At 35.7% G+C, this 72089-nt stretch overlaps 2 protein-coding genes and 3 non-coding genes across 7 annotated transcripts; 2 read left to right on the forward strand and 3 right to left on the reverse strand.

Annotated features, from left to right (window-relative positions):
- Window positions 1-31155: 31155 nt before the first annotated feature.
- On the forward strand, window positions 31156-31835 carry LOC111788993 (cucumber peeling cupredoxin-like). Its single transcript, XM_023669602.1, has 2 exons — window positions 31156-31370; window positions 31444-31835. The coding sequence occupies exons 1-2, from the start codon at window positions 31196-31198 to the stop codon at window positions 31650-31652; spliced, it is 384 nt and encodes a 127-aa protein (XP_023525370.1). The 5' UTR covers window positions 31156-31195; the 3' UTR covers window positions 31653-31835.
- An 11800-nt stretch (window positions 31836-43635) lies between these two features.
- LOC111788845 (protein S-acyltransferase 8-like) lies at window positions 43636-51446 on the forward strand. Of its 3 annotated transcripts, none has more exons than XM_023669395.1 (5): window positions 43636-43862; window positions 45928-46113; window positions 46911-47216; window positions 49138-49371; window positions 50508-51020. In XM_023669395.1, the coding sequence occupies exons 1-5, from the start codon at window positions 43824-43826 to the stop codon at window positions 51018-51020; spliced, it is 1278 nt and encodes a 425-aa protein (XP_023525163.1). In that variant the 5' UTR covers window positions 43636-43823. The 3 variants fall into 3 exon arrangements, with proteins under 3 accessions (XP_023525163.1, XP_023525164.1, XP_023525162.1); XM_023669396.1 differs by having other exon boundaries at window positions 43637-43862; window positions 45972-46113; window positions 50508-51446; XM_023669394.1 differs by lacking the exons at window positions 43636-43862; window positions 45928-46113; window positions 46911-47216 and adding exons at window positions 47517-47801; window positions 48599-48904 and having other exon boundaries at window positions 50508-51446.
- A 9412-nt stretch (window positions 51447-60858) lies between these two features.
- TRNAS-AGA lies at window positions 60859-60940 on the reverse strand. Its single transcript has one exon. It is a non-coding gene; the product is annotated as a tRNA-Ser (tRNA).
- A 1285-nt stretch (window positions 60941-62225) lies between these two features.
- TRNAS-AGA lies at window positions 62226-62307 on the reverse strand. The gene has a single exon. It is a non-coding gene; the product is annotated as a tRNA-Ser (tRNA).
- Window positions 62308-63727: 1420 nt separating this feature from the next.
- Window positions 63728-63809, reverse strand: TRNAS-AGA. The gene has a single exon. It is a non-coding gene; the product is annotated as a tRNA-Ser (tRNA).
- Between the last annotated feature and the right edge of the window lie 8280 nt (window positions 63810-72089).

Genomic DNA, 72089 nt, shown 5'->3' on the forward strand with positions numbered 1-72089 from the left:
AAAGCTTCCACTCTTTGTGTCAAAGAACTCTTAAAAGGATCAAGAATCCTCCCACCCTACTAAATGCTGATTCAGAACATACAGTCGACACTAGAACGGCCAAAACATCTTGAGAAATTTCGATAAAACTCGATATTTAAACTCACTTTCCACCATACCAAAACATCACAATTATCATCAAGTTCTTCACTAGGGTCAGATAAATATCGATCCACATCATTCTTTAACTCGAGTGAATTTTGCTCTTCTCTTCTTCGTTTGTATCTTGATAATACTAATATTGAACCACTCAAATTCACTTCATCAATTGTGTCCATCTCCATACTCATGGACTTAGAAGTGAGTCTTGATTCAGATTAATGATGATCTAGAACATTATCATAAAACTTGTAGTACTCATACAAACGAATTAAATAATTCTTTATGCCATCCACCATCACTTTAGCCATAGCATCTTCATAAATATTTGAAAAGCAAAGTGATATGTAATCCAATTTGTAATGAGGATCGAGTATCACTGCTATGAATATCAACTTATTAATTCTTTCCAATTAGCCCCAACATTTGTCATACTTAACTTTCATATTTGAACTCATGTTACTTAAAACAAAGTTCACATTTGTACTCCAGTGAATTAAAAGTTCTCAAATACCCTAAAGTTCATGAAACTAAGAATTAGAAGTCACATATAAAGAACCACTTATCTTCGTAGTGAAATCATAGAAAACTTTCAAAAGCTTTACAAACACTGCAACGTTTTTCCAATCATCAATGGTTGGTGGTCCTATACTTTTGTTTTCATGATCCCTTCTTTGAAATAATCAACATAATCTTATTCTTCTTCCTTTAATACTTTGGAAGCTTTTTCAAATTTCAAGGCAGGATCAAGCAAATAAGTAGAATTCCATCGAGTCGCCACATCCAAACAAACAAATGCTTTACATTTAATTTTTTCTTGTTCAACACAATCTTTAAATTTTGTCAATATCTTGGAGATGATCTAACATACCTCACGGCATTGCGAACACTAGAAATGGAGTCCTGCATTTCTTTAAGCCCTTCTTCATCAACAATCAAGTTAATTATGTGAGCATAACACCCCATGTGTAATATTTCTCATCTAAGACAAGTGAATTCCAACTTCTAAGCCTTCTCATAATATATGAAATAGCTATATCATTGGAACTTGCATTATCAACTGTGACGAGAAAACCTTGTCGATTCTCCATTCCAATAAACAACTCTCAATAATCTTGCCAATAGTATCTCCCTTATGGTTAGTAACTTGACAAAAGTTGAGAATTCGTTTATGCAAATTCCATTATGAATCAATAAAATGTGCGATGATTACCATGTAATTAATGTTTTGCAACGAAGTCCATGTGTCAGTGGCAAGACAAACCCTCTTGGAATGACTGACTAAAAAAATTTTCAACCTCTCTTTTCTTCTAGATAGACTTGAAATATATCTCTAGCAATGGTTACTCTTGACGGAGGGACATCTTGTTTGACTAAATAATGAAATAACAATATTACTATTACCCTTTCCATTTATTGAAGGTTGAAAACTTAGTGTGGTTTGTCCTTTGTCCTCCACCTTATATGCGTACTTTCTACACTGATTTTTTAAGTGCTTCCATAACGTGCTAGTTCCACAAGAATTAGTATCACAAGCATACTCCTTAGAACAATAGTTGCACTTGCACCTCTTATTATTGTTCTCTAATCTAGTAAAATGATCCTACATGGTTGATTTACCAAGCTTCTTCTTCTTAAATTCAGATTGTGCATGGTGGCTTCAATGCATTATAATTACTAGAGCAACTTGCACATCCAGTTGCACTATTGATTTCCATCTATAAAAAGTAAAATAGAATTATTATGATTCAAACATTCAACCTAATTTGAACAATTAGCATAGGATGCATCAAAGTTAAAATAAACAATATCATGATTCAATGCAATGAAGATCAATGTGAAATAAAGATAAAATAAAACAAAATTTGTAGAACCATCTTTGTCTTTGATCTTTGTGGCACGCGAGAGAGAAACAAGACAAAGAACGCGAGAGAATGCTATTGAGATCAAATTCCTTATGAGAGACTAAGTGTCGAAAAAGAGATTTGTATTTTGGCTTGAGCTTGTATTTTGGCTTGAGGCTGGTAGAGACAAGAGGTTGAGAGAGAATGATACTAAGACAAAAGGTTTGTATTTTGGCTTGAGGCTGATAAAGAAGAGGTTGAAAGAGAGAAACATGCCCTTAGGTTGTGAGAGAGAAGAAGCTGCGTAAGACAAAAGTTTGTATTTTGACTCGAGGTTGAGAGAGAAGAGACTTAGGAGAGAATTAAGGAGAGAGAGAGTTTGGCTGACTGAGGATGAGGACGAGGGAGAGAAATGTTCGGCTTACTCAGAAATGAGGCTTTTTGTCCTACCTAAGTATTTTAAATTTGTTTAGACCATTTAAGTAATTATTAGGCTTTGTAAAAAGTGTTAGACTTGGCTTTGTAAAATGTGGTAGAGACAAGACAAAAGTTAACAATGGGTTATTGTGCTTTGACTTTAGGGCTTTGGTCTTCAATTTCTTTTCTCTTTTTTTTTTTTCCAATATTTTCGGGTTGGGTCAGGTTGACCAAATCATTTTCTTTTGGAACCCAAACCCAACCCAAATCATATCGGATTCAAAAAAATGGACTCAACCCAAACCCGAAATTTAACACAATCCAACCCAACCCTTATATTTCAGGTTGGGTCAGGTTGGGTTCTCGAGTTTTCGGGTTGGGTGTACACTCCTAGTATCAATAGGTTAACCACCTCGGTCTAGGGGTGGAAAGCTGTACTCATGTTAACATCTGTCCCTTGTAAAGTTTTACCATGATAAGACACCCAACCTTATCCATATACTATAGACCCTTTAGGTTATTATTTGAACGCGATTCTCTTTTATGCAACCACATATTGTTCAATATTACATTAAGAACCTTGGATTTTCATACAATGGATAACAATTAAATTACAAATATAATAAAAAAATTATTGTTAAAAACTAAATAATTAATTACGAGGCTTTAGGGCATAAATCCCAACCATGTTGACGAACCTTGTGTTTACAAGAAGATAGTTAACTCTACAGTAGTTTTCTTGGTGTTGTACGTTGACGATATCCTACTCATTGGGAATGATGTAGATTTCTGAATGTCATTAAGCATTGGCTAGTGACACAATTCCAAATGAATGATTTGGGAGAGGCTCAGCTTATTCTTGGAAGTCAAATTGTTCGGAATCGCAAGAACTCCAAGAAAGGTTTACTACCTTTCAGGCACGAAGTTCATTTGTCGAAGGAACAAAGTCCTAAGACACCTAAAAAACTTGAGGATATGAGACATATTCCCTATGCATCAGCTGTCAGTAGTTTTATGTATGTCATGCTGTGTACCCGACCCGACATATGCTATGCCGTGGGAATTGTCAGCAGATATCAATCCAATCCAGGACATGCTCATTGGACTACCATTAAGAATATCCTCAAGTATCTTGGGAAAACAAGGGACTATATGCTAATGTACGGCGCTAAGGATTTGATCCTTACTGATGGTGTTAATATAACACATGCGGAAGCAATTTGGATCTTAGGCACTTTTAAAACATCAATTATAGTAAATAACTAGCATGTTCATAAGTATTAAAACTTAACGAGTTTGAATACTAACCTTTTGTAGTTCAAATTCCTTTTTCCTCACGAACTGGTTTCGAACCACCACTAGTGTCTTCTCCATTCTCCTCCGGTATTAGAACGGGATTGTGGAATCCGGTGAGTGACTAAACTTGGGAGGGATTTTGTATATATGAAGAGAGTGTTTGTGAGAGGTTTTTCACCAAGAAGATCTTTCATGTTGCATGATCACTCTATTCATAGAGTCATGTTTGCATGTTCATACAAATTTGAGATCACCAAATTTTGACACTCAAAATTCCACTCAAACTTGTGCGGCTTATTTGGCAAGCATGCAAGTTTGGTTAAACCAAATTTTGACATCTCAAAATTCCACTAACATATATTTTTCCATTAAATGAAGTCAACATTTTGACTTTCTTCATTTTAATTCCACAATTAATTTGAATAATTAATTTCAAATTAAAGTAATATTAAATGATTAATAAACTATTTAATTAATATTTAATATTAATTCAAATGCTAATCCCAATCAATTCCGACACTTATTTAAATATCTTAGATTCTCTTTTTTTGTTTAATTCGTAAATAAATCAAAAATGCGGTTAAATATATCGTATATATGTAGAGCATATTCCCTAATTTGAATTCGAACACTTCGAACTCACTTGTCACACTGTTCTATGGTTTAGTCCGATATGAGCTAGCAGAGGGACCTAATGGATCTATAGATCATGGGCTCCAACGATCTAAGATTAACCGGTTAAACTCATTAACCTTGTTAACCAATATTCGTTAACTCCTAGAACACTTCACTATAGCCTAGTAGTTGCAATCCCTTCACTATAGATATATTTTTGTCCATTTGATATAACCATNCTCCTCCGGTATTAGAACGGGATTGTGGAATCCGGTGAGTGACTAAACTTGGGAGGGATTTTGTATATATGAAGAGAGTGTTTGTGAGAGGTTTTTCACCAAGAAGATNGCCCTCTAATGAACTATTGGTTTGTGGTCCAACCAGTAAACCGAATCCCTCTCNCCACTATTCATAGAGTCATGTTTGCATGTTCATACAAATTTGAGATCACCAAATTTTGACACTCAAAATTCCACTCAAACTTGTGCGGCTTATTTGGCAAGCATGCAAGTTTGGTTAAACCAAATTTTGACACCTCAAAATTCCACTAACATGATTTTTCCATTAGATGAAAGTCAACATTTTGACTTTCTTCATTTTAATTAGATGAAAGTCAACATTTTGACTTTCTTCATTTTAATTCAACAATTAATTTGAATAATGAATTTCAAATTAAAGTAACATTAAATGATTAATTAAACTATTTAATTAATATTTAATATTAATTCAAATGCCAATCCCAATCAATTCCGACACATAATTGATTAAGATATTTAAATCTTATTTAAATATCTCAGATTCTCTCTTTTCGTTTAATTCGTAAATAAAATAAAATTGCGGTTAAATATATCGTATATATGTAACGCATATTCCCTAATTTGAATTCGAACACTTCGAACTCACTCGTCACACTGTTCTATGGTTTAGTCCGATATGAGCTAGCAGAGGGACCTAATGGACCTATAGATCATGGGCTCCAATGATCCAAGATTAACCGGTTAAACTCATTAACCTTGTTAACCAATATTCGTTAACTCCTAGAACACTTCACTATAGCCTAGTAGTTGCAATCCCTTCACTATAGATATATTTTTGTCCATTTGATATAACCATGATTAGTAAGTCGATCCTTCACAGGTTGTTCGTAACTAGAGCTGGGTCAATTTACTGTTTTACCCCTGAAGTTTCTTCTTGTTCCTTATGTCTCACTGGCCCTCTAATGAACTATTGGTTTGTGGTCCAACCAGTAAACCGAATCCCTCTTAGGCCAATGAGAGGGAGGGGCCCCTTGTTCAAGATCTGGAGTCAGTGCTTAAGGGAACTACCTCTCTTCTATCCCTAAAAGTGGGTAAGAGTGAATTCCATCTTGCACCCCACGTCCCCAGCCATTCACCCAGTCTTACCCCTGCAATAGGAGGTCTATTGAGTCGGCGAACAAGAGTCACTCTCACCCATGCAAATCTAAGGATAATTTCGAATAAATAGAAGTTCATGGTTAGCTCAGGATTAAAATCGAGTTACCTAGGTTATCGAATGAAAAGAAAATCAGTCTCAACAGTAAACGACATTATAAAGTGAGAGTGATTTTCTTCATGGTCCAATCTTATGCAATGCTCATTGCATAGGATCCCCCCACTCACATGTCTCCGCATGTACAATTTAGTGATCACATTGTTTATATCATATACAAAAGTGGGTCGCATCTATAGTGTCCCCAGAATAAGGTACTCAGCCTTATCCTTATACTATAGATCATTTTGACTATATACTTAAACTTGATCCACTCTTATGTCTCTACATATAGTTCAAGTAATCATACTATAGCCAAAATGTTCTTAGTTTATTGGATTTAGATTAATGATCGTAAAGTTCATTTTATTTCATAACAATCTTTACTGAATAAACAACAATAATAACTTTATTGAAAATAGAATATGTTTTTGTTTACAAACTATGAGTTTTAGGACATAAGACCCAACACTTACAGGGTACACTAACTTAGATTTTTAGACCGATATAGATTCGAGAAAATCGACATCGGGATCTGTCTTCACTCTGAACACAGGAGCAATAATATGGAGAAGCATAAAGAAAGGTTGTATTGCTAATTCCATCATGGAGGTTGAGTATGTTGCTACTTGTGAAGCATCGAAAGAATCTGTATGGCTTAGGAAGTTCTTAACTGCTTTGGAAGTCGTTCCAAATATGCATCTGCCTATCACTCTTTATTGTGATAACAGTGAAATAGTTGCAAATTATAAAGAATCTAGAAGCCATAAACGCGGAAAACATATTCTGTGCACATATCATCTCATAAGGGAGATTGTGAAACGAATAGATGTAATTGTCACACAGATAGCTTCCGAGCACAACATTTCTGATCCATTTAAAAAGCCCCTCACGGCTATAGTGTTTGAAGGGCACCTAGTGAGTCTAGGATTATAAGTTATGTAATCTAGGTCAAGTGGGAGAAAAGACATGGGTATTATGTGATGCCCTTGTTTATTGTATTTATGATTGCTTGTGGATGTATATATTAAAATGATGTAAAATTAACAAGAATAAGTGCAAGTATACACTATCACAAGTAGGAAGTAATAAGTAAATTATTGATTCCACAGAGAACCAATCTCTTTTTGGTTATTTTATCGCGGAAAATTAAGTGAGTTTTTGGGTAACATTCAAATGAGTGTTGGTGATTTTGACTAATTAAACAAAACTAAAGCAGAGTGCCACTGCTGTCGAATATCAGAAAATGATGAGAAAATCAACTAGGAAGGTTGAGCTAAGAGAAATTTTAAATAGATAAGTTGTTTGAGTTTTGTGGTAGATTTTAGCTCCTTTTAATAGATTCCCAAGCCCTTCGAGGGTCATGAATGGTGATTATTTCCATAATCCTTGTAATTTCTATTAACAAGGCTCTAGGAGAAGAATTATTCTTAACCATTCTATTACTCTTCAAAGAATTATTCCTAACCCTTCTATTACTCTTCCAGTCTCCTTGCTATGGAACTATAGTATTAAAGAGAATTTCATTGTTCCCTCTCTACTCTCAAACAAGAGAACAACTATGTATGTAAAGTAGCTAATTAAACATACATGTAAATCATTAACAACAACTCTTTAATAAACTAAAATCATACCGTTAACATACTTAAACTATATAAAACTCTCTCGTCTCCCCTATAAAGTTTAGCTCTCCATACAAACTGAATTAAACAGAGGAATTCGCATCTCAATAATGTAAAATTGATGGAATGAGAAAAGAGAATAAGGAAATAGAGAGTTATCTCGGTTTGTTGCCGTTCGTCAATGAAAGTTCCCTTCCCTTGAGCTCTCACGTCCACCTCTTTACCCTAATCAATCATTGTTGGTCTCCTTTTCCTTCTGCTATCAACCGCCACTAGATTAGGATTTTCTTCTTCTTCTTTGGTTTCACAGCAGTGGAGGCTGCTACTGTCTAATCCGATTTCTCTCCCAAAATGTGGCTCCCCCCTATTTTAGGTATCTTTTTCCAATTATAATGCTTGTTTCTTCTCATTTAGGGTTAAGAAAGGATAAATACGTCCACCTAGGATGTTTCTAATTTGGTAGCCAATGATCCACGTGGACTGTTGACGTGGATTAAAATTTTCAAGTCAACCCCGAAAAGTTTGCGTTCCAAATTGCTTCAGCAGTAGAGTCAGCAATTTATTTCCAGATGCAAGAAGTGTTGTTTCCAGATTTGCTACAGCATTATGGTTCAGCATGAATGTTATGAAATTTTACCAAATAACTCAATTAAGTATACAATTAAGCTCGATTTATGCAAATTAATCTTCTTTTCATTAAACCACAATTGACTACTTCATGTATACTAATTAGAATAAAGGGAGCAATTAATGATAAAATAGTAAGTATTGAGTGCATAACTAACTATAAAAAGACTTGATATAACCCTACTTTTGGAGAGTTATCAATTTACGTCTTTATCTCTACTTAACATTATAAGAACCCCATTCGAGTTTTAATCCAAGTGGGAGTTTGTTGGGTTTTATGTCCTAAAACTCATAGTTTGTAAAAAAAAACATATTCTATTTGCAATAAAGTTATTATTGATGTTTATTCAGTAAAAAAATTTCTTCAATAAAGTGAATTTTATGATCATTAATCTAAATCCAATAAACAAAGAACACTCTTGCTATAGTATGGGTACTTCAACTATATGTGAAGACATAAGAGTGGATCAAGTTCAAGTATATAGTCAAAATAATTTGTAGTACAAGAATAAGGCTGAGTATCTTATTCTGGGGACACTATGAATGCGATCCACTTTTGTATATGATATAAACAATGTGATCACTAAATCGTACATGTGGAGACATGTGAGTGGGGGCGTCCTATGCAATGAGTATTGCATAAGATCAGACCATGAAGAAAGTCACTCTCACTTTTAGCATGTCATTTACTATTGAGACTGATTTTTTCAATCGATAACCTAGGTAATTTGATCTTAATCCTGAGCTAACTATGAACTTCTGTTTATTTAGAATTATCCTTGGATTTGCATGGGTGAGAGTGGCCTAAGTTCGCAGACTCAATAAGCCTCCCATTTCAGGGGTAAGATTAGGTGAATAGTTGGGGATAGTAGAGAGGCTCCCATTTCAGGGGTAAGATTAGGTGAATAGTTTGGGATAGTAGAGAGGTTACTCCCTTAAGTACTGACTCCAGGTGTTGAACAAGGAGCCCCACCCTCTCATTGGCTAGAGAGGGATTTAATTTAGTGGTTAGACCACAAACCAATTGTTCATTAAAGAATCAATGGGACTTAAGAAACAAGAAGTAACTTCAAGGGTAACACAGTAAATTGACCCAAGTGTAGTTACGAATAACCCGTGAAGGATCGACTTGCTATCATGGTTATATCAAATGGACAGAAATAGATCTAGAGGGAGAGGAGTGCAACTAGTAGGCTATAGTGGAGTGTTCTAGTAGTTAACTAATGTTGGTTAACAAGGTTAATGAGTTTAGCTGGTTAATCTCGGATCTTTGGAGCCCATGATCTATATAGGTTCATTAGGTCCCATGCTAGCTCATATCGGACTAAACCTTAGAATAACATGATGAGTGGGTTCAAAATGTTCGAATTAAAATTAGGGAATATGAGCTAAATATATACGATATATTTAACCGCATTTTGTTTTAATTATGAATTAAACAAGAAGAGAGAATTGAAAATATTTAAATAAGATTTAAATATTATAATTATGAATAGGGATTCCTTGTATGTGCTGGAATTGACTGTGATTCTAGTTTGATTTAAGGTTAAATATTAATTAAATGGTTTAATTAATCATTTAATATTATTTTAATTTAAAATTAATGATTTAAATGAATTGTTGAATTAAAATATAGAAAGTCAAAATCTTTGACTTTTCTTAAGGGAAAAGTCCACGTTTGAGTGATTGGAATATTGATGGTTAATATATGGTTTAACCAAACTTGTGGCAACATAAAAAATTTGAGTGAAATTTTGAGGGTCAAAATTTAGTTCACTCTACTTGCATGCTTGCACATATCCCACCGATTTGAGCGGAATTTTGAGTGTCAAAATTTGGTAATCTCCAATTTGCATGAGCATGCAAATATGATTCTATAAATAGAGTAACCTAGGTACATGAAATTTTTCTTGAAAAAACATTGAGAAAATTCCTAAAAAACTCTCTCTCCACATATACTAAATTTCTTCGTTTAGTCACTCAACGAATTCTACAATCCCGTTTTAAGGCAGGAGATTACGCACATTTATCAAACATCATAATTCATACATCATCATATACTAGTATACGACATCATACGATACAATTCATACATTATTATATACTAGTATACGACATCATACAATATAGCTCATACGTCATCATAACTCATGCAATTTCTAGCCTATCCTATAGTAAGGCCACATACTTGGTTGACCTTAGCCGAAGTACTCCCTAATTTAATTAACGTAAGATCTTGTTCCTCGAGAGCTGTTCCAAAGGTTGTCAGAGTTTGCTTCTTATCGCACCGTTCGTCACCTTTCCTTGGTATTTCACATTTTAATTAACAATCCAACTAAAAGTGGAAAATACGGCTCTAAACGGCCTCAGTAAAAATCGAAGTCCACATTTTCATTATTTCTAAATTGTGTTTAGCACTAAAACTTAAATTAAAAATATGTCAATATTATTTAATGATGCTTGGATCATTTAATTCAAATATTGTTTGTTATAATATTATATTCAGTAAGTAGAAATAATAATAATTTCTAAATGTTAAGGATATTTAATAGATATATATCATATTTGATATTTTATTAAAAGAAAATATCTAGATATTTGTCCTATTAACATGGGTATCTTTCTCTGTATTATTCTTTCCTTTTATTACCATTTCCATATCCTTAATCTTATAAATATAAACTTTCCTACACCATTTTAAGCAAATATTTTCATGGTATCAGAGAGTCGTTTCAGTTTAACAACCGTGATCCCTTATTTTCAATGATTTTTGAATTCCCTACTCATTTTCTTCTCCACCACCTTTGCTGACTTTGATGCTGCAGGGGCAATCTCCATGGCGGCCGCAAGCGGAGCCGATTGATTACTCTTCGGCTCCACCCTTTTGACCTCCAAATCACCCTTCGTCATACTCTGTACATACAACCTCACTTTCTCCAACACAATCAATTTTCCCTCAACTAACATATTGTCCCTCATTTTCTTCCCAATCTTCCCTTCATCCTTCCTAGAAACCTTAACCTAAACCTATCGACCTTCTGCAGAGATTTACCTTTGGAATCTGGGCGCCGCATGGACCTCTTTGCCAACCAAGTCGCCGCATGCCTTCTTGCTAAAATTTGCTTATTCGCCCACTGTGGCGACTTTACCGGCTTCAGCATTGTCTTTGTCCCTTGCTCTAGGTTTCCCCCTTCTACTTCTTAGGTTAGAAATATTATTACTGGAGCCAAGGTTAGACATGTTCTCGCCGAAGCCAAGCCAGCATCGCAGCTGAGCGGCGATCCCTATGTAATTTTCGATGGTCAAGAAAGTGTTTCTCTACGCCTTCTCCTAACCAGGCTGTTGACATCTTCACGAAAAGTGTTTCTCGACCTCTCTTTAAATTTTTCAGATCCAAACTTTACGTTCGTTCAAATCCGACGCTCAGCTTGCGAAGGGGTGTTAAGGATATGTAATACTAAATTATAATTTATCATATATATCATATTTGATATTTTATTAAAGACAAATATTGAGATATTTCCCTTATTATCATAGGTATCTTTCTATGTATTGTTCTTTCCTTATTATTATTTCCATATCTTGTAATTTATTTGATTATAAATAGAGAACTTTCACACCTTGGTATTAAACAAACATTCTCACTCAATCTTCCATTTTCCTCTCTCTTTTTCTTAATTATGTTATAGTTTTGTTCACTTTACAATTACTTTTGGCTCGTATCAATTGATTTTCTAAAAAATGGCTATTGAGTTCCACCCACATAATTCTGTAGACTTCTTTTAAGAATTTCAATCTCGAAAAAAAAATTGATATCTTGAACTTGTAATGTATCAATTATCATTTTAACAATCAACTTCTCCCATAATGATATCTATGCAACCTAGAATTATCATAATATTTAGCCAATTTCATTCTTTTAACTAACCGAGGAAGAATTTGCAAATTGATAAATGGTGGCAGGCAAATTTTTCATCTCTAAGGAAGACCACCGTGATCTTCTATAAAAAAAAAAAAAAAAATCCCCCATTCCCCTTTTGGGGCTTCGACTCTTATATAAAATTCTTGTTTCGCTAATATCATAATATTTAATTTCTAACTAAAATCTAAATAATTGTAACAAAATTTGGATAAACCAGACCAAAATCTAAGATATAACTCGGTATGATTTTTCTAGAACACAGGGATCATTTTTGGTATTTCTTTTAGGGGACAATTGAAGAGATTTGTAAGGAAATTGATAACTTGTCACAAAAAGTAAATTTGGAAATTAACTTATTGAAATGGTTTGGAACGATTACATTAATTTTGGATAGTGGGATTGAAGAGGTTACGTAACTTTTTTTTTTCTTCTCTGTTCATTTTATTATTATTATTATTATTTTAAAACCTAACGGGACGTTACGGACATAATTAAAACGATCCAGACATTAAAATTGAAGAAGTTAACTATTGAAGGGATAATTATTTGAAAGATTATAGAGTAAGATGATTGAATGAATCCAAGGCTAAGAAGAAAGGGGTGAGATAATGGTCAAAATCCAAAAAAGCAAAGACGAGAGATGATGAAGGAATGTATGTTGGGAAGAAGAGGAAGAGCCCACAGAGCACCCAAACAACCAACATTGGCATAAAGTGGAACATTTGGCTTTTCAAAAAGTCTTGTTTGGCTCACTCATCAAACTTCCACCACTACAATCACTTCACACACCAAAAACATGGTTCCAAGGGGTCCCCTTATTCCATGTCTATATCTATCCCTACTAATAATGACTTCATTTTATATAATATCTTAACATAAGCTATGATTTAATGAAGAACAATTAATTAATTAAACAGATTCAACCAACTTAATTTTATGATATATATAGGAATGAATGTTTTATTTGTGCAGTAAAAGCATTACAATCGATTTGATTTTATATAGAATTGAACAAAACTAAAGGTTAAGTACGTTTACAATGAAGAAATATGAAGAAAGTCTTAGCGGGTCTTTAATATTCTTGTTCCAATTCCTCCAATGGTAGAATCTTCTCCATAAAATCTTATTTGCTATGGCTCGAACACAAGAGGAAGGCTTACTGGAGTGTAAGACTCAAGCCCTAATTAGATTTAAATATCCAATTTTTCAAGTTCTAAATTTGGGACTTTATTGAGAGTATTAGAGACGGATTTAAAGTCAAGGTAGATGAGAAAAATGATAAGAAAACTCCTACGAACTCAAAAAAAAAAAAGAAAAAAAAAAAAAAAAAAAAAAAAAAAAANAAAAAAAAAAAAAAAAAAAAGAAGCTCGAAGTCAATCGTGAGGCATAATGGTCATTTTGACCCCTTTCTAATGTGTAACACTCGATGTAACAATCAGTATTTAAAATATATATATATATTCGCGAAGTCGTTGGAGGATGCAAGAATTCCAGCGACCACCCAAGTATCCAAATGTAACACTTGTATGGGAGGAAAAGTAATAATTGGAGATTACATTGAATTTATTGGATAAGTTGGAATTATTGGAGATTCTTAATGACTTAAATTGAGATAATTAATTATAGACTTTAGTCCTTGTTCAACAAACCATGATTGATTTAACATCTTATCAAACTCGTATGTTTAGTCGAATTAAGATTGAAGCAAAATTTGGGATTTGTTGCCTTTCAAAACCAAAAACAATAAACCAAAGATCAAAAACTAAAAATCTAAGCACTAGAAATTCAAAACTTCATAATCAAAGTTTTTAAGCATAAAACTATGCACAAAATTCCTAACTAGAATCTGAGGACTACGGTTTTGAACATAAGAATCAAGATACTTCTCATGATCAAGAAAAGAGTATGGTTGTCCCAACTTTCACATGGGACGCGATTAAGAACCTAAAAATAGGTTATTTATTGAATCGTGTACTCATTCATGTTTTCTATGTTTTTTAATTAATAAGAAGTTGGTCGAGTACGGGAGAGGATCCAAAGTAGGTGTCATAGAGAGTTGAGCCTAGAAACCAGAGCCTCCAATTTTTGTGTAAGATTTTGTCCGTCTTTTTGTCAACCTTTTCCTTTTGTATTTGAACAAAAATGTTGTTTTGGGTGTTATGAATCAAAGTCATGGTTCGTGATTTGAAAATCCTAAAAAATCGAGTCATAACATAACTCCATTTTGAAAAGAAAATTGTTCCTTAATCTCTATATTATTAATCGAGTATTAGTAATATTCACTCATTTTCAAGTTAGTTTGCAAAAAAAGATCCTGCCACGGTACAATAATGACGAGTAGGGTTTAGAGAAACAAGTCATAAAAATAGGTTGGTATTCTCAAATTTAGATGTAAGAAAATGAAAAGTTTCCTTCTAAAAAAATGAAGAAATCAATCTACCAAAGTAGCCCACAACTCTTGAAAAAAAGGGCCTTGATTGATGTTGATGATCCACCACCATTATCCCCCCAACTAGTCTCCATCATTCCCTCCAACCCCACACATGGGTTGCCACAATAATCACATCATTCTCTTCAATCTCCTCCCTCCATTTTCTCCATCATCATCATCATCATCCTCTTCAATCTCCTCCCTCCATTTTCTCCATCTTTTCTTTATAAAAACCATCCAATCAAAACCCAATTAGGAATAGAAGAGAAGAGAAGAGAAGAGAAGGGCCAAGTACTTCCAGGCTATGGAGAAGAGCAAAACATTCCCCAAGTACTCGTCCTCCACTTCGGGCGAGTTCGGTTTCGAAACCCAGTCTAACTCGTACAATTTCAACGGCTCGGTTGAGAAGGGGAGCGGATTTTCGTCCTCGGCCGATCCCGAGCTTCAAAGGAAGAGAAGGATCGCCTCTTATAATGTTTTCAATATGGAAAACAAAGTGAAGTCCAGTGTAAAGAACAGCTTCAAATGGATCAAAACCAAGTTTAGTGACCGTCGCTACGGTTTGTGAGTTTCTTACTTGATTAAAGTTTTTTTTTTTTTTCTTTTTTTGTGTGTGTTTCTAAAGACTTGGAACCAAATTGAAGGTATAATTAAAGAGTTTGGAAGGTGGCTTTGTTTCTCCATGGAAGTATAAAACCCAATTACCTCTATTTTTGGTTGAAATAAATATAAGATTTAAAGTAGTTCATATTTTTCAATCCAAAATTATATCTTTCTCAATGATTATTTATCTACTTATTTCTTTTCTTTTAAAATATGTATTTTTATGATTAAATAAAAAATTAGGTTAGTGATTGGGAGTGCATTTCTTTTTTCTTATTGCAAAAAGAAAAGTTATTTGAGAAAAGAAAGAAAAAAGTTGAGACCTTTTTCCTTTTTCCACTTGCCTTTAATTAAAATGAAGATTCTTGGTGTTTCAAATATTGGGATAATGAATTGATTACAATAAACCAATAAACCAAAAACAAAGGGACAAATGGTATCCAACATTAAGTGTTAATTTGCATTTTCATGAATGAGATCTAATTATTTAAATTAAAGTTATATGTCAATTAAACGGGTTGAAATAAGTCATAGATTGATTATGATGAATTTTGGTGTCAGTTCCAGTCATAACTTGACCGAGATGATATTTGATGTCAGTTTAAGTGAGCCATTACTTAACTAAGGTGTATTTGGTGTGAGTTCAAATGAGTCGTAGCTTGGTCGAAGTGAAATTCATTGATACGAATATTTGGTATCTCCACCCCAAATGTGTCATAATTCGGGGGCAAAATGTCTAGAATGCAACGTCAATTGTCTCATAGAATTAATAATCATATTATCAAGAAGGTGAAGATAGAAATTAATTGGGCAACGGTAGAAAAAAAAACTAAGTGTGAGAAATAATACAACGACTCGCTTTTCAAGAGACTTGAACCACAAACTTCTACGTATTGACACGAGGCATATGAAAAACTCAATAAAATTTTTCTTCTTAAAAATGTAAGATGCAAGTGAATGAAAATACTGAATATTAAACAATAATTGGAATCTCAGCTCTAGAACATTCTCATCCTAGACCGGCTCTTCAGTTGCTATATGAAAAGTATGAGGTAGTAAGAATGGATATAAAAATACATTCATGAAGTTTCCTTCACACAAGTTTTAAATCCAATAAAACTTTTAGTTAAACTTCACGTTTTTAGGTTCTAGACTCTCGAAAATTAACCTAAAATTCTGAAGTTTTATATAACCTTGAAGTGAGTCCTTAATATTCTAACCTAAAGTTCTTTCATGTTCTGAATCTATCTGGGTCCTAGGTGGTTCACCTAGGCTAACATTGTATGTTTTCATGGTCGAATTAATCGTGGCCTAAGTTAGGCGTACCACATGGTTACAAGGTTCCTCAAAGAGCATATTCTCCTCAAGGTTTAGCATGGGGTATAGGAATAGAGTCAATCAAACCAAATTTTCATCTACAAAGGATTAGTTTGGTAAACCTTAAGTAGGTTCATAATGTCATGTCAAGTTCTACGAGGGAGTGTTGTTTCTTTCTACCCACAATAATGACACAAATAAAATTCTAACCTCGACCTAGTATCCAACAAAATTTCACGATCAGATTTTTGAGGTTTAAAATTTGGGATCTTGACTAAAAAGACAAGACGATAGTAAACAAACAAAAAAAAAAAAAAAAAAAAAAAAAAAAAAAAAAAAAAAAAAAAAAAAAAAAAAACNAAAAAAAAAAAAAAAAAAAAAAAAAAAATCAAAATAGTGAAAAAATACCGTAAAATTTTGCATGATTTAAAGACATACAACACCATAATCAAAATCCAAAATTTAAAATGATAACAATACAATATAGGGGTTGTTCAAGTTATTTACAAATGGAAAACGGGAGTAGGATACAAATGAATATGAATGACAACCCACAAAATACAAATTAACTGATACATTGGGTTGACATCTCTATGTAACAATGCAGCTTCACAACACTCTCCCTCGACTGGTACCTGGAAAAAAATGGTGAGTATAAAAATATTCAGTAAGCAGCCTACTTGTAGGCTCTCAATGCCCTCATCCTAGGAAGTTTCCACAAATTTTTATTTGGTCTCTAGGAAGTTCGGACCTAATTTCACAGTTATCTAAGTTTATGGGTAGGTTTTGAAGTTCCAAGTAGTTATCTTGCATGTCATAGTCCCTTTCGGGGTCGGGAAGTTGCTACCATATACTAGGGGCAACCATCATGAGTCAACTACCTGTGTAGTCTCAAGTCCCATTTTCAAGACTAGTTCATGGTACCGCGGGCTCAACCTTTGACCCATCCCTGCACTTAATAGAAGCTCTCACCTTATCATCTACCCATGTAGTCTCAAGTCTCTCTCATGACCAATTTACGAGACCGCGGCATTAGCCTTGACCTATTTCCACACTCAATAGAAGCACTCTCCTTGTCATCTACCCTTGTAGTCCCGTCTCTCTCCATGATCGATTTACGGAGTCGTAACATCAGCTTTGACCGATTCTACCTTCAATAGAAATATTCTCCTTGTCATCTACATATGTAGTCCCAAGTCTCTCTCTAAGACCATTTTGCAGAGTCACATTGTCAACCTTGACCTGTTCTACACTCAATAGAAACACTAACTATCTATGTGGTCCTACGTCCCTCCTCAAGACCAGTTTATGGGATCATGACGTCAGTCTTGAACCGTACCCGCACTCAATAGTAACTTAAATAGCCACAATGGTTCTAGTGACACCGTTCATACTACTTTTAGTATGTTAGGCTTTTTTAGTAATCCTTGCCACGAAGGCCTACTAGGTTCTTAAGGTGCCTAGGTTGTTTAAGTCGCATATGAGGATAGTCAGGGACAGCTCAATAGAGCTAATCCTATCTTTAAGTGCACACAATTTTAGATCTCTAATCACTGCTCATGATCCTAAAGTGCTTGGTCTATTAAAAAACGTATTGACCTAGGTCAACGAAAAACTACTCTAGTTCTAATGCCCTAATTTTAACATCAAACATTATACCTGCATATTAAGGAGATATTTTTATTGATTACCTAAAGTACAAAAAAAAAAACCTAACTTAATCAATCATACAATCTCAACAAAGAGATAACATATTTCCATCATCCAAATCAAGATCACAATATCCATCCTCCATTCAAGCACAGTTGCAAACATTTAAAATTGTCATGCATATCAAATTTTTTATCCAAGGGAAATTTCGTAATTTTTCATATCGTACTTAGCCTTTTTCATACAAATTGTAGAGTTGTGAACATGGATATTTTATCAACCTAAGCTAAAATATGCTCAAATGGTAGCATGCCCTAGCGATCCCTACAAGTACTACTTAGAGAAAAGTTTGAATGTCTACTTATATGGATGAATCATGTCTTCCTGAGTTTACTTTTCCGCATGTTGGAAACTCCAAAATTTTTAACAGTTCACTAGTAAGTCATATTTCAAGTAAAATTAATTTCAATATTAAAATCGGGACGAAAAAGTTGAGTGCACCTTCATGTGGATTCACGCGCACACTAAGACACGGACAATCATGTTCATTGCACGGCACGTGGCATGCACACATAGGTTGTGACATAATTGAGTCGGTTCAAGCATCGGTTTGGGTTGGGTCTTGGTACACAAGTTATTAGGTCGAATTGCGGGTGCGAGTTGGATATCAAGCAACGTGTCACCACCAAATACAAGTTATTTGGGTCGGGGTCTTGGTTCACATCTTTCTAAAACTCTCATTCTTCCCTTACCTTGAATATTTTTTTTAATAAACTCCTATAAACCTTGACATTGTGTCCAATTCATAGCGAGGAACATTTTATGGAGAACTTATACTCGGTTGGAGAATACCTAAGAGACTTGCATGAGGAACTTCTACGCCGTTGAACACACCTAAGAGCCTAGCATCCAACGATTTCTACAAAGGTAGAGTTTTTATTCTCATGCTAAATGTGATGGTGTTAATATAACACATGCGGAAGCAATTTGGATCTTAGGCACTTTTAGAACATCAATTATTGTAAATAACTAGCATGTTCATAAATATTAAAACTTAATGAGTTTAAATACTAACCTTTTGTAGTTCAAACTTCTTTTGCTTCACGAACCGATTTCGAACCACCACTAGTGTCTTCTCCACTATCCTCCGGCCTTAGAACGGGATTGTGGAATCCGGTGAGTGACTAAACTTGGGAGGGATTTTGTATATGTGAAAGAGAGTGTTTGTGAGAGGTTTTTCTCAAGGTTTTTCATCAAGATGAAGAATCCCTTCCAAGTATCATGATCACTCTATTTAAAGAGTCAAGTTTGCATGTTCATGCAAACTTGAGATCACCAAATCTTGACACTTAAAATTCCACTCAAATGTTTGGGATTATGTGGCAAGCATGCATGTTTGAGTTAACCAAATTTTGACACTCAAAATTCCACTCAAACTTGTGGGGTTTATTTGGCAAACATGCAAGTTTGGTTAAACCAAATTTTGACACCTCAAAATTCCACTAACATGATTTTTCCATTAGATGAAAGTCAACATTTTGACTTTCTTCATTTTAATTAGATGAAAGTCAACATTTTGACTTTCTTCATTTTAATTCAACAATTAATTTGAATAATGAATTTCAAATTAAAGTAACATTAAATAATTAATTAAACTATTTAATTAATATTTAATATTAATTCAAATGCCAATCCCAGTCAATTCCGACACATAATTGATTAAGATATTTAAATCTTATTTAAATATCTCAGATTCTCTCTTTTCGTTTATTTCGTAAATAAAATAAAATTGCGGTTAAATATATCGTATATATGTAACGCATATTCCCTAATTTGAATTCGAACACTTCGAACTCACTCGTCACACTGTTCTATGGTTTAGTCCGATATGAGCTAGCAGAGGGACCTAATGGACCTATAGATCATGGGCTCCAACGATTCAAGATTAACCGATTAAACTCATTAACCTGGTTAACCAACATTCGTTAACTACTAGGACACTCCACTATAGCCTAGTAGTTGCACTCCCCTCACTATAGATATATTTCTGTCCATCTGATATAACCATGATTAGTAAGTCGATCCTTCACAGGTTGTTCGTAACTAGAGCTGGGTCAATTTACCGTTTTACCCCTGAAGTTACTTCTTGTTCCTTATGTCTCACTGATCCTCTAATAAACAATTGGTTTGTGGTCCAACCAGTAAACCGAATCCCTCTCAGGCCAATGAGAGGGTGGGGCCCCTTGTTCAAGACCTGGAGTCAGTGCTTAAGGGAACTACCTTTCTTCTATCCCTAAAAGTGGGTAGGAGTGAATTCCGTCTTGCACCCCACGTCCCCAGCCATTCACCCAGTCTTACCCCTGAAATGGGAGGCCTGTTGAGTCGGCGAACTAGAGCCACTCTCACCCATGCAAATCTAAGGATAATTCCGAATAAACAGGAGTTCATGGTTAGCTCAGGATTAAAACCGAGTTACCTAGGTTATCGAATGAAAAGAAAATCAGTCTCAACAGTAAACGACTTTATAAAGTGAGAGTGGTTTTCTTCATGGTCCGATCTTATGCAATACTCATTGCATAGGACGCCCCCACTCACATGTCTCCACATGCACAATTTAGTGATCGCATTGTTTATATCATATACAAAAGTGGGCCGCATCCATAGTGTCCCCAGAATAAGGTACTCAGCCTTATCCTTATACTATAGATCATTTTGACTATATACTTGAACTTGATCCACTCTTATGTCTCTACATATAGTTCAAGTAATCATACTATAGCCAGAGTGTTCTTAGTTTATTGGATTTAGATTAATGATCGTAAAGTTTACTTTATTCAATAACATTTTTTTACTGAATAAACATCAATAATAACTTTATTGAAAATAGAATATATCTTTGTTTACAAACTATGAGTTTTAGGACATAAAACCCAACAAAATGCATTTTTTTTAAAAAAATTCTTAATAAAATCAAAGCAGTTCTCAATACTTTCGCTTTAAGGATGAAGAGTTCATTGCATTTAAAAGGTTAGCTGATAACCCTTCCACACGACTATATAATCACATTGATTCCGGGGATTGACCCTGTGCGCTAGCTAACTAATTGAGTCTACTTACGTGGTACCTCATTCCGATGGATTTATGGAACAGTGACCCATTTCAGAAGGCTCCTATCCATTTTCACACATAATAGTGGCACCTAACATGATAAACCTTGAAACACTATCATATAAGACCCATATAGGTAAAGCTCGACAATACTCTCTCATGGGCTTACCAATTAGGCCAGGGACATTATTAGGTCTAACCTATGTCTCTAATAATACTAAAAACATACTAGAGGGGATAAGAATCGATGTTGGCTCTGGTGATATCGTTCACAACCGTTAATAGGTTGTTATGCATTTTATTGTTTTAAATTATTTTATATTGCTTTTATTTTCTCTAAATTTCAGTGTTTCGTGTTTGAACAGGTAAGACCATGGCTGTGTTTTTCAGAGAATAGAGAACAGTATGTTTTAAATGTTTTTGACATTTATACTATAGAAGGAGTTGTTTTTGACATTTATACTATAGATGAAGTTTTCTTTTAAGAGTTATATTTCCACGTTAGAGATGAGTATGAGACGTTAGTAGCGACTTTGAGTATGTGGAAATTTAGGTCGTTACACCAACCTTTTGACAAGCCTATCTTTGACACTTTTGTTTACTAGTTCCCCTATCTTACTCATATTTTGTCTTCTTTTCAATGTCCACTTTATATGGTGTGTTGGATGATGTACTCGGTCGCATCATGGCACTCATCTATGTAACCCTCACGTTGTCGGATGTGCGCCACTTCAGGGTCGTCGCTTTGCTGTCTCGACATGAAGGTCACAACATACTCTCGTCATAATATGGTTGTGACAGCTGACAAATGAGGGACGCTCCCTCCCTCAGATCTTAGGCGACTTTCAATTTTCATCCCCACAAAATTTTTAATTTACTTTTGTAGGAATCCGAACACACAGGTTTAGTGATTTTTTTCTCCAATATTTTTATAAAATATTAATTTCAAATAATATTTTAACGTATAATTTCTATTAAAAAGCTAAACTATTAAAAATAGTATATTTTATAAACAAAAATATAATATAGTATTCTACCAAATTTATAAAAATTAAATTAGTATTTCACACAAAAATTTATTTATTTATCAAAATAGAGAAAGATCATATATGGATATAATAGAGGAGGGTTGGAGACTAGGCGTCTATTAGTTAGGTAAGAAATCTATTATGTTCTATTATTTGGTATATAAATAGAAATTTCGTACCTCATTTCATAAAGAAGGAAGCCAATTTTGTGAACAATTTGAGAGTAGAGATATTTTTCTCTACAATCCCATGCATGGCACCTCATTGACTACTGTACCATTTTGCTCTCCAATCTGCCCCTTCTTTTATTCCTTCATCCCAATCCAAAATCAAAATCATCATCACGACTCTCCACAATGATATGATATTTTCCACTTTGAGCATAAGCTCTCGTGGCTTTGTTTTGGGCTTCTCTAAAAGGCGTTGGAGATAGTATTCCTCACTTATGAACTCATGATCTTCTACTAAATTAACCAAGGACTCACTCCCAATGATTCTCAACAACGGTCATAACTAGAAATAAGTTGCACTAAATTCTGACACTCAATCACTTTCCTTGCTTCCTCCTTCATCCTTGGAATTTTCCTACGCCACGTGGCCGCCGTCGACCCGAGGTGGTTGGAGGCGATTATGGGTGGAACCTCCCACCAACCCCTACCTTCTTGTCGGAATGGGCTCGCAATTCAACATTCTACATCAAGGATAGACTCAGCACTTCATTCATTCTTTCTTTCTTTCATTTCTGGTACTCGTAACTTGAATGCATGTTTTGCTGGGCAGTAATCAAATCGAGAGGCAACGAAGTTCACGACGTTGCAAGCCCAAAATCTCAAGCAGATTTTGACGGATGTGTCCTCCCACCATTTGTTTATGATTTTGTTGGTTTCATTTCGCTACCGCGTGTTGGCCGCTTTTATTTTATCTCCGCTATGGGAAATGATTGCAATGCAGGAATGAAATTTGCTATCGACGTTCTACCAAAATTGTGAACATGAATGCCAAATTGTTGGAGGATGCTATCATCATTTTCAAATAATACCACACACATAATTGTGGGACTTCCTCCACTCTCTACTTCTCTAAACCACAGCTATGTTCAGCTTCTTTTTTCTCTTCCTTCAAGAAATATTGCAACAAATTTTAATAATTGTGTTAGTTTATGTTGAGTTGAAACTTATAAATCTAAGGAATGTCATCAAATCTACGTTTATCATCTAAATGATTCAAACAACGACATTATATATATATACCATCTATAAAAAATTTATTCAAGGTTGGTAGGTCACGGACTATAGCAATCTCTACAAGATGCACATAGTCGCAACGCTTGCTTGTGTTGATAGCGTCTTTACCAAGTTGGTTAGCACGGTGATCTAACCTTGCATAACAGCTACTTATTCTACTTCATAACTCCCTATGCTGGTACGTACAGGTACTTTCTATTGCATAACAGCTATCTCGGCTGATTTTGACCCTCGATTACAACACACTGAAACAAATAATCGAAATAGAAAAAAACACAATAACTTAAAATAATTGATTTTTGTTGAAGAACTTAAAATCTAATGAATTTTTTTTTATTTTTCTATGGAGATAAAGCATACTTCTAATAATTATTTATAAGGGAAGAAATTACTGATAGTTATTATCCTAAGCTTGGGGAGAGATTACCAGATATCTCTCAAGTTTTCTAAGTTAGTCCTCCTAATTTTGCTGTAAAAGTTATAATCTCTTAAATTTTCTCCACAAGTTATTATTTCTTAAATTTGCTTTCAATTTAATTCCGATGCAAAATCTAAATCAAGTAGAAGTCAAATTTATGGACTCATGATTTCTCCCATAAATTTGACTTTACTCAGATTTTTCATTCCAAGCAACTCTCACATCTCTGCAAATTGAATCCTCGTGGGTTTTGGTAAGAATATTCACACATTGTTCTCTAGTGCATAAAACTCTACAACAATCTATCATTTCTCGATATACTCACAAATAAAGTGGAAGGAGTGTGTGTTTGTTGCGTCTGTGAAATACTGGATTGTTCATCAGTGTACTCCTAAATTTATTGTTGACATAGACTGTTACCGACTTTAACTCACTTCTGGTCATTTTGCTCAACAAGTTTCTCAACCACAATACTTGGTACAACATCGTAGTTGCTGCCATGAACTTGGCCTCATTGGAAGACAGTGCCATAGTCCACTACTTTTGAGATCGTCAAGTGACCAAATTCCTGTTGAAATACAACATCATTTTTCTGGTGCTTTTTCTATCATCGATGAGTCCAACTAAAACATTATCGGTAAAACCGACTTGTTCTTCAAGTCCTCGCCCTCTTTGATACTTTAATCCGTAACTTGTGGTTTCATTTACATAGCGGAGAATGTGCTTGATCGTTTGATGATGCATCAAGTAGGCTTCTCCACGTACCTACTTAACATTCTAATAGCATATGAAAGATCTGTATGAGTACGAGTCAAGTACCTCAGACTTCCAATGATGTGCCTATACACATGGTGGGATTCACTAAGCTTCCTTCAACGTCTTTCCCAAACTATAATTTTGCTTCCTTGGGATACTTAATCTAGTTGCGTTCTTCCATCTTAAATTGTTACAACACCTTCTTAGCATAGGTTGGTTGATTTAGCAAGATGCAATCTTACTTTTGGTTCACCTCAATACCATGGTAGTACATGAGTATCTCGAGGTCAATCATCTCAATTCTTTCATCACTTGCTAATTGAACTCTTTGATACCCCTTCCACACTATTTTCAAGTCGAGTCGCGACAAAAACATAAAAGTCAAAGTAAAATACGGTAAAAAAAAATCATTTAAAAAAAAACATATATTTCAAAACCAAATTCAAGTTTGAATATATTTGGCTCCATAAGATAACACAACTTAAAACATTAGATGGTTGAAACACGATGTGGCTCTGTATGACACCTTTTCCAGAACTCGTCCATCCGCTACCAACTCCTTCTTGTCTCCTAAAACCACTTCGTAAGTAGTCTCTTAATCGCACCTTAGAATGCTAGGGTACTATGCTCGGTCATGTCATATCCTTCTTAGTCTGAACTCCCTTCATAAAAAATGTTCCTTGTAAGTGCCAAACAGTCAATTGGGACTAATTTAGATGAACGATGTTGCCGTATGCTCCAATTGAATTTTTTTAATCTTCTTTACTCGTCAGCCATGAAAACTTGAACTGGGAGAAAATGTTTGGGAAGTTTTTAGCTCTCAAATTTTTCATGAAGTATTTTGGGAAGCTCATTTAGAACGGGTAGGGATTGGTTTGAAGAAAAATGGTTAACCATTGCTAGAAGAAAACACATAAACTAAAAGCGTATTTCTAAGTTTAAGGAATCCTCGAGGCTTTGCTTCTTATTCCAAATGAGAGCCCCTACTTCATACTTTATAAAGGAAACTTAAACCAATCCTGAACTTTTCATAATTTTCGTGAATTTGAAGTTCACTTTTTAGAGGTTTTTTTTTTTTTTTTTTTTAAAANAAACATCTCCTCTGATCATAGGCTTATTGACTTCATCCTCGAATTTCAACTATTAGATTTCAGTTATCTCGAATTTTCTTGAACGAAATAAAATTTTAGTTCAATCCTATGCTTGGATTCTAAAATATTTTAGTATTATTTCTTGATAAAGTCGAACCTTTTAAAAAAAAACCTTTACCCATTTTGAACATTTTCACCTTCTTGAGCATCTTTAAACTCCTCTCAATAAGGAATAAAAATTTCGGGAAGTTCCTTAAAATTGCAAAATGACCTTTTTGCCCTTATGCTTACTTCTTCCTTTCTAGAACTATCCTAAAGACCTTGAATCCTTGTAATTTCTTGTTAGGGCATTGAAACCACTCATTTAATCATGCTCTTGTCCTTTCGGGAATTGACATTGTTATGGGTTTATGAGAGATTATCACCGCCTCCTTTACCGCCACGTCTACGGCCAAGGCCACCCATGACCTCTACTTTCCATGTTGCTGCCACCATATCCCTTTGTGCTTGAAAAATAAGAATCAATTGCACTTTTCTTTTTTGTCTGTGTGAGTCACTCTTCATGTGAGAGTAAGAGATGTTTTTCCTCCTCTCTGTTGCCGTAGACACAAACTCTCTCCTCATGAGCCTTAAGACGACCAATAGTCTCCTCAATAGATTCTTGAGATCACAAAACTGCTCGATAGAGGTAATGATCTGCATAAATTTCGAGGGATGGCTAGAAGGAACTTCTTGACGACGGAGATCTCCTCACTTGTCGCCTAACATATGGATGTTGGTGACGATCGTTGTCAATTTCATGAAAATTCGTCCACCGACTCATCGTTCTTCATGCAAATAGCCTTGAAATCACTCTTAATGGTTTGCATGTTTGTTTACTTGACTAGTTCCACACTCATATGTATTGTTTGCAACATCTCCCTTTTTTTTTTTTTTTTTTTTTTTTTCTTTTTTCTTTTTATATTAATTATAACAAAACCANCAGTATGAGAAGGACATCCTAACTTGGTAGTTGACAACAAGAGTCATCTTGTCCTTACGCTTCTCGATGTCATCATTGTGCTAGATGGTATCCCACACTCTTTGTGCCTATAAATTAACACACATTTTTATCAACCATAATGCATAGTTACTCTTCGTGAGTAATGGGTACCGGAGCTTTACACTGCCCTTCTTTCTGCTCTATATCACCGTCACATTTGCTTTGATGATCTTTTGCACTTATGACATTTGTTTTAGCATCCTATCTTTGATACCAAATATTGGTGATGAATAATCGGAACAAAAAGAAACACAATAGTTTTCTAAACTTGTGAAGAGATTATAAATATAATCTCCTAAACTTGTTCCACAAATTATTATCTCTTAATTTGATTTGCAAGTTAATTTTCTTAAAATTGCTCTACAAGTTATTTTCTCCTAAATTTGATCTATAGAAAAATTAAAATGAAGTACAAGTCAAGGTTATTGATTAATAACATTATCGTAGGATTTTCAATAACGCATCATTGGCGTAAGAATCTACAAAGACTTAGGAGGTAAACTTGATGCATGTAGCATTGTAATGGACTCTAAAGCTTCCCATACGTGAGAGATTTAAATGAATGAAGTTCATGATATCATTTTGCAAAGCACAAACTCGCAGTTGGCGGTTTAGTACAAGGTCTATAAAATAGAATTGATGAATACCGAATTTTCATTTACAAAAGATTAGTTTGGTGAACCATAAGTAGGTTCATAATATAATGTCAAGTTCTACAAGAGAGCTCATGCTTGCCAAACTATTAGGTACTCATTTCGGTTTGTTTCCACACACAAGAATGATAAAAATAAAATTCTAACCTCGAGGTAGTATCCAATAAAATTTTATGATCCGATTTTTTAGGTTTAGAATTTGGGACCTTGACTAAAAACCAAAACACAACACCATAGTCAAAATATAAAATCCAAAATTATAACAATACAATACATGTGTTGTTCAAGTTACTTACAAATGGGAAACGGGAGCACGATACAAATGAATATGAATGTCAATCTTTAAAATACAAATTAAACTGATACATCGGGTCGACATCCGCCTGTAACAGTGCAGCTTTAGAGCATCCTTTTGATTGGTACCTGAATAAAAAGAGAAAAAGGTGTATAAAAATATTCTGTAAGCAGCCTACTTGTAAACTCTCATCGCTCTCATCCAAGTAAGTTTCCACAGACTTTTGTTTAATATTTACAAAGTTTGGGCCTAATTTCACATTTATCTAAGCTTTTGAGTAGGTTTTGAAGTTCCAAGTAGTTATCTTGCATTTCATAGACCCTTTCAAGGTCTGGAAGTTGCTACACATACCACGGGCAACCATCATGAGTCAACTAACTGTGTAGTCCCAAGTCCTCTTTTTGGATAAATTTATGATATCGCAGTCTCAACCTTGGACCCATCCCTACACTTAATATAAGCACTCACCTTATCATCTACCTATGTAGTCTCAAATCTTTCTTCATGACCGATTTACGAGACCGCAGCGTCAGCTTTGACCTGTTTCCACACTCAATAGAAACGCACTCCTTGTCCATATACTGTGATATGTGTTCCAGGCGGTTGATGGATGTTATCTCCTTATAAAGGTTTTTTGTTTGGTATATATTTTAGTGTATATTTTCATTACTTTAGGTGATTGATAAAATATCTTCCTAATAAGTTTGCACGAAGATTTAGATTATGCATACCACACTCTTATAATCGATAGGATAATCTCCCAAACAAAGAATGCACAAGAGTGAGGATTATTGGGAGTGAGTCCCACATTGGTTAATTTAGTGGAAGATCATGGGTTTATAAGTGATGAATACTATCTCCATTGGAATGAGGCCTTTTGGGGAAGCTCAAAACAAAGCCATGAGAGCTTATGCTCAAAGTGGACAATATTATACCATTGTGGAGATCTGTGATTCCTAACAAACCAAGCTAAGACTAGGACGCTAAAGCTAGAGCAGTTGCAAGTTAACCTAGCTTAGTACACTTCCAATAGACTGAGCTCCCTAGGATCTTGAGCGGTGATAAGTTAGATTTTCATGCACCTAGAGTATGGATTAACCAAGGGTTAGTCTTAAACGTCCTGTAAATGATAATTGAGAACCAAACTGCATAGACGCCCATAAGAACCTAATAAATCTCCACGACATCCTTGTGTGGCCCAGGTAGCTTTCAAGACTATAATAGTATGAATAGTTTCATCAGAGTCTCCACTACACTACCCTTTCCACTCTGGCACCAGTATTGTCGAGTTAGGCATAGGCCAGTTAGGGAATGTGTTCCCCAACCATGTGGTCAAGAGAGGGGAGCATGGGACCACATAGATTGACCCAGTAGCTGGCCGGTGTCACGGCCGTACTTTTTTAAACGTACGACGTTGTGATCTTGGCACACTCATGACAAGCTTTGAGGAGAACGTAAGCCTCATGAATATTTTTCTCTAGTCCTTGTGGCTTCGTTAGACCTTAGGCAAGGTTTGTCTTTGTCAACCGAACACAACTTGTGTAGAATCCAAGCTTGTTCGACGACACAAGCCGTCTGCGCATACATGTTCAATCTTCTACAACCCAAGCGACTTGCTCTAACTAGGCAAAGTCATTTAGTTTGACCTTGCCTCTACTTGGGGCCAAGGTCTCTCAATGCAACATCGCATCTCAATTCTCATCTTGGTTCCCAGTTAACTATATCATCACGTCTCGATTCCACCTCAGGTCCAGGAATGTCATCGGCTAGCTGAGCTCACTTGATCATGGTCATCGAGGACGAGTCCATGTGTCATTCATATCATCAGGACATCTTGAACATCCATCCATTTAGGTTAAATCAAGGCATTGGCCTTTCTGTGTCCATTCTAGTTCATTTAAGAAATTCATTCTGGATAATGACTGCATAATTCAACCTTTGACACATGGGCAAGGACGCAATGTCAGCACACTTGTATGGTCCGCCACTATCTTTGAAAGATTCATTTCAAAAGAAGTCGCCTAAGACACTCGTCTCGCAACACTTGCCCTCATTGTGACACTGCATGTGCCATAGGGTAGCTAGCTTAGACCACAAGGCCCAAGGGTGGTGGAGAGCTAACATCATTCCTCCCCCAAGGTACTTTTGAGGCATTTTTTTATTTGATAGGTGTACACATGATTTTTGCCGAACGGACATACTATGTTGTGGAGTGTTCGTTCAATGTCCAATTGACATTAAATTTGGTGAGCTTTTATATTTCAATGGATGGATTTGACTCCAAAACTGCATGCTCAAGTTCCCTCTAGAACTCTGACTTTTGAGGTTAAGGTTAGGGGCCCTATTCGACCTTTCAACAAGCCTATCTTTGACACTCTTGTCTACTTGTTCCCCTATCTTATGTCTTGTCTTCTTTTCAATGTCTACTTTATATGATGTGTTAGATGATGCACTGTCTTCATTGGTCGCATCATGACACTCATCTATCTTGACTCTCACGTGGCTAGATGGGCGCTACTTGAGTGTCGCCGCTTTGTTTGTCTCGACATAAAGGTCATAACCTACTTTCTTCATACTTGTGACAGCTGGCATGCAGGGGACACTCCCCCCAATCTTAGGTAACTTTATGGTCTTATGGGAGAGTTTACAACTAACATTCTATGGATGATTTTCAGATTTAGCAAACACCATACTGTCTCACTAGAAGCTTTATGAGGTAGGCGCCTCAACCCACGACATTGGTTTCTTACTACATAGACAAAGAAAATTACCTTAAATTAAAAAACATAAGAGTAGTTTACCCCAGAGATGTCACTTGTTGCTCGGCAAATTTGTGATGTCGTGAAAGGTTGAACCACATTATTCGAACCCATAGAGTCCATGAGTAGCTAGATAACTACCTAGAACTTCGATGTACCCAAGAAGCTTAGATAACAATAGAGACTAAGCCCCAATTTTCTAAAGCTTACAAGAAGGTTGTTTACTAAATATTTTTTATACTCCATCCTTTTTTCTTCTTATTATTATTATTTTTAAGGCGTCCGCCGGCAAGACCCTAAGGATGGCATATGACATTAAGATGAAGATGAAGATTCCTTTTTCATCTTTCTAGTAATCACTGTACTTAAAAGTTTTTTTTAAAGTAAGTTCCTTCCCTTTTCTGTCTCTACCTCCTATTTCAATTTTAATCTCCACCAAATTTTTAAATTATGACAAAAACCCCGTGTACAAAATTTGAGAGAACCAGGTTCTCTATATTTTAAAAAATAAAACATTCTAATAAATTGAACATTAAAATAGTTAGGGATGGAAGAAATCTGTTTTATTCTTTTATTACTTCCTACTTCAATTGGAATTCCTACCTATGTCGGTCAGCCATGACAGCTCTAATGGAGGAAGCCAATTTTGTTTGAGAGAGGGGATATTTTTCTTAATCTTAAAAAATAAAAAATAAATAAATCTGTGGGCGTAGTGGTTTTAAAATCCCATTCGTGACAGCTCATAAATTACTTTATTCTTTCCTCCCAATCCAAAATCAAAATCATCAAGAAAAAGAGAAAAAGAAAAAATGAGTGCCTCAATCACTTCCCTTGCTTCCTTCTTCTTCCTTGGAGCCCTCCTCCACCACGCGGTTGCCATCGGCCACATTGTCGGAGGCGATCATGGGTGGAACCTCCCACCAACCCCCACCTTCTTCTCCGAATGGGCTCGCAATTCAACCTTCTACATCAATGATAGACTCAGTAATTATTCACTTCATTCATTCTTTCTTTCATTTCTGCTACTCGTAACTTGAATGCATGTGTTGTTGGGCAGTAATCAAATCAAGAGGCAACGAAGTTCACGACGTTGCAAGCCCAAAATCTCAAGCAGATTTTGACGGATGTGTCCTCCCACCATTTGTTTATGATTTTGTTGGTTTCATTTCGCTACCGCGTGTTGGCCGCTTTTATTTTATCTCCGCTATGGGAAATGATTGCAATGCAGGAATGAAATTTGGTATCGACGTTCTACCAAAATTGTGAACATGAATGCCAAATTGTTGGAGGATGATATCATCATTTTCAAATAATACCACACACATCATTGTGGGACTTCCTCCACTCTCTACTTCTCTAAACCACTCTTATGTTCATCTTTTCTTTTCCTCATTGAAGATATATTTCAACAAAATTAAAGCAACAAATTTTAACAATTGTGTTACTGTCCTAATGTGCTTGCTTGTGTTGATAGCGTCTTTACTAAGTTGGTCAGCATGGTTATCTAAGATTACATAGTAGCTATCTATTTTACTTCATAACTTAGTACGCTGGTATTTACGGTTGCATAACAATTATCTCTATTGATTTTGACTCTTTTGACCCTTAATTGAAATGCACTTAAGCTAATAATCGAAACAGAGAGAAACACAATAAATGCAAGATAATTGATTTGTATTAAAAACTTAAAATAATTGATATGTATTAATAGTTTTCAAAAACTTGGGAAAGAATATCTTAAGTTTGCTCTACAAGTTAATTCTTCTAAATTTGCTCAACATTTTACAAACTTCTAAATTTAATCTTCTAAGTTTGCTTCACATGTTAATTCCCTTAAACTTGTTCCACAAATTATTACCTCTTAAATTTGCTTCATAGGTTAATTCTTTGCTCAATATTTTTCACTCCAATCAATTCCGACGTCCGTACAAATTAAACACTTTCTAAGATCTTGGTGAGAATATTCACATGTTGCTCTATAGTGCATACAAACTCTACAACACTCACGAATGAAGTGGGAACGAGTGTTAATGTGTTTGTTGCGTCTGTGAAATACTGGATTTTTCATCAATGCAATTGCAAATTTGTTATCGATGTAGAGAGTTACCAGCTTTAGCTTACTTCTAGTCATTTTGACCAACAAGTTTCTCAACCACAATACTTGGTACATCACAGGTGCTGCCCAACAAGTTCCTCAACCACAATACTTACTTCCAGTCATTTTGACCAACAAGACAGTGTCATAGTTCGCTGCTTTTGAGATTGTCAAGTAACCAAATTCCTTTTGAGATACAACACCATTCCTCCGGGTTTTTTTTTTTTTTTTTTTTATCTTTAGTGGAAATGGTATGATACTAAAACGAGAAAACAACTTTTCTGAACGAGTTAATGACCCTCGTATCAAACAGGAAAAAAGTGGCAATGTTAACACTTATGGAAAATGACTCGAAAATAGCTCGAAAATGCAAGTGTTTAAGTTTCATATTTTAACCAAACATATGTGTCAAATTTATCAAATTGAGCCTTCCTTACAGTTTCATTGAAAAATATTGAAATAAACTTAGTTTTTTCCCATAATGATTTAAGTGGCTCTATTAAGGTCTTTTCGACAGAGTTGAGGTTGTGAGGTTTTATAGACATGAGTAAATATATTTTTTTCTTATTTTACCCTTAGGACAATATTTAGTGAATATGATACTAAAATGAGAAAACAACTTTTCTGAATGAGTTAAATGACCCTCGTCTCAAACAGGAAAAAAGTGGCAATGTTAACACCTATGAAAAATGACTCGATTATGGCTCGAAAATGAAAGTGTTTAAGTTTCGTATTTTAACTAAACATATGTGTCAAATTCATCAAATTTGAGCGTTTCTTTCAGTTTCGTTGAAAAATATTGAAAGAAACTTAGTTTTTTCTCATAATGATCTAAGTGCCTCCATGATGGTCTTCTCGACAGGGTTGAGGTTGTGAGGTCTTATAGACACGAGTAAATGTTTTTTTTTTCTTCCTTATTTTACGCTTATGACAATCTTTAGTGGATACAGTATGATACCAAAATGAGAAACAACTTTTCTGAACGAGTTAACGACCCTCGTCTCAAACACGTAAAAAAGTGCCAATGTTAACACTTGTACCCTCTTTGATACTTTAGCTTGTAACTTGTGGTTTCATTCACATATCGGGGAACGTGCTTGACTGCTTGATGATGCATCACAGTAGGCTTCTCCATATACTTACCTACCATTTCGATAGCATATGAAAGATCTATATGAGTACAAGTCAAGTGCCTTAGACTTTCAATGACGCACCTATACACGGTGGGATTCACCAAGCTTCCTTAACGACTTTTCCAAAATGTAATTTTGCTTCCTTAGAATACTTGATTGGGTTGTACTCTTCCACCTTGAATTGCTACCCCCATTTCAAATATATTTTTTTAGTCCATGTATTTATACATTAATTATTTTAACATAATGTATATAATATATTAAATATTAATTTAAAAACTTCAAATTATATATATATATATATATTTATTTATTGGAATGCTTCAAATTTTTCCGTAGTTTATAACCTACCAATTATAAGCTCAAATGATATCAAATTAATTAATTAAACTTTTTAATTAATCAATTTTCATTTATTAACTACTGTGGACTTAGAGTGACACTCTTATGCATAACAATTGATAAAATCATTACAAGTAAGTCAATACTTCATAAATTATTTGTAACTACAGCTCGGACAAAAATCTATTCTACTCATATAAGTGTAAGAGCATCTTACACAAAGTAACACCCACCCATTTTCTAATGAACCATTTATATTTTATCCAACCATAAATGGTCTCTTTGTGGCAGGTGGAAGGGTGGGACCCATAGCTTTTTTAAAAAAAAATATTTAAACATAAGTTTGGATCTAAACTATTATTATATTAAAGTAGCATTTATTCCAACATAGTTTAGACACAAAATAAGAATGACTCAAAAGAAACATTTCAAAATATACTAAGTTTGTAAACGAAAGGTTGGTCTATGGCTCTCGCTCCAAAGTTCGCTCCCATTTTCGATCAACTCTTAATTACCTAACAAAAAAATATAAAATATAGAGTGAGTAAAACTCGGCAAGTAGCTTACTTGTAGGCTCTTAATCGCAATCTTTAAGCTAGGATGCTGAAACTTATTTTTAGGCACTTAGTACTTAAAACTCTATCTTGATACATGTCACATTCTCATCCTGAAAACTTCTCCTAAAGAGGCCCTTAATTCTCTCCCCGTGAGCACATGAGTGGTGCAACATGATCGTGTCATCCTGCTAGTAAATCCTGATGCAGGGCATCTCATCTAAGTGAGGGAAGTAGGAGGCCCATCATGACATCTTGCTTGTGATATTTAATGCAAGGCATCCCACCTAGAAGAGGAATAGGGGTCTCGTAATACACCGTGTGATGGGAGATAAGAGTCACTTTTGGGCATAAATCCTAGCAACTTATTTAACATCGGGCGTAGGGTATGATATTCAATGATCCTAGACATATTCTTCTCAAATAATTCATTACTATGCTTAGGATTGCATGAGATGTATGATATACCATGAGGTAGCCTTACGAGTTTATTAGGTAATATTTAGGTCGGAACTAGAGGGCAATCTAACATGTTCCAATAAACGTAAAAAGTTACTAATACCTTGATAGTCCTATTTCAAGGTTTTGTATAAAGTTTCAAATCACTTAGGTATCCTAAAGGTCGTGAACCGTGGATATTACAGACGGAGGATATTATGGTCATTTTACACCTTTTTTCAGTTAATTCTCAAGCAAAATGTTTGATTTGAGTCCTTAACTCACTAATCTTAGTATTTTTATTTATGTATCATTAACTAATACTAAGTTAAGGTTTATATTGAAATCCAAGCTATTCGTACAAGTATTTTTTAAGAAAAGTACAAGAACTCTACTTATTTGAGAGAGTTTAGCTTTTGGAACCATTGAAAATTTTATGAGAATTGATTAAAAAATAAAAATAAAAATAAAAAGTTCAATTTGATGAAAAAATGGAGGCAGGTTTTTGGGCTAAAGTGGCCGATTTGGTTGAACCGGCCACATCATCATCCTCTTCCTCCCGCAGGGGAAGAAAACATGCGTGCCCAGTCGCCGTTGCCTAAAAACGACCTTGTCTAGTCCATTTTAAAGTGTTTCTCGCCATTGATAACTTAAATATGAAATGTCAAGGAAGGGAGGCTATAACTTAAGTTGAGGACTCCCAAAGTTGGTTGAAAACCCAAAGGAATTTGTTATTGGGCAGAGCCATTGAGGCACTCTTAAGCCAAGTTTTCTTCCCAAGAATTCCTCTTTATACTGCTCTCAAACTAGAGGAATAAACTTGAAAGAGCGACTTGGCGTGGACGTGTCCAATTTCCCAAATTTCAACTTCGGTCTGCATTTCAACCCAGAACGTAGAGTTAAATTCTTATGGGCAGCTCGATTCTGGGCGAATTTGTCTTCGACCGCGCATCAAATAAGCTTAATTTAGTCCCCTAAGACTAAAAGAATCCTTAATTTTGAGCATTATGAAATGCAAACAAGGATTTGAGTCTTAACCCCAAATCTTAGTTGATACTACCATTTTCCAATTGAGCACGTTGTTGGGGTCAATACCCTTCGTGTCCATTCAGTGCCCATAGCCTCGGATTGAATTTCCAGTTGCCTTCGAGCTTCTTCCATGGTCAATAGGATTGAGGAAACAAGTTTGAGGCATCTTCAATGGCTTGCTTCTTACTCCAAATGGTTGCCCATCGTTCATAATTTATGGAGAAAGGATCCATCATTTTTGAAACGTCTAGAATCATCATGATTTTATCGTCTTTGAAACGTCTAGAATCGTCATGATTTTATCTTTGATCTTTCTCAAATTTTGGTAAAAAATATCTCCACGGGTTAAAATTTTACTTTTAAATGCTTGTCATCTCAGGACTCCATTTTTGAGGTTTCAAAATCAAACTAGACGAAAAGACAAAAAATAATAATAATAATAATAAATAAATAAATAAATAAAATGTGAATATGCAACAAAATTTAAATCACAATTAAAGACAAACATCATAATTAAAACACAAACCAAATCAAATTACAAGAGAGTATGGTTCAAAATTCCCTTACAAAAGAGGAAAAGGGTTCGAGATACAATTCGAGTACAAAATAGAAAATACTCAAATACATAAAATATAAGAGACAGACTGACATTCTGGAACGATCCCTATCTAACTACGCAGCTATTAAGTATTCTAAAATCTCGATCGGCAGCTTGCGAACACCTGAAAAAGAAAAATGGAAGGAATTAGCATGTAAATATACTTAGTAAGTAACCTAATTGTAGGCTCTCATTGCATCCTTATCCTAGTAAGTATCTACGAGCTTTAATCTGGTCTTTAGGAAGTTTAGGCCTAGATTCTACAACTATCTGAATACCTAGGTACCCCGATGTTCCAAACGGGTCTCTAAGCTGAAGCATACCCCTAGGGGGCATGTGCTAGTTTTTCAATCTTTCTTTTCTATGACTTGTGGCTTGCTTATGCAATGAATAACTAGTGTCCTAGATTGAGGTGTCGTCTCATAAGCTACGAGACACAATGGCGGGATCTGAATTTGAACATAATTTATGGGGGTTAGTTGAGAGACCCTCCCATCGTAAAGTTGCAAAATGTTTGAGAGAAGTGATTCATGGGGGTAAGCTGAGGGACCCTCTCACAGGACCGTAAAGTCGCAAAATGTTTGAGAGAAGTGATCCTTACATTCCTATCAACTACTAGGTCAATCTACGTGGTCCCACGCACCCTCGCTCAAGGACGCATTTACAACATAGAGGTCTTGTTCAAGAGACCACTGACCATTTCTACTAGGTTGGGGCATCTGTCGCACTACCCTATCCAGCGCGCTACTCCTGGCCATTTCTAGGCGGTTTAAATCTCATACTTCATTTTTAGGATGCTTAGGGTTAGCTCTCGAGGCCAATCCAAATTCCTGGGTACACTCAGGTCTAGACCTTTGATTGTCGCTCACGATCCTAAGGTGCCAGAGTTTACTGGAAATTTTTTGACCTTGGTCAATGTATAAATTGCACTAGTTGTAGCGCCCTCAACTTAATTGAGTTTTCTAAAGCATGCTTTACTATGAGATACCTCTATTGATCAACTAAGGCATGAAATCCATAATCTAAACTTTAGCTAAGTCATTACCACAAGCTGTGGCGGTCTTCTACAAAGCATAATGATAAGGCAATCTTAATTTTCAACCCAACAATCCAAGCTTTTGTTGAAGCGAGAACCCTTGAATCAAAGAAATTAACATCTCGTTGTGCAAAATTCGGATCAACCAATAGATAATGCTAGAATTAGATTAACTCTCAACATCTATAAGTAAGATTTAGAATCTTTTTCTAAATTGAATCACTCCACACTCGAACTTGATAGTTCGAGGCTTGATTGACTAACTCAAATGCAATCTACCACACAAAATTACTTAAAACTTAGAAATGACTGGACGCTCAAATTTATCTATGGGTGAAAGTCTCAACTTTGAAAGCTCAATTTCATTCAAAATCTAATTGGTACGTACTAATATTTATTGGTATTTATAGTCTCTCCAAAAAACCTCAACTCTTCAAACCCCCCTAAAATAAGTTTACGGACATGATTGGTAAGTTACTCCCTACTACCCTTCAGATGTTGACTAAAAAAGAAGTTATGGTTATTTTGACAAGTAACTCTCACCGTTTTCCCCACTGCCTGGAGTTATGAAACTAAAATAATAAATAAAGTTTAAAAAAAAAAAAAAAACTAACAATCAAGTACTATAGTAACCCCATCCTACACTTTAACGATACAAATATTCACTTCCAAAAGTGCAAATGATCGTTTCTCAATCAAATCAACTTGTAACACATGAAAGGGAGGTTGAATCGAGTCTATCCAATTTTGTAAATAAAAAATTAATGCTTGTTAAATCTTCTTGGTCTTGGATCGTGTAATAGGTCCACTTTGAACATTTGGAACACTATGATCCTTATCACCTAAGGCAGCTAGGTAGCTTAATGCGGACTCTCGACTCCAAGGTACTCTATTCTTACTCCTTAAGTTTATCTCGGTTTGGGAGAACTAGGGTCCGGACCCTCTGACCGCCCACTCACAATCCTACTAGAGGCATCTTGACCTAGGTCATCGTCTAGCCAACCTAACTCTAATGCGCTAACCCTATGCAAATAAACACATTTTATAGGGAGAATATATAGTTGAACACCTGGAGCTAAAATATACCGTATCATACATACATACAAGAAAACAAGCTATACGGAGAGATAACATCCATCCTAGAGCACATATCACAAAAGTCCATCCTTCTTTCTAACATAGAAAAAAGCATTTACAACTTGCATAATTTCTTTTTAGCCTTGCATAATACAGAAAATTTTTAGTTTTTACTAAAAATACATGTTAGAATCACGACTCTCCACAATGGTATGATATTGTCCACTTTGAGTTTTCATGGGTTTGCTTTGGGCTTTCCAAAAGGCCTCATACCAATGTAGATAGTATTCCTCACTTATAAACCCATGATCTTCCACTAAATTAACCAATGTGGGATTCACTCCCAATAATCCTCAACAATCCTCCCCTCGAACAAAGTCCACTATAAGCCTCCCCTGAGGCTTATGGAGCTCTCGAATAGCCTCCCCTTAATCGAGGCTCGAGTCCTTTCTTTGGAGCCCTCGAACAAAGTACACCCTTTGTTCGACACTTTAGTCATTTTTTACTACACCTTCGAGGCTCACAATTCTTTGTTTGATATTTGAGGATTCTATTGACATAGTTAAGTTTAGGGCATGGCTCTGATACCATGTCAATAGAATCCTCAAATATCGAACAAAGAATTGTGATCCAAAACTAAAACGTTACAAAAAAAAAAAAAAAAATTAATTTCTTGACATTTTTCAAAATGTCACCTTCTAGTCTAAATCAACTCTACTTCCTTCATAAAACTTAAAACTTGTGTCAAATCCTACCATTTTAACATATTAAGAGTTCATAACTTAACTTTAAGAAAAGTTCAACGAAAATTGGAATCAAGAACCTCAAATACTTACTTCATCTTTTTTTTCCTTGATTCTTGACGAGTTTGCACAAATCAAAAGTTCAAAATGGTTCTCCCAAAGCCACCGAGCAATTCTTGTCAAGGAAGTTCAATTATTTGGAGTAGATTTCAATTTTCTCTCTCTAACTCTCTCTCTCTCAGGAATCACTAAACTCTCATCTTCTTTCCTCTCTCTTATTCTTTTCTTTCTTTCTCTTCATTCTTAGCAATATGATTAGAGCTAATCCAAAATCCTTTTAATCAATTTAAAAAAAAATATATATTCACTATTTTATTTTATATTTTTCTTGAATTTCTAGAATGGTTCTAAGCATTGTTCGGTTCTATCTTATTGTGAAATTCGGTCTCTAACACTCTTAAGAAAATATTATAAATTTGAGTTTAAAAGTAAAAATCGAATTTTTAATTTTTCGTTGAGACTGGAGTGTTACATCAATCGACCCAACATTATTTTTGTTAATTTCTCGCCTCACTCTTCTACTTTATAAAATCCAACAACTCATTAACTAGAAATTTAATCTAAAAAAGGCTTAAAGACATTCTTGTCTTTTCTAATAAAATAAAAAAATAATCTAAAATGAGATAGCTCAACTAGTATACTTTGTAATATAATCAATGGAAAACAAAACCATTATATGCAGAATTAAATTGGTTCGTCTCTAGCCATGGTAGATCCACGATATATGTGGCTAAGATGATGAGTGACTAAGGGGTTAGTATTACAATGATGAGTGGCTACAATGATTAACTTTGTAACCTCAATTCATCGTCTGGTTAACATTTGTGCTACACTAAGGAGTTCATGTGTCCCGATAATTTGAGTTACCAATACTACCCAATTCAATCTGAGTTTTTATTTATTTATTTATTTATTTTTAAATTGGGTTAATTTTTGGAAAATTGAAAATTCGGTCAACCCAATCAATCAAAAAATTAGAGTTACGATCAACTCAACCCAACTTTATCCTAACTTTAAAATTATTATGAAAATTAAAAATATTTAGCATTTGTAATCAATATAGTAATGCTGGTGACACGTGAATATTTAAATTTTGTAATACATCAAAGAAAATTTTTAAGAATTTCAAGAAGGTAAATTCAAAGCCCTAAAAAGGCTTCATAAGGATTTAGGGCCATGGGGGAAGATCAAAAAGGAAAACGTAGGCTTAAAGGGCAAAATTGTCATTTTTTATTTTTAAGGAGCTTTCTATCCTTTTAATCTCGATAGAAGAATGAATTTCAAGGTACTCAAAGAAGAGAATAATGTGACACAAGGAATAAGGAATTTTTAGAAATATTTTAGAGTTTTATAAAAAAAAAAAAAATCAAATTATCAAAAACCCCTTAAAGTTAAAAGAAATTACGAAAATGCCACTGCTGAATCAAGTCATATTTGCTATCGAACCCACGTAGGCATTGGATTTCCTTTAAATTTGGGTATGATCTAGAATGTCCATAACTCATGATATCCAACGATGAAACTTTAAAGATGAAATCGGCAAAATCCTTATTAAAGAAGATATCTTCGGCAGAAGTTTTACAAAATTCCTTAAAATCATGGTAATTTTTAAGGTTACAATGTCAGTTTAAGCTCTCTCTACAAAGTTTGAAGTAGGGCTTTCATTTGGATTTGAAGTAGGGCTTTCATTTGGAACAAGAATCAAGAATTAACATGCCCTCCAACTCAAGTTACAAGCCTTTACTTTTTTCAAGTGCTATAGTACACCAATTTCTTTTAAACTTGTTCTTCATCTTCTAAATAAGATTGCCTACAAGATTGGTGAAGAAAGCCAAAATTGAAAGTTCCTCTAACCTATAAGACCAAATCAATATGCTATTAAAGGAGCTCAAAAAAAAACTTGGAGATTCAATTGGAGACTACACACAAATTTATTGTGTAAGACCTATCGTAATTGGTTTTTGTACCTCTAAGAAACATTTCCGTTGAAAACCTTAAAGACCAATAAGTCCAGGAGAATGTCCAATTGAAGAAATTCATTTTCGGGTAAGATTAGGGGTAAGTTTTAAATTCCTTTCTACAGCCCCTCTCGTCCAAAATTGATGATTCCTTAAGCTTTAGGGGCCTAAGACGGATGATTTTCATGAAGGAGCCATGACATAAGTATGTAAGGATCAAGTTGCCCAAGAATTCTTATTTCTGTGTTTTGGTTAACATGTAGCTCGAGGAAGTTGACTCCAAAATTAAGGCCACACGCAAATTCGTCCCTCCAAAACAAATTATTAAGCTTGAGGGACATATAAGAAAAAACTTTCATGCAGAAATTGTGGCCTTAAAGTGTCCCAGTCGACCTGGCCAATAAAGAGTTTCAAAGGGTTTACGCGGGTGCGGATTTAAGTTTTCTGCCAACTTTGAACGAGCATAACTCACGCCATAGTGCACCGAAAGGTAAGAGATCGGTCCCTAGCTTTTCCTTGATGTTCCATCTTTAATTTTCATGAATAAATCGAGGAGAGAAACGATCTAACATGAGTTGAAAAGAGAAAGTTTCAAGCGGTGGCGATATACGAAATGACGATTTTCCTTCCTGAGGAAGAAGATGATGACGTTGTCGATCCAATTGAACCAGTCATGTAAGCCCAAAAATGACCCTTCCTTCGCTTTTCTTAATTTTAGCCGCCTTCCAGACCGGTTCTCATGAAATACTTTATGATTCAAGAAATTTGACACTCTAAGGAGTCTGTCAAAGAAAATTTGGAGTAATTTTGGTATCGAAAGCTTGAGAGCGGAGGTCCTGAACACCAATGACAAGGTAAGTAGCCATCTTAAATTTTTCTTAAGAAAGATCGTTTGAATTTTAGTATGAACCTTATATGAATTAAGAAAATAGGAAAGAAAAATATCAAAAATCGTGAGTTAAGGGCTGGAATCGAGCGTTTTCCTCGAAAATTAAGCACGTTGAGATTATTTAACTACTATGTTTACAAAGCAATAATTGTAAATGGTCGTTAAAATAACCCAGTAAATGAACCTTGTTACTCTGAAATTTTAAAGATGCTTTCTATCTCAAAATAAGTTCAAGGTTAGCTTTTGATCTTTAAGCACCCTCGATGCTACTTCATGATAAGATTAAGATAGCCCTGGATTTTGAAATAATCAAGTGGCTACCTTAAAATAAGATGAACTCTAGGTAAGCTTCCGGTTTTGGATGTTACTTCAAGATAAATTTTGATACATTTTAAGACAACTCTGGATTAGGATGCTACCTTTTGACCCAGATGAACCATAATTTGCTTTGATTTTTCAAGCAATCATATGCTACTCTAAGGATAAAGATCAAGAAGTAAGTTTCAAATAGCCTTTTGTTTTTTAAGTAATCAATGTGATACTCTAAGTTCAAGAATCAAGCAAGTAAGAACATGATTCAAGTCAAGTATGTTCATAACGTAACCATGCCCTAAAGTAGCACTATGTAGGCCAAGTTTATTAAGTACAGGTAAGAAACAAGAATTAATGACAAGAATAAGATCATGACAACAAAGGTGCGGTACCCTAACATATCCTGAAAACACAATTAAGTAGCCTACCAATAACTTTTCAGGAATAAAGAATTGGTCAAGGATAGAAGCGGACTTTGGAGCATGCCATATACAAGCCCCACTTGTTGTTTCCAAGCGTGTTTTGTTTTAAGTATTTTGTGTACGTTCTTTATTTCGTGTTTGAACTACTTATGTATGAACTCTACTTTGATGTCATATTTTAAATACTTCGTATAAAATTTGAACCCCAATTACTATCCATCCTTTAGACAAGCCTCAAAATCGAGTCGTGGAGCCGTGTGGTTTGAGTTGGGTTTTGAGCTCTACTCGAACCTGAAATTTTGGTTTTGTCCAATTCAATCCAATCCACGTGTACCCATATATACGCTCTCTCTCTCTCGAAAATGTTAGATTTAAGTAAGGGTTTGGTTTTGATGGGAAAAGGAATTTGGCGTTGGGTTTGGTGTGTAGAATTTGGGTCTGAGAAAGGGAAAAGCGAAAAAGGAAAAGGAAAAGGAAAAGGAAAAGGAAAAGGGAAAGGGAACGCAAAACCGGCAATCACAGATGATTTCATTTCATTTCATTTCATTTCATTTCATTACACTTCTAAACCCCATCACTCCCCAAACTCTCTCTCTTCAAGTCTGTCTGCAACCCATTTGTGGGGTTTTCAATGCCCCATCAGATGACCGCCTCTCCACTTTCAAATCCTACTTTCCTTTTCCCTGCGTTCTAACTCCCATCTTCCCATTTTGCTTCCCCCCTCCCTCCTCCCTCCTCCCTCCTCCCTCTCATGGCGAATCGCGTCTACCAACTCTGGAAAGGAAGTAATGTCAGTTTCTTCTTCCTCCATTTTCTTCCATTTTCCTCATTTCTTCATGCTTTATTGCTCTTTTCTTTCTTATTTCTCTCTAAACATCAAATTAGGTATTTTCAGTTGTGCCATTATGCTACCTCCTTCCCTTTCATGCTTACAACACTCACTTTTGTATGGTGTGCGCAGTGTACAACTTACAAATTAACCTTTATTCCGTGTTGTTTCTTTTGCGTTCTTTTCATTTTCCCATGTTTTTCGTGCTATCAAACTGAGTATACTTGTGCTTGCTTGTATGGTTTGATGTTGCACACTTCTCTCTCTCTTTCTAGTGTACTAGCCATTCATTCTGTATTTGGTCAGGTCAATTATATGCTTTATAGCTTCGAATAGTTCAATGAAAGTAAGAATCTTAGACCATTGGTCGCTTTAAATCATAAGTAGTGTAGAATAGTTTATTAGAAGTAAGAATCTTAGACCATTTCTCCCTTTAACCATATGCTTGAGCCTTTTCTGTCTTGGAGGCTGAATTTTTGTTTTTGGTGTCTAAGAAAGTTTGGAGAATTATGCATAGTAGTCAAGTACGTGCAGCTTACTTTTGAGGCATGTGTTCTGTGTAGTTGCTAACTTCTAGAGAATTCTTATTGTCTTTGATGGTGATACGTCCTGCACCTATAAAGCACAGGCATTTTGATTTGGGCAATGAGTGTGTCCTGCACATCAAAACGTGCTGGACTATTGTTAAGTGTAATAAGCACATGTTTAGACACTAGCTGAATGATGAATCCATAGAGTACGAGTCCTTGCACTTGTTGAGGATATGTTGAACACTTGTTAAGTACAATAACCATGTGTCGAACACTTGGTTCACACTCTAAGAATGAAATACACATAAGAGAATAAGCATTGTTAACTTTAAATTTCCTTTTTGTTAAGATGTTAATTCATTTAGAAAATTAATAAAGTACATTTTGATGTATCTTGAACATCTTGATGTATTTATGTCATAAATGTATAAGCATTATAAAACATAACATGTTTTCAGCATGAGAATCATTAAAATGTATAATCAGTACATTTAAAGAATGTAAATTATAATAAACATGTCTGTGCCGTGCCCATGTCCTAAACTAGATTTTTAGAAATTATCGAGACACTCTTATCTTTATCGGTTTGTGCCTCTGTTTGTGATTGTGCTTAGTGTAGCACTAATTTTACTTTAATTTAGTAATAATGTAAATGAAAATGTGCAATGCATTTTTTATTGTCAAGCATGTTTGAGGATGAGTGATTTAACAGTCTTGTCTCATACTATTCACAATGGGACCTTTTACTGTTTGAGTCTTGCTGTAACTCCGTTGCTTCTAATTGCAAGGACCTCTTGGGATGGTGATTTTCTCTATTGCTTCTTTGTAATACGCACATCTTGTATGTGTAAGACGTGCTTTTGTTCAAAACGTAAGAACTTTTTGTGGGAACTACGTACAAAATATACTTCTCCATTTCTCTAAAACATCATGCAAAAAGAATATTTGAACAATAATGGAGTACTACTTAAATTAGTCACTAGCATCCAAGTGGCCCACGTGTATTCTGTCTTGGTTGGGTGTCCAGAGTGTTGGCCATGATTAGAAACTTCTTTCAATTATATGAAGGTTATTTACTTGGCCTTCTCATACTTGTAGTAGGCTGTCCATAACAATCATGAATACCTCGTGACGAGAAAAGAAATTTTATAACATTTGTTCCTAGCTTAATGTGGTTAAAAACCATGCATACTGTTGCTTTATAATTTATTGCTTTTTATATACGTTTTATGCGTTGTTGCCATGTTTTACTACTTTGAGGGGGTTAACAGCCCATGCACGCTACTTCCCTCACCCTGTTACTCCACCTCAACTTTTTCTTTTCTTTTGTGTAGCTTATAATAACTTGCAGGAGTCTCACTGTCCTGATGCCTGTTTTATCATTTTAAATTTTAAAATACTCACATACACACCTTCCACCATTACTTTTTATGTACTTCACTGTTGGTTTACTTTTCACTTTTTATTTTTTTATTTTTTTAATTGTGATTTTGCAGAAGTTTATCCTTGGTGGAAGACTAATATTTGGGCCTGATGCTAGGTCGCTGCTTGTGACAATATTGCTGATTACAGTTCCAGTTATCATCTTTTGTGCATTTGTTGCAAGACATCTTCGACACAAGTTTTCATCATATAATGCAGGATATGCCATTTTGGTGGTCGCAGTTGTTTTTTCTATATATGTTAGACCTCTTGACCCTTTTCTAGCATTTGATTAATTTTTTTTTTTTTTGAGGAAAAAAACAAATTTCATTGATGCATGAAATAATGGAGTGAGAACTCCAAACACCTAAATGAATAGCTTTTACATTAATTAGAGAAAACGATGTTTATATGTACACCAATACAAAGCATGGAAAAAAAAATTAAATCCATGAATTGATCAAAGGTAGAGAAAGAGTTCCTAAAAGTTGTTCCATTCCTTAGCTAGTGCGAATTGGATATGAATGATTGTTCTAAAATAGATAGAACATCTGATCCTTCTATGTTCACTGTTTTTTTTTCCTTTATTTGAATGCGTTGTGAATGTGATTAAGTTTCACTATGTTCGATGTGATTAATCTTTCACAGATGTCAAGAGAACACAATATCATGGTTGCTAATTACTCGAGAGATCTTTAATGAAACCATCTTGTAGTAATGTGGTAGTGGTTATATAAAATAATGTTTACACCTTTACTTTTGCAATCCTTGATGTTGTTATCATGGCATTTGAAAGTGACTTATTGAACAAGAACTTTGTCCGAAATCTGAACAATCCTGTAATCTTCTTTCTATGAAAACAGGAACAATTACTGTTTTCGTTTCCTAATGTCCTGCTGTACCCATCTTTTCGTAGCCCTCTCACTTTTCTTTTATTTTTCTTTTTCTTTTTTGTTACCACCTATTTGTCCAACAAACTAAGAATTTTTTTCATGGAATTTTTTTTGGTTGACTTGAAGGTTTTGATGATATGTAATTTAGTTATTGATGATTGTAGGTGCTGGTTCTTCTTTTCCTTACTTCAGCCCGGGACCCAGGAATTATTCCTCGCAACTCGCATCCTCCAGAGGATGAAATCCGTTTTGAGTCTTCAGTATCAGCTGACGTTGGGGGAAGGCAAACTCCAAGCTACCAGTTTCCTAAGACAAAAGAAGTTATTGTAAATGGGTTCCCAGTAAGAGTAAAGTATTGTGACACGTGTATGCTATATCGTCCTCCACGTTGCTCCCATTGCTCTATTTGCAACAATTGTGTGGAACACTTCGATCATCACTGCCCTTGGGTGGGGCAATGTATTGGACTGGTGAGGAATTTCAATTTGCCTTTTTTACTTCATGTTTGTTGGATTTTGGTACCATTTGTGGATCCTCGACTCTATTTTGGTTTCTTTCCATCTTGATGTAGGACTTTGTGTAGGTTGATATGTTATGGTTAAACCGAAAAATGTGAAATTCAAATCAAACGACAAAGAGAAGCATATATTGGGCTTTTCCGTTCGATACCTGACATTATTACTCTATCTTCGCATTCNTTTGTGTAGCTTATAATAACTTGCAGGAGTCTCACTGTCCTGATGCCTGTTTTATCATTTTAAATTTTAAAATACTCACATACACACCTTCCACCATTACTTTTTATGTACTTCACTGTTGGTTTACTTTTCACTTTTTATTTTTTTATTTTTTTAATTGTGATTTTGCAGAAGTTTATCCTTGGTGGAAGACTAATATTTGGGCCTGATGCTAGGTCGCTGCTTGTGACAATATTGCTGATTACAGTTCCAGTTATCATCTTTTGTGCATTTGTTGCAAGACATCTTCGACACAAGTTTTCATCATATAATGCAGGATATGCCATTTTGGTGGTCGCAGTTGTTTTTTCTATATATGTTAGACCTCTTGACCCTTTTCTAGCATTTGATTAATTTTTTTTTTTTTTGAGGAAAAAAACAAATTTCATTGATGCATGAAATAATGGAGTGAGAACTCCAAACACCTAAATGAATAGCTTTTACATTAATTAGAGAAAACGATGTTTATATGTACACCAATACAAAGCATGGAAAAAAAAATTAAATCCATGAATTGATCAAAGGTAGAGAAAGAGTTCCTAAAAGTTGTTCCATTCCTTAGCTAGTGCGAATTGGATATGAATGATTGTTCTAAAATAGATAGAACATCTGATCCTTCTATGTTCACTGTTTTTTTTTCCTTTATTTGAATGCGTTGTGAATGTGATTAAGTTTCACTATGTTCGATGTGATTAATCTTTCACAGATGTCAAGAGAACACAATATCATGGTTGCTAATTACTCGAGAGATCTTTAATGAAACCATCTTGTAGTAATGTGGTAGTGGTTATATAAAATAATGTTTACACCTTTACTTTTGCAATCCTTGATGTTGTTATCATGGCATTTGAAAGTGACTTATTGAACAAGAACTTTGTCCGAAATCTGAACAATCCTGTAATCTTCTTTCTATGAAAACAGGAACAATTACTGTTTTCGTTTCCTAATGTCCTGCTGTACCCATCTTTTCGTAGCCCTCTCACTTTTCTTTTATTTTTCTTTTTCTTTTTTGTTACCACCTATTTGTCCAACAAACTAAGAATTTTTTTCATGGAATTTTTTTTGGTTGACTTGAAGGTTTTGATGATATGTAATTTAGTTATTGATGATTGTAGGTGCTGGTTCTTCTTTTCCTTACTTCAGCCCGGGACCCAGGAATTATTCCTCGCAACTCGCATCCTCCAGAGGATGAAATCCGTTTTGAGTCTTCAGTATCAGCTGACGTTGGGGGAAGGCAAACTCCAAGCTACCAGTTTCCTAAGACAAAAGAAGTTATTGTAAATGGGTTCCCAGTAAGAGTAAAGTATTGTGACACGTGTATGCTATATCGTCCTCCACGTTGCTCCCATTGCTCTATTTGCAACAATTGTGTGGAACACTTCGATCATCACTGCCCTTGGGTGGGGCAATGTATTGGACTGGTGAGGAATTTCAATTTGCCTTTTTTACTTCATGTTTGTTGGATTTTGGTACCATTTGTGGATCCTCGACTCTATTTTGGTTTCTTTCCATCTTGATGTAGGACTTTGTGTAGGTTGATATGTTATGGTTAAACCGAAAAATGTGAAATTCAAATCAAACGACAAAGAGAAGCATATATTGGGCTTTTCCGTTCGATACCTGACATTATTACTCTATCTTCGCATTCATGCAGCGGAACTATCGTTACTTCTTTATGTTTGTATCTTCATCAACACTTCTTTGCATGTACGTGTTTGCAATGTCAGCATTATATATCAAGGTTCTGATGGATCAATATGAGAGCACGGTTTGGAAGGCAATGAAAGAATCACCTGCGTCAGTGGTATTAATGGCCTACTGCTTTGTCTCTCTTTGGTTTGTTGGTGGGCTAACTGGCTTCCATTTGTATCTTATTGCCACAAATCAGGTTAGTTCTTCTATCATTTATTTCCTTCTCCGTTCTACTTTTTTTTTTTATAAAGAAAATCAAAGCTGTAATAGAATTTGCTATGTTGTTGCCTGATTATAGTTTGATATTTCTCTGAGAATCAAATTAGAAGGACGTGGTAGAGTTGTGTGTAAAGTGCTCCTATATGATTAATTACATCCGGCGGTAATTTAGGGTTGAATGATTTTTATTTATTTGGATGAGAATCTGTTTGATTGACAAAAAATGATATGAAAGGAGGAGAGGAAAGGCTTCACCTGTATTAAAGAAGCTACAAAATTTCTACAAAAATAGTCATGGTCTAGCTACAAGAGTGCTAGACACAAATCTTGAAATAAGTGTTTAAGTAATTGAGAGTATTATTTGCACCCTTTACTCAAGTTTAAGATGTAATTTGATGAAACTGAAAGGTTTGTTTAAAATTATAAAATAAGGGAAGTTTTGGGTTAAAATCTTTTTTTTTCCCCTCCAATTCTTTCTACTGGCACAAAGAGAGAGAAAGCTTCAGTTACTTGAAGGCCTATGCAGCTGACACCGAGAAGCAGCGACAAAAAGTAAACTCTGAAAAAGTTTTATCCCCCCCTAAGGTGATTTTTGTGAAAGAACCAAAGGTAAAACTTAAATAGATGTATTATTTCCTTTCATGGATGGGATGGACGTGATTGGGACCTGGAGTTAAGCAGTAAAAAGCTTTAGATTATAAAAAGAGACAAAGAAAAAAACAACAGATCGTTTATTTTTTTTTTCTATTGGTTCTTTTTTACTTTGGGCCTTGTGCATCATTTCCCCCCTTAGAAGGAACAGAATGTATTCAGTAAACTACGGCTGTAGGGTTGTTACATCTTGAAGGTTAAAGTTGAATGCTCTGCACTGCTAGCAAATATTGTGGTTTTATTATGGGTGATGGAGGATAGAATCTAATAAAATTTATTTCATCTCCTGACAATAAGGAGCTATGGGAGAAGTTCTTTCCTTTTTTTGCCTTATAGTTTATGGATTTCAATACAAAGGGTTTGAATAAAATAAATGATAGCACAGGTCTTTCCAATTTAGTAATGAGATGATTGTTGATATGCTCCTAAGTAGTTGTGTCGGTTTTGCTGTATGTTTTACAGACAACCTACGAAAATTTTCGGTATAGAGGTGACAATAGGGTCAATATTTTCAACCGGGGTTGTGTGAATAATTTTCTTGAAGTATTTTGCTCAAAAGTAAAGCCATCAAGGAACAATTTTCGGGCTTTTGTTCAAGAGGAGGCGCCAAGGCCTCAAGTTCTTCCTCAGTTGCCCCGTCTTGCAGCAGATGATTTGGCTTCACATCCACGTTCGAAGGTTGAAGACGATCTCGACATAGGTGAAGACTTATTGAAGATCTCCCAACGCCGTAACATCGATGAAATCTCAGAGGACATACGCAGCAGAGGGAGTAATGTGCCACCCCTTAATGTTCCAGAGACGGAGCCTGTTATAGAGTCTGATCATCATCAAGCAGCAACAATTCGGTCAGATAATCGGCATTCAAGTTGGGGAAGAAGAAGCGGTAGCTGGGAAATTGCAACGGAGGTGTTTGCAAACTCGAATGTGACAGAAAGCCGAAGTTACGTAGCGTCGAAGGAAGCATTTCAGTGAGGAGATTTGGAAGCATTGAATGGATGGATGTTTGATTGAGCGGGAAGGAATGACCATTGTTTTTGTGGCGTCCAAGGAGGATATGGCAAAGGTGCAGGATTGAAAAACATAATGTGGCGGGGAAACAAAATGATGATCCATCCCATTTAGGTACAAAATTATATAACTCTCTCTCTCTCTCTCTCTCTCTGTCTTGTTCTTATGTGTTTTTTTACCTTTCTGTTCTGTTTTGTTTATGGTTGAAGATCTGGATGTAGTAATGTCTGTGGGAAAGGTAGAATTGATATTGGTTGTAATTGTTTGGAATGAGTAGTAGTAGTTGTAGTGATTTGGGCAGTGTCATACTTTCTTTTTCTTTCATCTTTTTTAACTGTGCTATTTTTACAACATTCTATTCCATTCTATTCGAGCACTCTCTATTCAATTCTTCTGGGTCTCATCACCTTTCTACTTAACTCAGTAGTCGGGCTGTAATTTTTTCTTTCTTTTTTAATAGGTTCGTTTTTGTGCGGATGGACATTATTATTATTATTATTATTATTATTATTATTATTATTATTATTATTATTATTTTTACTTTTAACCTCTTAGATTAAAAAGAGCTTGCATTAATTTAAGTCTAACCACATGAATTTTATACCTTGTGTTGAAAACTTTCAAAATTTTACTAATATTCTTAATTTTTGTTTTTTTATTTTAAAAAGAAAGCTAAAAATACTTTAAAAGTTAATGTTAATATTTTGTTTAAAGAAATAGTTTTTAAGAGTTTTAAATATGCTCTTCAACTTTAGAAGTTTAACTAATATTTATAAAAAATTTAAAATATCTTTTAATTATATATTTATAGAACAGCTCTGGTTTTTTCTCCTTTGCTTCAATTTATAAATAAATAATTTCTCATATTTAATATTTTTTTTTCTCCTTTGTTTAAAGAAATAGTTTGTGTTAGGAATCACGACTCTCTACAATGGTATGATATTGTCCACTTTGAATATAGGCCCTCATGGCTTTGCTTTGGGCTTCCCCAAAAGGCCTCATACCCATGGAGATAGCATTCCTCACTTATAAACTCATGATCTCCCACTAAATTAACCAATGTGTGACTCACTCCGAATAATCCTCAACAATCCTCTCCTCGAAGAAAGTACACTATAAGTCTCCCCTGAGGCTTATGGAGCTCTCGAATAGCCTCCCCTTAATCGAGGCTCGACTCCTTTCTCTGGAGCCCTCGAACAAAATACACCATTTGTTTGACACTTTAGTCACTTTTGACTACACCTTCGAGGCTCACAATTCTTTGTTCGATATTTGAGGATTCTATTGACATGGTTAAGTTTAGGGCATGGCTCTGATACCAATTGTCATGGTCCTACATTTTTACCGTGCGGCGTCGTGATCTTGACACGCTTACGACTAACCTTAAGGGGAATCAAGCCCCATATATATTTTTCGCCCCCGACTTTGTGGCTTCGTCGGACCTTAGGCGAGGTTTGTCTTCGCCAATCGAACATCGCTTGTGCGGAATTCAAGCTTGTTCAACCACACATGCCGCCTGTGCGTGCATGTTCAATCGTCTGCGACACATCTGACTTGCCTCTACACTAGGCCAACTCATTCGACTCGACTTTGCCTCTGCTCGGGCCAAGGTCTCTCAATACAACGTCGCATCTCGTCTTGCCTTTGTTGTCATAATCATTTATGACTAGATCTACTGACTTGCCAACATCTGCACTTCTTTCTCGACTGCCTCTCCCATGACCTCTGCCTCTTCTTTGCCTCTACCTCTAGGGCTTGAAGTTTCACTTGGTGTGGATATCTTTAAGGCTGTCATCTCCTCTATTGCACTTGTACGATTGAGTCTTTGTTCATGTACTAATAGGGAGCTTTGAAGTTCATCTATTTGCATCTCTTCGACATTGTTTGCTTCTTCGATAGAACATACAATGTAATCGATCTTTGGAGTTAGTGCTCGCAAAATCTTTTCTACGACTGCAACATTCGTGATTGAATCACCATGCATCCTCATTTTACTTGCAAGACTCATAACCTTGCCAATATAATCATTCACCGTTTCTCCCTTTTGCATTTGGAGAATTTCAAAGTCTCTTCTAACTGCTTGAAGTTGAACACACTTTACTCTTGTTGAGCCTTGATACTTCCTCCTCATAGAATCCCAAATTTCCTTGGATGTCTTCTTCTGAAGCATTGTTTCCAAGATAGTCCTATCAATGGACTGAAATAAATAGTTCTTGACCTTCAGGTCCTTCAACTTTGATGTTGCCAACAGTTGCTGTTGACCAGCTAAGAGTACCTCGCCTTCATTTGGCTCTTCATAACCCGTCTCCACCATATCAAAAAACTCCTTGGATCTGAGAAAATTTTCCATCAACATCGCCCAATGATCATAGTGACCATCAAACCTCGGGATGGCGGGCTGAACGTAGCTCTCAACTTGTTTTTCTGGTGACAACAAAAATTGAAGTGAAATTGAGAGGAGTGTGATTTGAATGATTGGAAATGGAGGTCATTTTATAGGACGAGATTTCATTGCTTCCCGGAGTTGGTTGGGATTTCTGTGGATGAAATTGCTTTCACCTCCTCCTTCTCCGTAGTCACTAAATTTGTTAAACAAATTACTACTTTTTCTATCTTTAGAAATGTATCTACTAGTGTCCCTTCAACACCCTCCCTTAAATTGAATTATGCAGAAATCAGTTTAGGACTTAAGTTTCTTGAACAATGGTTGTTTCAAGGGTTTTGTGAATACGTATGCGATTTGTTCATCACTTCGGCAAAAGTTGAGTTCAATAATGCCTTCTTTACACAAATCACACAAGAAATGAAATCCAGCGAGTCGAGTCGAGTACAGTCAGGGAGTTTGGAACACAACCAAATCCAACGAGTCGAGTCGCCAACAGTCAGGGAGTTTGGATCGTCAACGGGATGATGTCGAGATTGAGTGGAGGAGAATTTCACAATCAATGGGACGAATGCGCCCTGAGAAAGTCATCGAGGACGATGACTAAATTAAGTGGGGGAGAATGTCACAATCGGCAATACGATTGTGACCCGAGTAAGTCATCGAGGACGATGACTAAGTTAAGTGGGGGAGAATGTCACAACCATACTATGAAGAGAGTAGGTTGTGACCCTCACGCCATGACAAGCAAAGTGGCGTCCCTCAAGAGACGCCCATCCGGCCATATGTGAGCCAATATAGAAGAGTGTCATGATGCGATCGAGGAGGACGATGCATCATCCAACACACCACCACGCAAAGTGGGCATTGAAGACATGTTGAGACATAAGCAAGACAGAGACATCAGAATAGACATGAAGGACAAGATAGGCTTGTTGAAGGGCCGGGTAGGGCCCTGGGTCTTAACCTCAAAAGTAAAGGTTTCAGAAGGAATTTGGGCATGAGGTTCGGGAGTTAAGTCCGTCCATATGAAATATGAATGTTCGCCAAGTTTGGTGTTAATCGGACATCGGACGGACAATGCACGACACTGTATGACACCTCACCAAAATTATCAAAATCATGTCTACACCTGGTAGAATGAAAATGGCTCAAAATGTACTATAGGGGTACCATGGTGTCAGCTCTCCACCACCCCTGGGCCCTGTGGCCTAGGTGAGCTACCCTGTGGCACATACGTGTGTTGTAGGCGAGCGTGCTGAGACGAGTGTCTCGGGCGACTTCCTTTGAAATGGGTTTTTGAAGGACAGTACCGAATGGCACGGGTGTGCCGATATTGCGCCCTAGCCCGCGTGTTGGAGGTTGCTACATACACCCTTTTTCCGGTACGGTATCCGTAAATGACTCGGCATGGGCATGGGAGGGCCTATGCCTCGATAGAACCCGGATGGATGGATGTTCGGGAAGTCCCGATGAGATGAACGACACGCAGGCCCATTCTCGATGGCATGACTGAATGAGTTATGATGGCCGATGATGTACCGAGATTCAGGATGGCGTCAAGACATATGGACTCTGTCGATGGGGATCAAGATGGCAAGATGAGATGCGATGCTGTATTGAGAGACCTTGACCCGAGCATAGGCAAGGTCGAGCTGAATGAGTTGGCCTAGTGTAGGGACAAGTCGGATGTATCGCAGACGATTGAACATACACGCACAGGCGGCGTGTGTGGTTCAACAAGCTTGGATTCCGCACAAGCGATGTTCGATTGGCAAAGAAAAACCTCGCCTAAGGTCTGACGAAGCCACAAAGCTGAGGCGAAAAATATATATGTGGCTTAATTCCCTTCAAGGCTAGTTGTGAGCATGTCAAGATCACGACGCCGCACGGTAAAAAATGTAGGACCGTGACAATTGCTCCTTTTTTCGTAGCAGAAATATTTACGGGTTCCCCAGGAAAATACATTGGGCTAGCAGAAACAATTAGAGGGTTTAAATTAATCCTTTCCGGAGAATTAGATGGTCTTCCCGAACAAGCCTTTTATTTGGTAGGTAACATCGATGAAGCTACTGCGAAGGCTACGAACTTAGAAATGGAGAGCAAAGTGAAGAAATGACCTTAAATCTTAGTGTCCTGACTCCGAATCGAATTATTTGGGCTTCAGAAGTGAAAGAAATGATTTTAGTTACGAATAGTGGACAAATTGGTGTATTGACTCTTCTTCCAGTTTTCATCTTCATAGTAGCACAGAATTTTTTGAAGCAATCAAAGGCTTTAAGAACTGACAGAGATGGAGAGTTCTGCTCGAACGAGTTTATTAAATTTTGTGAAGAGAAGGGCATAAGGAGGCAGTTAACAACAGCATATACACCACAAAAAAATGGTGTGGCCGAAAGGAAAAACAGGATCATTCTCAACATGGTTCGAAGTTTACTAAATAAAGGAGAAGTTCCGAAGAAATTCTGACAGAAGCTGTCGTGTGGTTTGTTCACATTCTCAACCGGAGCCCTACTTTTTCTGTTAGAGATACGACTCAACAAGAAGCATGAAGCGGAAGAAAACCTGCAATAGACCACTTTAGAATCTTTGGGTGCATAGCATATGCACACATTCCTGATGAGAAAAGGAAGAAACTTGAGGACAAGAGTTTGAAGTGTGTGTTCCTTGGACTAAGCGAGATTTCTAAGGCATACAAGCTCTATGATCCTTTGACAAAGAAGGTGGTGGTAAGTCGTGATGTAATCTTTGACGAAAAGAAGATTTGGNCGACTCAACAAGAAGCATGAAGCGGAAGAAAACCTGCAATAGACCACTTTAGAATCTTTGGGTGCATAGCATATGCACACATTCCTGATGAGAAAAGGAAGAAACTTGAGGACAAGAGTTTGAAGTGTGTGTTCCTTGGAGTAAGCGAGACTTCTAAGGCGTACAAGCTCTATGATCCTTTGACAAAGAAGGTGGTGGTAAGTCGTGATGTAATCTTTGATGAAAAGAAGACTTGGACATGGGAAGAAAAGATTACTGTGAATCAGCAGATTCCTGTGGATCTTGAAGAAGAACAAACTGAAGCCCCTATCCAGCCTCACTATGAGAATGGAGAGAGCTCATCAGAAGCTCAACAAGAAGAACCAGTAGAAGAAGATCATGATCATAATTAAAGAAATCCAAGAACAAGAAAGAGACCAAATTAGATGGTTGATTATGAGATGGACTATGAATCAAGTGATAGTACTTATTTTTCATTCTTTATGGATAGTGATCCAGTTGTCTATGAAGAAGCGGTAAAGGAGAAGAAATGGAAGGAAGCTATGGACAATGAAATCAAATCCATAGAGAAAAACAAAACTTGGGAGCTCACTGATCTTTCTAGAGGGCAGAAAACAATCGGAGTAAAATGGGTTTTCAAAACCAAGTTGAATGAAAACGGTGAGGTGGATAAGTACAAGGCGCGACTCGTTGCAAAAGGATACAAGCAGAAGTATGGAGTTGATTATAAGGAGGTATTTGCACCAGTGGCACGTTAAGATACTATCAGGCTTATAATTTCTATTGCAGCACAAAAATCTTGGCCTATTTATCAACTTGATGTGAAATCGGCTTACATGGAGAGCTTCAAGAAGAGGTATATGTGGACAGAAGGTTTTGTTCAATCAAAAAGGTAAAGAGGGANTAAGCTCCAAAGGCATGGAACAGTCGCATTGATTCTCATTTTAAAAAGGATTCACTAAATGCCCGTATGAATGTACGTTGTATGTGAAAACTGAAAAGGGAAACATTCTCATTTTTTGCTTATATGTTGATGATTTAATATTTACTAGCAATAATGAAGGAATGTTTGAATTTTTTAAGAAGAGCATGACAAATGAATTTGAAATGACAGATCTTGGTTTGATGAGATATTTTCTTGGGGTAGAAGTTACTCAAACTCACACAGGTAACTTTATCGGTCAGAAGAAATATGCTCAACAATTAATTGAAAGATTTAAATTGGATGAGTACACATTTGGAACTCCATCAGAATTGGGTTTGAAGTTGCACAAGCATATTGAAGGGCTAGAGGTTGATAATGGGTACTTCAAACAAATTACTACATTTTCTATCTTTAGAAATGTATCTACTAGTCTCCCTTCAACCTTTTGTTCATTCCTCCTCTTTAGAACAATGGTAATATTTTGAAAGTTTATCGATATTTTAAAAAACATAGCATTAACAGTAGGAATACTTTTAACTTTTTAAGAATGATTTATATTTGTTAATTTCTTAAAAAAAAATTAAAGAGTATTAAATAAAATTGGTAAGTTTGACGGTATTCTTGATATAGTTTTGAAACAAAAATAGAAAGTTAGGGATATTTGAATCAATTTAACTTCAATTTAATAAGGTATGGATTTCAAAGTACAATGCCTTTTATGATGCTGCCCTAATATACTTGAGTATTTCCCTTACATACTTGAGTATTTCCCTTACGTACTTGAGAATTTCATTGTGTTTCCAGTTTAACACGTAATAAAAATATTCCTAGAACTATATTTTTTTTTCATAATCTATTATATATATATATACAAGTATATATATATATATATATAAAATTAAACTTTGAAAAGTTTCTCGTTCTCCTCTCCTCAAAAACTCACTCGAGAAAATCCAGAACCACTTCCTATTGGTTAGAATGATTGAGACGGCCACAATTCATTTACCAAATGTTTCCCTTACACCTTGATATAAAAAACTCAAATGCAAGATGGATTGATGTTTCAAAATGACCCCTCTATGCACAACTCATGAAAGCTCCTCCACATTGATCGACACCCTATGGACACTTGAAAAAGTAGAGGAACAGAGGTGAGTATAAAAATATTGAGGAAGCTATGTACTTGTAGGGCCTCATCGCAATGTTAATCTAATTAGTTACTACAGGCTTTTCGTTAGTCTCTAAGAAATTCGGACCGAATTCCTCAACTATTTAAGCTTCTGAGAAGGTTTTGAGGTTCTGAGCGATTCTCTTCCATGTCATAGACCCTATTGAGGTTCGGAAGTAGTTCACTAGATTTTAGCACCACAAATCTCCTAGATGCGAATTTAAGCTCAGGGTGAACCAACTTTTTGTTTTCATGCTTAGTATGGTTACATAGCTCAAGAAGTCAGCATCTGGTTTCCTTATTTGAAGCGCAACCTCATTACATCTCATAGGATAGTATGACATCTCATCTGAACACATTTATGAACACATTTATGCAATGTTAACTGTTGGCCTTCCATATGAAAAATCATATAATCAATATTTGGGAGAGCGACCCCTCTGCTGGCCTTCCATATGAAAAATCATATAATCAATATTTGGGAGAGCGACCCCTCTGCCTGCCAACTACTCAGTCTACTAATGTGGTCCCTCACTTCTCTCAAGGTGAGTTTACAATATAGCGAGCTTGTGCAGGAGATCCCTAGGTATTTCCACACATGATAGTTGCACCTAGTCGCCTCGATGCACTACACTTTCCAACCTAGGCCTAGCTTGACGATACTTATAATACTATGCTTGGTAGGATAATACTAGAACTAAGGGCGTACCGGAGGAGATAGGAGATGGAGATTCTGGTAACACCATGATACTACTACTAGGTCTACTAAGCTTTCTTGTTCGTCTTTGTTGTGAGATCTATTAGGTTCTTACGGGCTTCAAGGCAGTTTAAATCTTGTATCCTGTTGCTAGGACACTTAGGCCTAACTCCTCGAGCTAACCTTTTCTCCGGGTGCACACAGGTCTAAACCTCTGATTGCCGCTCACAATCTTAGAGTGCAAGGTTTGCTATAAACATACTAACCTAGGTAAATGCATGTTTGTTATGAAGATAACTCTATTGATCACCAAAAACATGAAACAAATAATCTAATTGTTACCTTGGTTAACATCAGACGGAAGACAGCGTGGAAGTCTCCTATAGACGTAAGTTCAATTGTGGATGACATGGATGGTTGCATCTCCACCCATTTGAAATGAAATATTAAAGGGGACACTAAACATGAAATCATTGGATTTTAGTGTCATTTTTTTCAATTTTTGTGCAAGACTTTTCGTGTAATTCTAACATCAAGGATTTTTTTTTTCAATTTTTGTTCTTTAAGGTCACTTAGTCCACATTCCTATTTTTTAATATTTTATTATTCTTTCTTCTAAAATAAAGTCGTGGGATTTTTAGAAACATTTTCCTAGTAAATAATTGATTGAATATATTTATATATCATGTCCGATAACTAATCCGACACCCTATAACATGAGCCCTAACATACACAAATGCATAGTAATTGGTTTCGACCAATTCGGAAAGCCGTACAGAAGAATCACTCAATAAGGTTCGTGAATGAATTACACTAAGGAGAATCAATTTTGGGGCTGAAGCTTTCTAGTTCATAGGTTCCGAAAACTAGAAAAGTCAACCTCTTGGTCAGGCAGATCCAGACCTCCTCAGCTCTTGATTCCTTGATGAGAAATGTTCATTTGGTCTCTACGAAGCTAAAGAAACTGGTCCCACTCAGCGTCATTGAGTATATGGAGGGATCTTTTCATTTTCAAAAACTGACGTACCCAAAAGCTTGAGCTAAAAATTTCTCCCTTTTCCGAGCTTATTAGCCCTCGAGCTCTTCTTCACCCTTACTCCTTAGGTTCCTAGAAACTCAATGGGCGCGAGCTTTAGGGAAAATTTGATCTATAGTGCTCGAATTAGATCGTCAAAATTTCTCGAAAACTACCTTCGTGAAATCGATCGGGGAAATCTGTTCCGTGCATTTTTCAGCCCTCGATTTCTTCTACAAAAGTGTGGTAACTTTATTTTGAATGTGTAGGTATCGGTTGAGCGTAGCCCAGAACTCTTCTAAAACGCAGTGAATTAAAAACTCAAAATGGTTCTTGATTGTTTCTTTCTTGAGATTTAGGGACTCGTTTCTCGAATTAAAGGCCCAGAATGAATGCCCTAACCTCTTTATAGCCCACCACTCCACTGCATTTGACTTCTCCAGAAACTGCCCGCATCCTCGCCTGGAACTTCGAGACGAAAAAAATACTATTTGGCCCAACTCAGCCGTCGAATGAGAGCGTGACAGTCTCCTAATGGACGCAGGTTCAATTCTGGATGACATGGACAGTTTGATCTGGACCAATTTGGAATGAAAAATTCAAGGGAGGGGACGACACACGTGAAATCATTGGATTTTAGTGCCGCTTTTTCAATTTGTGTGCTTTCAGGGCTTTTCGTGCACTTCTGACATCAAGGCATCTTCTCCGCCAATCCTCGGTAAAAACAAAAATGAAGCATTTCCAATTTGTGTGCTTTCAGGGCTTTTCGTGCGCTTCTAAGCATCTTCTCCGCCAATCATCGGTAGAACAAAAAATGAAAATAAAAAAAATGAAAAATAAAAAATCGTGAGCGGCAGGATTCGAACCTGCGCGGGCAAAGCCCACATGATTTCTAGTCATGCCCGATAACCACTCCGGCACGCCCACCGCATGAGCCCTCACACACACAAAGGCGTAGCAATTGGCTTCAACCAATTCGGTAAGCCGTACAGAAAGGTATCAATCGGGGAAGAAGAATCACTCACCTGTTGTGAACCCAGAACCCGTTTCCTCTTTCCTTCTCCGATCAGGGGGTTAGAGAGCTTTTCTCCCTTTGTGGTCTTCGGCAAATTTCTTCATTTTCTTCCCGCAAATCTTTTGGTCTAAGGCTCGTGGATGAATTACACTATGGAGCATCAATTTTGGGGCCGAAGCTTTCTGGTTCATGGGTTCCGAAAACTAGAAAAGTCAACCTCTTGGTCAGGCAGATCCAGACCTCCTCAGCTCTTGATTCCTTGATGAGAAATGTTCATTTGGTCTCTACGAAGCTAAAGAAACTGGTCCCACTCAGCGTCTTTGAGTATAGGGAGGGATCTTTTCATTTTCAAAAACTGACGTACCCAAAAGCTTGCGCTAAAAATTTCTCCCTTTCCCGAGCTTATTAGCCCTCGAGCTCTTCTTCACCCTTACTCCTTAGGTTCCTAGAAACTCAATGGGCGCGAGCTTTAGGGAAAATTTGATCTATAGTGCTCGAATTAGATCGTCAAAATTTCTCGAAAACTACCTTCGTGAAATCGATCGGGGAAATCTGTTCCGTGCATTTTTCAGCCCTCGATTTCTTCTACAAAAGTGTGGTAACTTTATTTTGAATGTGTAGGTATCGGTTGAGCGTAGCCCAGAACTCTTCTAAAACGCAGTGAATTAAAAACTCAAAATGGTTCTTGATTGTTTCTTTCTTGAGATTTAGGGACTCGTTTCTCGAATTAAAGGCCCAGAATGAATGCCCTAACCTCTTTATAGCCCACCACTCCACTGCATTTGACTTCTCCAGAAACTGCCCGCATCCTCGCCTGGAACTTCGAGACGAAAAAAATACTATTTGGCCCAACTCAGCCGTCGAATGAGAGCGTGACAGTCTCCTAATGGACGCAGGTTCAATTCTGGATGACATGGACAGTTTGATCTGGACCAATTTGGAATGAAAAATTCAAGGGAGGGGACGACACACGTGAAATCATTGGATTTTAGTGCCGCTTTTTCAATTTGTGTGCTTTCAGGGCTTTTCGTGCACTTCTGACATCAAGGCATCTTCTCCGCCAATCCTCGGTAAAAACAAAAATGAAGCATTTCCAATTTGTGTGCTTTCAGGGCTTTTCGTGCGCTTCTAAGCATCTTCTCCGCCAATCATCGGTAGAACAAAAAATGAAAATAAAAAAAATGAAAAATAAAAAATCGTGAGCGGCAGGATTCGAACCTGCGCGGGCAAAGCCCACATGATTTCTAGTCATGCCCGATAACCACTCCGGCACGCCCACCGCATGAGCCCTCACACACACAAAGGCGTAGCAATTGGCTTCAACCAATTCGGTAAGCCGTACAGAAAGGTATCAATCGGGGAAGAAGAATCACTCACCTGTTGTGAACCCAGAACCCGTTTCCTCTTTCCTTCTCCGATCAGGGGGTTAGAGAGCTTTTCTCCCTTTGTGGTCTTCGGCAAATTTCTTCATTTTCTTCCCGCAAATCTTTTGGTCTAAGGCTCGTGGATGAATTACACTATGGAGCATCAATTTTGGGGCCGAAGCTTTCTGGTTCATGGGTTCCGAAAACTAGAAAAGTCAACCTCTTGGTCAGGCAGATCCAGACCTCCTCAGCTCTTGATTCCTTGATGAGAAATGTTCATTTGGTCTCTACGAAGCTAAAGAAACTGGTCCCACTCAGCGTCTTTGAGTATAGGGAGGGATCTTTTCATTTTCAAAAACTGACGTACCCAAAAGCTTGCGCTAAAAATTTCTCCCTTTCCCGAGCTTATTAGCCCTCGAGCTCTTCTTCACCCTTACTCCTTAGGTTCCTAGAAACTCAATGGGCGCGAGCTTTAGGGAAAATTTGATCTATAGTGCTCGAATTAGATCGTCAAAATTTCTCGAAAACTACCTTCGTGAAATCGATCGGGGAAATCTGTTCCGTGCATTTTTCAGCCCTCGATTTCTTCTACAAAAGTGTGGTAACTTTATTTTGAATGTGTAGGTATCGGTTGAGCGTAGCCCAGAACTCTTCTAAAACGCAGTGAATTAAAAACTCAAAATGGTTCTTGATTGTTTCTTTCTTGAGATTTAGGGACTCGTTTCTCGAATTAAAGGCCCAGAATGAATGCCCTAACCTCTTTATAGCCCACCACTCCACTGCATTTGACTTCTCCAGAAACTGCCCGCATCCTCGCCTGGAACTTCGAGACGAAAAAAATACTATTTGGCCCAACTCAGCCGTCGAATGAGAGCGTGACAGTCTCCTAATGGACGCAGGTTCAATTCTGGATGACATGGACAGTTTGATCTGGACCAATTTGGAATGAAAAATTCAAGGGAGGGGACGACACACGTGAAATCATTGGATTTTAGTGCCGCTTTTTCAATTTGTGTGCTTTCAGGGCTTTTCGTGCACTTCTGACATCAAGGCATCTTCTCCGCCAATCCTCGGTAAAAACAAAAATGAAGCATTTCCAATTTGTGTGCATTCTTCTAAAATCTTGGAGAAAAATAAAGGTACTGCAAAAGCACAAATTCACATCATGAAGCCATCTGGATGGACAAAAGGCTCACCTTCCGAAGCTTTTCCTCTGCTCTTTCCTTCTTTATTTGTTCCAGCTCAGCCAAAAGAGCTTCAGTATCATCNAGCATCTTCTCCGCCAATCATCGGTAGAACAAAAAATGAAAATAAAAAAAATGAAAAATAAAAAATCGTGAGCGGCAGGATTCGAACCTGCGCGGGCAAAGCCCACATGATTTCTAGTCATGCCCGATAACCACTCCGGCACGCCCACCGCGTTCACTAGTCTCACTCAGCGTTCATTGAGTATAGAGAGGGATATTTTAATTTTAAAAAATTTACCAAAAACGTACCCAAAAGCTGAGCTAAAAATTTCTCCCCTTCCCGAGCTTATTAGCCCTCGAGCTCTTCTTCACCCTTACTCCATAGGTTTCTAGAAACTCAATGGGCGCGAGCTTTATGGAATATTTGATCTATAGTGCACGAATTATATCGTCAAAATTTCTCGAAAACTACCTTCGTGAAATCGATCGGGAAAATCTGTTCCGTGCATTTTCAGCCCTTGATTTCTTCTACAAATGTGTGGTAACTTTATTTTGAATGTGTAGGTATCGGTTGTGTGTAGCCTAGAACTCTTCTAAAAAGCAAACGTACTTCATAGCAAAGAATGAAAATTTAATTATATTGAAAGTTGAAAGTTACAAAGTTCATATGTTTGTAAACTCGAACCCGAAATTCATAACAAACGTAAATATTCACTCAAAAGATAGGATTTCTAAATTGAGTCATCCTTACAAAAGAATCTCCCAAGGCCTTTGTGAAAAGAAAATGAGATGGAAAAGAATAGAATGCCCAAGAAAGGAGACTCCTTTTTTTAATTATTATTTTATGCATTTGAATTGAGATTTGTGTAGAGTCAAAGAATTTTAGGTTTTCTCATCTTATCCCTAACTATAAACTATATATTATTTATTGATTTGGATTACTCCCAAATTTTCAAATTTTCAAACAATGGAAATCACATAAACAAATAAAAAGTGGACATTAAAGTAGGTCTCACCATCTTAACAAACTTTATATTTTCATATTTTAATATAATGTTTTTTTTTTCTTTTTAATGTGTAATTGGAATAATATATCATCCAATTTTTGATATTGTTCTTTTTTTCTTTTTCACTCAAATCTATTTTATACCATTTTTGTGGTTGGTTAATAAAAGAGATCTTGTTAGCCATATCGAAACTTGTAAAGCTCAAAAAAAAAATAATAAATAAATAAAAAAAAAAATTAAGATAAGTATGATTGAGAGGCAAGAATTTGGTACAAACTCCTTCTCCAATCACATTATCAATTACTTTTAATAAACTAAATGTCTTATTTTTAGTGTGTAAAAATTGAATGTCCGAGTGGAATCTCTCTTAATAGCACATGGTCGGTGAAAGCCACGTGAAAGGCTTTTTCTCTCTCGCAAAATAGAAATAGCACAAATAAATTTGCTTAAAGTGATGGGTAAGTATGCTCTTTTATCTCTCTCAAATTTGATTTGAAAAAAGAAAATTACTTTTAAATTCATTCTCTAATAAAAAAAAATGGAAGCGAAATTTAAATTTAATTACATTCAAAGAACATTCTTTTTTCTGAAACAACCCGTAGCTTTCAAATGAGACTGATCTTGATTCAAAAGTACAGTGAAAAGATTTGATTAATTAGGGGATTTGAAAATTGAATTTTGAGAGGAGAGAATCAACTTCTGGTTTTTACTTAGATATTTCAACCTTCAAATAACTTCACAATTGGCCAATGCCAAGTAATTGAATTTTTTATTTATCCACCATTTTTTTTTAAAACTTAATCTTGATATTCATCCACTTAGACCAATTAATCCATTTAATTGCCAAATCAAATTGCTAGCTTTATAATTTCGCTAAGTGTTGGAGAAATCATCCAATTTTGGTTTTAGTGTGGATCTAAATTTACCTTCTTAGGATTATTTTTATATAATACCACTTCTTAGGGATACTTTTACAAATTTGACTTATATTGAAGGTTGTCTTTGCAAATTGGATTTCATGTGGTTTAAATTCCCAATTTTATCCTTTTAGGACTATTTTCCCAAAATCTCCCTTTTTAAGGTTACTTTTCCAAAACACTCATATACATATGCTTAACTTTATCTAAATTTAACTCCTCATTATCATAAACTCTTCTTATACATAAAAGTTTCTAGGGTAGGTTTCTTAAGGATTTTAGTACAATTGCTTCACCTTGAATAAACTTATTAAGAAAATTGTATCCGAACTTGCTTTTAACACTTTGAAAGAAAAATTGAGTTATGCACCCTTGCTTGCATTACCTAATTTTGAGTTAACTTTTGAAATTCAATATGATGCTAGTGGAGTAGGGATAAGTGTTGTATTAATGCAAAATCAAAGACCTTTAATGTTCTTTAGAGAGAAGTTAACTTGTGCATCTTTGAGGTATATGAAACTTACGAAAAAAAGCTTTATGCTTTGGTTCGTGCATTGCAAACCTAGCACCATTATGTTTGGCCTAAGGAGTTTGTTATTCAAAAAAACCATGAAAGTTTAAAGCATTTGAGAGCAAAAAAATATAAATAATAATAATAATTTGAATGCTAGGGAGAACATTGTTGAAATATAAACATGGTAGGGAGAACATTGTTGTAGATCCTTAATCACGGTTGTATGTCCTCCTCAATAATTTGAATGTTAAGTTGTTGGGTTTTGAACAGATAAAGGATTTGTTGGGACAGGACAGTTTTTGCTCCTTTTGTTGAATCTTTTGAAAAAGGACTCATGATAGATAATTTGTTATAGCCCAAAAATAAATAAAGAAATAAAAATAATTATAAAAATAGTTAAAATAATAATATTAATTAATTAATTAATTAAAAAAAAAAAAAAAAAAAACAACAACAACTTTTCCCCACTTCTCTCCACTAACCTCTCATCCCTTCCCACAATTATTTCTCCTCAACCTATTCTTAAGCCAGAAAGTAATAGTTACTGCAAAAAGAAAAAGAAAACCAATAATTGTTCCATTTACTTAGAAAAAAAAATGAGAATGATCTTTACCCAGTTGAGATTCACTATAAATTTTGAATGCATGAGAACAAAATTAAAAGGCAACAAATGAAAAAAAAAAAGAAATTAGGGAATTAAAAACCACAACCTAAATATAGAGGGAAAGGTAAACAGAGGGTAAATACAGACAGTAGTAAGGCCCTGAATAACTCTAAATAGCTTTATCTACATTCTTATACAACAGTAACCATGAAAAATAAGATTTTTAATAAAAATATAATTATAGATATATAACATTTCATACTTTTAACAATGGACCAATGTAGATTAGAGAAATAATGTTGCAGAGTTCAAACCTGAAACTAATGTCATGGGCTCATATAGGTTGACTCGGATTTCAAGGGACGGAATCGAACTTTAATTAAAGATATATTCATGACAATGACTTAAGCTAGCCAGGTAAGTGACCTTACTATCGGCATGGTTATATTTTGATGTTGACACGTGCCTTGTGGTTCTGCACGTGTCATATATATTGATATGTGTGAATTGTCTGTGGATCGATATATTTTCTATATGTTATGTATATGTTATAATATGTGAATTATATGATAATAGTTACTATACGATGTGTTCAAGGATATGTTTGAGATAGGATATAAGAAGAATGCACAAAACGAAATGTACCGATAGGAGTAAAATACGTTCACGAAACGTTAAGGTTAGGTTACATACTGAAGTGATATGGATAAGAGAGATTGATGGAAGAATACGGTTAGGTTATGGGTAGAAAGGGATAGGTTTGTGATAGATTGATAGAACGATAGCATTAGGTTAAGTTCTTGTGATGATATGACTAAGGTACGTTCACGTAATGATATGTCTGTGATAGGTATAAGAACGTTAAGGCTATGATAAGTTAGAGAATGATATGACTATGAAGTGTTTACGTTATTACTTGTTTATGATATGATACATTGTGATGCAATATGTCATGGTATGATGTGTATATGATGAAATGTTATGTTAAAAGCATAGAACGTTATGTTAGGTCTCTTAAATTGTGTGTATACAGCATGATATGAATGACATGAAATTACGATAAATGACATGAAATATAACCCCGTTAGAATTATGTATGATTTGAGAACGGAAGAATGAGAAACGGTATGATATGAATGATGAACGATATCTGAAACGATATGAAAAATGATATGATATGTACTTAATGCTAGCGGGGTTGTATTAAAGGATAATGAATTTGTAGAAGTAGTGGGGACCTCATGCATTATGTATGTTCATGCATCTGGGGGGATACCCCTATCCCATCACGAGGGTACAGACGCGTACATCCAATGGCAGGACAACGATCGTTATGCTTTGCATAGCGCTGCCGTGACGGTTACTAGTTCTAACGGGTCCCAGCATAAGGGGCTCCCAGAGTATGCCCACCGGATAAGGAAAGTGGCCCAGTGGTGTGCGAATTAGCTGGTGAGCCCATACTCACACGTATGGGCTGTGTGTAGAGTATATGGTACACGTCCACAATTACCCATTAGGACAGCATCGTAGGGAAAGCAAAACGAAACGAAAGATAGGTCTCATCATTTCATTGCATGTGATTGTTGCATTTAACCCCAATAGTGAGGTCACTTACTGAGTATTTCTTTGAATACTTAAGCCACGTGCTACTACTATTTCAAGTTAAAGCAAGACANTTGTACGGCTGACAACGACATCACAACTCGAGACCATGGCACATGCATAGGATAGTGGTGTTTATTTTCTTAGACTTAGGCTAGAATATAATGTTTTAACTTAAACTCTTATTTGTTTTATTTAGTCTTTTGTTGTGTCGTTTTAAAGATGTTTTCAAAACACGTAAGTCTACGGCTATGTTTTAAGATAAAGGTATGTTTTATGAAATTTTAATGAAGTCTTCCGCATTCAAGGTTTATGGTACATATACAGTAGCGACCTTAATTAAGTAGAAAATTTCGGGTCGTTACATAATTACTTGTTGTTAGATGGATTTTTGTTTCGAAAAGGAAAACTTTGCATACCATCTTGTTCCAAACTTAGTTATTTCTAAGGAAAGCTCATGGAGGTGGTTTAATCGCACACCATGGAGTTTCTAAAACTTATGATATGCTTTCTGTATTTTTTATTTTTATTTTTTTATGCCGAAAATGAGACATGATGTTAATAAAGTTCGCACTCGTTCCATAGCATGTAAACAAGCTAAATCTAAGCTTCAACCACATGATTTATATTCCCCATTATCTATTCCTAATGGTCCTTGGATTAATATATCAATGGATTTTGTTGTAGGGTTACATAGGACTAGGAAAGGTTGTGATAGCATATTTGTTGTGGTTGATCGATTAAGTAAAATAACTCATTTTATTCCATGTCACAAACGATGCAAAACATATTGTTGACTTGTTCTGTAGGGAAGTTATACAATTGCATGACATTCCTAAGCATAGTTAGTAATAGTGATGTTAAATTTTTAAGTCACTTATGGCGTGTTTTTTTAGGGTAAGTTGAGAACTAAACTAGTAGATTCAACTACTTGTCATCCTCAAAGGGATGGACTATTATTGATAAGAATCTTAAGACTTGGGTTAGGGGATTGTTTGTCATTTATAGAATTTGCCTATAACATGGTTGTTCATAACACTACTAAATACACACCTTTTGAAATTGTTTATGACTTTAATCCTTTCAACCATTGATTTTGTTACCTATGTGGTCAAAAGAGTTTGTGAATTTTGAGGCAAATACTAAGGTAGAGTTTGTTCATAAACTACACAAGCAAATAAAAGAACAAATTGAGAAGCAAAATTTCGAAGTTTCCTCTTGAATTAAGAAAGAATGCAAGATTGTCATCTTCACATCGAGAGATTGGAGTTGGGTACATGTTCGAAAAGAAATATTTCCTACTCAAAGAAAATCTAAGCTTTTGCCATGAGGAGATGAACCTTTCCAAGTTCTTGAGTGTATCAATAAAAATGTTTATAAAATTGATTTATCAGGTAAGTATGGTGTTAGTGCAACTTTTAATGTTGTTGATTTGAGTCCTTTTGATGTAGATTACCATATTTCATCATTAACGAGACATTCTAATATGGAGGTTATGAGTATCTCTTTTTAACTAATCATTTTAATATAGAGGTTATGTGTATTTAACTCATATGTTACGGTTTTCAAAGACTATATAAAGTCTTTTTTTCATTCATGGTAGACATCACATTTCATAATCGAAAAAAATAGAGTTTCTATTTTAGGTTTGTTGAGAGCTAAGCTTACTTTGCAAGTTCCTGTATTTAGAACTTGCATGCTAGAATCATTCAAGTGGTATTAATCAAACCTCCTGTGGAGTGTTCAAAATCAAGAGTTTAGAAACGAGTTTTCTTTACTCATAATTTTGATCAGCAAGATAATCCGATACGTGAACAGGATAAAAAAAAAACGTATTAAAGAAAGTATAAAGAGAATGTCCAATTTATAATAGAAAAATAAAATAAAATAAAAAGGAAAGAAGGGAGAGTCGTTGATGAAAATATATATATATATATAAATATAAAAAAAAATAAAAACACAGACAAAGAAAATAGAATGAAAAACATAGAGGATAAGAGAGAGAAAATGGAAGATTAAAAAAAAAAAAGGAAGATTTAAAAAGTATTAAATTGTTATACTAGTAAATATAATAACAAACACACATTCTCATTCATTCATAAAGTAATTCTCAAATATAAATTATAGTTTCTGTACGTGAGTAGGCATTTTATTGTAAGACATTTATATTCGAAGAAATATTAAATTTAAATGGAAAGATTAAGAATTTGTTATATACTTAACAAAATTTAGAAATTAGAATTACGGAAGGAATTCAGTGAACATCTTTAATAGGGTGAAGCACCTTGCATAAGTAAGAACGAATTTGAGGGACGAAAGCAAGCTAATTCTGAGTTAGATAGAACTTCGGCTAAGTCCATCCAAGTAAGTGGCCTTACTATTGGCATGGTTATGATGTTGACACGTGCCCTGTGGTTCTGAACGTGTTATATATATTGATATGTGTGAATTGTTTATGGACCGATATGCTTATGATAAGATATGTATTAATAGGGTGAAGCACCTTGCATAAGTAAGAACGAATTCGAGGGACGAAAGCAAGCTAATTTGGAGTTAGATAGAACTTCGGCTAAGTCCATCCAAGTAAGTGGCCTTACTATTGGCATAGTTATGATGTTGACACGTGCCCTGTGGTTCTGAACGTGTTATATATATTGATATGTGTGAATTGTTTATGGACCGATATGCTTATGATAAGATATGTATTAATAGGGTGAAGCACCTTGCATAAGTAAGAACGAATTCGAGGGACGAAAGCAAGCTAATTTGGAGTTAGATAGAACTTCGGCTAAGTCCATCCAAGTAAGTGGCCTTACTATTGGCATAGTTATGATGTTGACACGTGCCCCGTGGTTCTGCACATGTTATATATATTGATATGTGTGAATTGTTTATGGATCGATATGCTTATGATAAGATATGTATATGTTATAATATGTGAATTGTATGATAACACTTTCGGTACGAGGTGTTCAATGATATGTTTGAGATAGGATACGAGAAGGATGCACTAAACGTAATATAATGATAGGAGTAAGATATGTTAATGAAACATTAAGGTTAGGTTACGTATCGAAGTGCTATGAATATGAGAGATTGATAAAAACGATATGGTCACGATCGATGATAAAAGAATATGGTTAGGTTATGGGTAGAAAGAGATATGAATATGATAGATTAATAGAACGATAGCGTTAGGATACGTTCCTGTAATGATATGACTAAAGTACATTCATGTAACGATATAACTGTGATAGATATAAGAATGTTAAAACTATGATAAGTTAGGGAGCGATATGACCACGAATTATTTACGATATGATATGATTATGATACAACATGTGAATGATAAACGATCATTATGTTTATCATAATGTTGCGACGATCAGGCAGAAGAACAATCATTATGTTTAACCTAATGTTGTCGTGACAGTTACTAGTTCTAACGGGTGTCCGACCTAAGGAGCTCCCAGAGTATGCTTGCCCGACAAGGAAAGCGGCCCAGTGGTGTGCGAGCTGACTGGTGAGTCCATACTCGCACGTATAGGTGTGTGTAGAGTATATGGTACACATCCAAGTTAACCGATAGGATAGTACCATAGGAAAATGGATTGAAATGATAGGTTTCATCATTGCATTCGCATGTTTTTAGATTTAATCCCCAATAGTAGGGTCACTTACTGATTATTTCTTTAAATACTCAAGCCATGTGCTACTAAATTTTTCAGGTTAAGGCAAGGCATTAGTACAAGCTAACGACGACATCGCACTTGGAAACCATGGGACATGCATAGGGTAGTCGTATTTATTTTCTTAGACTTAGGCTAGAATATGATGTTTTTTATTTAAACGTTTATTTATTTTAT

The sequence above is a fragment of the Cucurbita pepo genome, chromosome LG02 (assembly GCF_002806865.2).
Source record: "Cucurbita pepo subsp. pepo cultivar mu-cu-16 chromosome LG02, ASM280686v2, whole genome shotgun sequence".
NCBI lineage: Eukaryota > Viridiplantae > Streptophyta > Magnoliopsida > Cucurbitales > Cucurbitaceae > Cucurbita > Cucurbita pepo.

Coding starts and splice junctions, on each gene's coding strand:
- LOC111788993 (XM_023669602.1), top strand. CDS start 31,196: ATGAGTGCCTCAATCACTTCCCTTGCTTCCTTCTTCTTCCTTGGAGCC. Junction 31,371..31,443: donor CTACATCAATGATAGACTCA/GTAATTATTCAC, acceptor GTTGTTGGGCAG/TAATCAAATCAAGAGGCAAC.
- LOC111788845 (XM_023669394.1), top strand. CDS start 47,550: ATGTACTTCACTGTTGGTTTACTTTTCACTTTTTATTTTTTTATTTTT. Junction 48,905..49,137: donor TGGGGCAATGTATTGGACTG/GTGAGGAATTTC, acceptor GCATTCATGCAG/CGGAACTATCGTTACTTCTT. Junction 49,372..50,507: donor ATCTTATTGCCACAAATCAG/GTTAGTTCTTCT, acceptor TATGTTTTACAG/ACAACCTACGAAAATTTTCG.